This window comes from Saccopteryx leptura, chromosome X (assembly GCF_036850995.1).
Source record: "Saccopteryx leptura isolate mSacLep1 chromosome X, mSacLep1_pri_phased_curated, whole genome shotgun sequence".
Lineage (NCBI taxonomy): Eukaryota > Metazoa > Chordata > Mammalia > Chiroptera > Emballonuridae > Saccopteryx > Saccopteryx leptura.
In genome coordinates, this window is record NC_089516.1 from 88,778,875 (window position 1) to 88,850,963 (window position 72,089).

Consider the following 72,089-nt stretch of genomic DNA (forward strand, 5'->3'; position numbering starts at 1 on the left):
GTAGGATTATTTTCTCAATTTGTTTTTCTGATAGTTCATAATTGGTGCATAAAATGATTTCTGAATATTATTTTGTGTCTTGCTACTTTGCCAAATTTATTTATGATTTCTGGGAGCATTTTGGTGGAATCTTTAAGGTTTTATATATGAAATATCATGTCATCAGCAAATAATGACACTTTTATTTCCTCCTTTCCAATTTTTATGCACTTTATTTCTTCTTATATAATTGCTGTGGCTGGTACTTCCAGTACTATGTTGAACAAAAGTGATGATAGCATCCTCGTCCCTTGCACAGGTTGCAAGCTTGGCCAACTGGTACTACTGGGGTGGAGAAAATGGAACTAGTGGATCACCTACTTGAGGGCTGTGCCATCAAGCAGTCAATGAAAACAAAATAGCCCTTATGCCAGAGACAAAACACTCAGTCTCTGCCATTTTACAACTCTAGCTTCCCCAGGAGGAGCACTCTACAGGTTCAGGTTAGGTTAGAGCCAGCCATTTCTTCTGCAGGAACAAGATAAGTAGGGTAGAGCCACCGAAGTTCAGGATGACAGATTCAAACAGTCTCCCATTGGGAGTGATTCCAGTAAGTTTTCAGAAGATGGATAAGCATTTCTTCCTCTTCCAAGGATAGCATGGGTTGAGCTTGCAAGGTATATGGGAGTGGCTCAGCACCTGCCTGTCTGATTCCCAGAGAATAGCCCCTTCAGGTGACGTACTCCAAAAGCCCCAGCTCTGTGCAGTACTCTGATCTCCCTGAGTGACTGGACTCAGCAGGGCAAGGCCACAGAGTGGTAGTGAAAGCTGCATGATTGAACATGTAGGGGGTGTGCTGGCTGTATGCCAGAGGTGGAAAAAAAATGGTCCCTTTCCCAAAGTTATGCAGTTCATTCACTGTCTGAATCTCTGTCAGGCGCTTCTCTAGAAAACAAGCACCCCAGATGTCCCTGCTGGTTGCAACAATAGGACTCTGAAAGACCTGAGCAGAGCAGAGTGGTGTCTCCAGTAGTCAGAGAACTGAGCAGTGCACTCCCCAGCTGATGTTGTGACAACAGAATTGTTCAACCCTGAGAAGTTGGTGTATGGGTCTAGTAGACTTCCTTCTCTCCACGGCAGACTGAATTTCCACTGATTTTCACTACCAGATGCTCTGTTAACTCCTCTTCCCATCTTTCTTGCTCTGGGTTGGGGATCCATGCATGGGGTTGAGACCCTACACTCTTGAAGAGAGGGATTTTTATAGCCAAGATATTCCTCCAGCTTCTCAGTCACTGCATATGTGTGAAATGGTGAGCCTTTCCATGTCTCTTTACTTATTAGTGTCCATGTGAATTCTGGAAATCATTGGTTATAATGTTTAAATTCAGCCAGATTTCAGTTGGTTATTCAGGTTGATTGCTCTATAATTTAGTCGTAAATACAGTCTGGGGCTATGAGCTGGTGAGTGTAGTTTCAACCTACTCTGTAACTGAAATATAGTAAAGAAAGGCTCTTAGCATAAGTAACTTTTAGCAGAACTTACTTTCTCTAAACAAAAGAGACTTTCAGAAGAACTTGCATTGTTTTCTAAGACTCCCTACTCCTGGCCTTGAGGTTGGTTTCCCAGGCTATATCCTTGGAATAGTTCTGCAAGGTTGCAGATGTTCTCAGAATGTTTCTCCCTGAATTAATCTTATAGATAAATATTGTAAAAGAGCTTGTTTCACTGTTTTTTTTTTACTGCAATACTTATCCTCCTCCCTATTCCCCAATCAGTGTGTGATTTTGTCTTTAAAAGCTGACTTTAAACTGTGTTCAGGGCCACATGATTGGAATGACTTAGGTCTCCATGCAGTCGCTGGCTTTGAATTAAAAGAGTCCTTTAACTTTGAACTTTGGTGTACAGAACATCTGTATACTCTTCTTGGTTTTGCTACAGCATAACCATGTTGAATTTCAGTATGTTTGTTTATTAATTTAGAAAAGTTCTTTTTCCTGATGAAAATATTCAAGCCTGAGAGAATGTAAAAAAATGTGAAAACACACTTTTGCTAGGAGTATAAACAAGAACAAACTTTTTATAAAGCAATTGATTAATATAAAAACCATAAAAAGGTTCATATGTTTAACATTTTGTTTTCTTTTTTTTTTCCAAGTGAGAGGAAGGAAGATAGAGAGACAGATTCCTGCATGCACCTGAACTGGGATCCACTTGGCAAAGCCCATCTGGAGCTGATGCTTTCCCCATTTGGGGCCATCTAGCAACCGAGCTATTTTTAGGGCCTGATTTAGAGGCTCCATGGAGCTATTCTCAGCACCAAGGGCCAATGCATTCAAACCAATTGAGCCATGGCTGGGGGAGGAGAAAAAAAGAAATAAAGGGGAGGGAGAGGAGTGGAGAAACAGATGGTAGCATGCCAAGAATTGAACCTAGGACATGCTTGACATTCTAAAACTTGTTCTAGAAGCCTATGTTAAGAAAGTATATACAGTAGCATGTCCCTCATCTGAAGTCTTGCTTTCCATAGTTTCAGTTACCCACAGTCTACAGCAGTCAGAAATTATTAAATTTAATGTTCCACAAATAAATATTTGATACATTTTAAATTGAAACTGTTTTGAGTACCATGATAAAATTTCACACCATTCTGCTCTCTTATTTAACACTTAGTAGTAATAGTCTTGGTTATCAGATAGGCTGCTGCAATACTGCAGTACTTGTTTTCAAGTAATGCTTATTTTACCTAATAATGGCTCAAAGAACAAGAATATTGATGCTGACAACAAAGATATGTCAAAGAGAAGACATAAAGTACTACCTTTAATTAAAAAACCATGCATGTATATACATATATATGTATGTATATATATATGTGTGTGTGTATATATATGTATATATAATTATATATACACATACATACCTACATATGTATGTAAAATGTTCAGTATTCTTGGTTTCAGCTATCTACTAAGGGTCTTGGAATATATCTCCTGTGGACAAGGGGGGACTACTGTACACTTGATCTTGGCCAAAGTAATAATTAATAATCCTAAGGAAACTGTAAGTGATCCTAAGACTATTTTCACAAAAATGTCTGTTGAACCACTGTTTACAATAGCAACACACTAGAAACAATGAATTGCCCAATGAAAAAAAGCCTGTTTAGATAAATTATGGCATATTATATAACTATTAAAATATTTACAAAGAATATATAATTCCATAAGTAAAAGTATTCTAGTAACTTATAATAACAAGTACTGCATACTCATAATGTGCCAGGCATTTCACTATGTGTTTTAAATGCCTTATTTCATTAAAAAGAATTTTTTTCTTTCTTTTATTTTAATTTTTTATTTTTCCAAAGTTAGAAGCAAGGAAGCAGTCAGACAGACTCCCAGATGCACCCGACCGGGATCTACCCAAAATGCCCACCAGGGGACAATGCTCTGCCCATCTGAGGCATTGCTCAGTTGCGGTCAAAGCAATTCTAGCACCTGAAAGGGAGGTCATGGAGCCGTCCTCAGCACCCAGGCCAACTTTGCTCCAATGGAGCCTGGGCTGCAGGAGGGGAAGAGAAAGAGAGGAAGGAGAGAAGGAAGGGTAGAGAAGCAGATGGGTGCTTCTCCTGTGTGCCCTAACCAGTATTCGCACCCAGGACTTTCACATACCAGCTGACACTCTACTGCTGAGCCAACTGGCCAGGCCAAAGAAAAAATTTCAAATGGAACAGGAGGTGTTAAGGAGGAGAGCTAAATACAAAATTAATATGCTATGATTTCAACAATATTAAGCATGCATAGAGAAAATGCTGAAATAATATATGTGTTAATCATACCTGAATAGGTATGGGTAATTTTTTTCTCCATTTTTTTGTATTTCACCGCAGTTTGATTATTTTATAAAAAAGGTATATATTAATTTATAATCAGAAATAATAAATAGAAAATAATTATATAAATACAGTACCTCAGCAAAGAGATCTGCTTAACTTTATTTCTGCCCCTCTCATATACTCTCACTCCTTCATTCTTAATTCATGTCCAACTACACCTATGTACCAAAACTGAAAAAGTCAACCAATCTGTTTGCCTTCATACAAAGACAATTAAGAGATTTATTTTATAGAAATTATTTTTAAATGTCATATAAAATGAGTTAATAGTTTATGCATGCAAGCAACTATAAAATTTAAGTGAACAAATCCCATCCTGGATTTTCCATCTATAAGTTGATATAAGGAATATGTAATTCAGTTATATTCATATTAGGAGCACTCATGCATATTTCATATATATTCAGTATTAGAAATATGTAACTCAGTTATAAACAAGTTCCCAAATAAGTTTGGACACATCTCAATCTACATGGAGCAACTTCTCAGTTCTTCTCTTATTTTATTAAGCCCAAGTTGTCATGCAGTTTTCATATGGGAAGGAAGTTACATCTACATTTTTGTGTTTTCTCTGTGATTTGAGTAATATATAATTATATCCTTTCTGTATATATTATTATTGAGACCACTTATATAATACTATCAAGATTAAAATCTGTGTTTTTCACAATTCCTTCTAAAATGCCTCTTCTAATGTTCTAAAAAAATTAGACAGATAATATTATTTTCTAAAATTCTTATATTCAAGATCTTTCAGTAATTTTTATTATATAATAGATGAAATAATTTTCTTAATTGTGTTTGAAGTTCAATATGGGGTGATCAGTTACTTATTACAAGTATATGTGACTTATTCTACTTCTATATATATGTTACTCTAGAGGAGAAATCTTGGTATACCAAAAGCAGGTCCCTCAACTTTACTTGATGAAAGGAGATGTCTATCTTTTTCAAATTTATTCCCAGTAATCTGGAACCTCTGATGAAGTTTTTTTCTTAATGTGAAAGTATAAACCTACTTGCTTCCATCTTCCCAATTATTGGATAAGTGTAAACTTTTAAGAAGTGAGTTTTAGCACTTCAGTGTAGATTATCAATATATTGATCCATATTAAGCTATAATTACTAGTATCTTGATTCTCAATGATATATTTCCCTTTGATATATTTTGGGGGGATAAGACACTATTAACTTTGTATTTTTTATTTAAAATCATGTTCCTTTCTAAAACATTGGACATAAATTAAGAAAAAAATCTTGTTACATTAATTCATTTTTCCTAACTGCTCTTAATTTATTTCTCCAGTTGTCCTAGCTTATTTTGGAATAAAATAAATAACAACAATGCAGGAATGTTGTGTAGGCGAAATTGGCTAAAGCTAGATGGATTATGACCATATAGTACCATTTTCTAGAATCAAGAGCTTTCTTTTTAAAATTTTATTACATTTATTGGAATGACATTCATTAAAAAGCTTTTATAAGTTTAATGTCAATGGTGGGATTCAGCCAGTTTGCACTGGTTAGGTAGAATCAATACCTAATTTTTTGTTGAGTTGTGAGGATGCCAATTAAGAAGCAATATATATTATTTTCTATATATATATATTTTTTTTTTGTGTGTGTGTGTGTGTGACAGAGACAGAGAGAGAGAGACAGGGAGAAGAACAGACATACAGGAAAGAAGAGAGATGAGAAGCATCAATTCTTTGTTGCAGCACCTTAGGGGCTACTGCAGATCAAGTGACCCCTTGCTCAAGCCAGCGACCTTGGGCTCAAGCTGGCGAGCCTTGCTCAAACCAGATGAGCCCTCACTCAAAGCTGGTGACCTCGGGGTTTCAAACTTGGGTCCTCCACGTCCCAGTTCAACACTCTATTCATGATGCCACCGCCTGGTCAGGCTGGAGATATCTTAAATAACAGTTTTTTTGTCAAGTATTATTTAATAATACTTTTTCATTAATATTTTAAAACTCTTTCTTATAACATAATGTAGTTTTGTGTACCCCTTTTATTGTTCTTTTTTAAGTATTAAATTCATGAAATAATAAACTACCTTTCGGTATATTGTTTATTTATACTTAAAGGAGTCGTTCAGGCAGAGACCCGGTTGTTAATCTATTTGAATGCTATCACTGTTTAAAGTGTACAATTCTATGATGCATCATCTGTATATAGCATGTGTGTTCACCACCCAAAGTCAAGTGTCTTTATGTCACCATATTTTTTTACCTCCTTTACTTTTCCAACCTTCCCCAGTTCCCCTTCTCTTCTGTTATCCACCATTCTGTTGTCTGTGTCTATGAGGGTTTTGTTTGTTTGTTTGTTTGTTCATTTGTTGATTTCTGTTGTATATCTCACATATGAGTGAAATCATATGGTTCTTATATTTTTCTGTCTGGCTTATTTTGCTTAACATTTTATTCTCAAGATTTACCCATTTTGTCTCATGGCAGTATTTTATTTTTTCTTATGTCTGAGTAGTATTACACTATATAGATACACATTGTGTATATATACCATAGTTTTTTTTATCATTTATCCAAAGACACTTAGGTTGTTTCCCTCACTCTTCTCAGTGTCCAGATCTAATCAGGACCTAAACACCTGACTCAAACCAGTCATATATACACAAGATCTGGCAAAGAACAAAATTTCAAACTATTAATTTACCATAATAAATATAATTGTCATACAGATTAAATTATTTATGTCAGTCTGTTCAATGCATTCTTTCCTTATAATCAAGTCACACAGGAAAGAAATTTAAATTGGGAAATACGGTATTATTCACTCACCCAAATAATCTGTTATTAAGAGTCCTTATATTCAGCACATCATCTCTCCAGTAGGTAGCCAAACATTGGAAGATAAATCTTTTGTGTGTGTGTGTGTGTGTGTGTGTGTGTGTGTGTGTGTGTGTGGCAGAGACAGGGAGAGTCAGAGAGAGGGGCAGATAGGGACAGACAGACAGGAAGGGAGAGAGATGAGCAACATCAATTCTTCATTGCGGCTCCTTAGTTGTTCTTTGATTGATTTCTCATATGTGCCTTGACCAGGGGGCTACAGCAGACTGAGTGACCCCTTGCTTGAGCCAGTGACCTTGGGCTCAAGCTGGTGAGCCTTGCTCAAACCAGATGAGCCTGCACTCAAGCTGGCGACCTCGGGGTCTCAAACCTGGGTCCTCCACATCCCAGTCTGATGCTCTATCCACTGCACCACCGCCTGGTCAGGCTGGGAGATAAATCTTATTAGGTTGCTTTTTAAGCACTGAATCAAACAGAAGGAGTTAGATGATTCAAATATTAAGTGATATCAGTTTAAAGTAAGCTGACACATCCTTGCAAGTGAAACTGAAAATTCTCAAACTCTGAATGCTATGATTCTCTGTTTTCAGGCTTTATTCAACATATTGGGTCAGTTTTGGTCACTGTGGCTCAACAGTTTGTATAGTTCTAATTTGTGTATGTCTGTTTGTATCTATATGTATTGATCTCAGGTTCAAAGATCAATGCTTAAATAAAGTGGGAGGCATCTGATTTCACTAATACTACATTGCCACTACACCATTTCCTGTTGTCATCAGTACTGTCATTCAGCATCTGGTCATGAAAATAAAAATCACCATAGGTATTTCAAGCAATAGTCATTTCTTTCAGACACTTGGTAATGAGTATTGGAAGAATAAAAAACCACCAAGGGCTCTAGATAACACCATTTTTCCTTTTGCTTCTCTAGCCTGTGGATATGATTGACTTTCTTAACCTATGAATTTTAGAGTGGTGTAGGATATTATATTTTTATAGTTGAAATGGTCTGTTAATTTTATTTTGGCACATATATTCAACTATTAAAATATTTTTTTTAATATGATGGCACCCTATTGAGGGATAAACTGAAACATCTCCAATTAAAATTAATTTGAACAGAGGTATTGATTTCTCAAGGCACTGGACATTGTTTAAATGCCAGATTGACAGATAAAAGTTTCTTAATATAATATTAGCTAACATAAGGACATTTTATCAAATAAAAAAACTTCCATGACCTTTAGTCTTTATGCCTTTTTTCTATTAAGGTCATTCATTAGAAAGGGGTCATTTTGCAATGGATGGCAAGGCTCAGGAACTGAGCAATAAGCCTGAAAATTCTAATATGTTGCTTTCAGATTTAATCTTGGGTAAATGTTTTACTGAGTGACTATAAAAGTTATTTTAAATGGAGACATGAAGGTAAATGAAGAAAGATTTTTTTACCTAAAGCGGAGTTTGGAAACCTATGGCTCACAAGCCAGATGTGGCTCTTTTGATGGCTGCATCTGGCTCGCAAACAAATCTTTAATAAAAAAATAATAACATTAAAAATATAAAACATTCTCATGTATTATAATCCATTATTTCCTACTGCTCATGTTCACGGTTGCGGGTGGCTGGAGCTGTCCTCTGGGACAACACCAAATTTTTTTGGATACTGCGTAATGTACACGGGTCGTTGTGTGGCCCTCATGGAATTACATTTTAAAATATGTGGCGTTCATGGCTATCTCAGCCAAAAAGGTTCCTGATCCCTGCCCTAAAGTCTACAGTTATTTTTGCCTTGTCAATCTTCCTATTTGTAAATACTCTATACAGATATAGAAGGTGTCAGGGGAGACAATTTGGTTTCTTTGATCACTTATTCATTCATAAAAGATTGTGAGTTAGACCAAAATAAGTCGAAAAGGTTTATCAAATAGCTGAATAAATGTCGGTGAAAGTTTTGTTAAAAAGCATGAATTTCATCCTTTGTACCATAACAACCTCAAGGCTTAGCAATGCCTTATTGCAAGGATTGTAAACTCAAGTGCCTAAAGGAGTGAATCAGGTAAATAGAGGTAATGAAGCTTTTCACACAATCTTGTGTTTTCATACGTATATGCACATCTACCAATAATTAAGTCAAAAAATCCAAATGTATGTGTAAAACCTCATGACTTTCAAATATTAATAAAAAGTTTAAAATATTTCTAAAAATACTGTGTAAAAAACAAAATATATTTGGTGGTTTGGATTTGGCCTTCAGGCCATCAGCTTGCAAACTGTTGAAAATGGAGATACAATAAGGATGCAGTGTGGAAACTGATGGCTCTTGCATCCAACTGACCTTGCTCAAGGACCATCATTTTGAGCTGACAAGCCTCTTGCATTGCATAACATCAACGTTCACTGTATATAAAATATTATACAAAGTGTTTCACAGGCATTACCTTTTTTAAAAACATGATTGTTACCAGTTATTATTTTTCAATGTTTTATTTATTTATCCAGATTTTTTGAGATATAATTGATTTATATCATTGTATAAGTTTAAGGTGTACAATGTGTTGATTTGATACATTTTTATATTGCAAAATGATTAGCACTGCAGCTTTAGTTAACACTTTTATCCCGTCACATAATTACCATTTCTTTTTGTGGTGAGAACATTTAAGATCTCCTCTCTTAACATCTTTCAAGTATTTAATACAATATGATTATTAGCTGTAATCATCATGCTGTACATTAAATCCCATAATGTCTTAATTTTATAACTGGGAGTTTGTACCTTTTGATCAACAACTCCTCATTTTTCTTGCCTCCCTATCCCCTAGAAACCACCACTCTATTCTTTGTTTCTCTGAGTTAGGATTTAATAGATTCCACATACATATATATATGATATCCTACAGTATCTGTCTTTCTCTGTCTGATAAATTAGTTATCATTTCCCTTGTTTTACATATAAAACAAAGATTATGCAACTTGTCCAAGTTTAAACATTAATAAAGTAGCAGAAAAAAAGATTCAAATTGGTTCTGACTGATCCCAAAGCTTATCTGATAATGATTCTACCATACTAGCTTTTTAGAAACCCCAGGGTCATAACACACAAAAAATTTACACACCAGGATAATGGTTCTGAAATGACTGAAAGGAAAGAGAATGATGAGAAAATTGTTTTAAAGATCATAGAAAGAATGTAAACTGAAGAATGGTTCTAACATCTTGACCTATACTGTTTATTCTCTACCCACCCAACTTTATCAGAGACCTAAAGACCAACCCATCCTTGTATCTTTAACCTTATTTTTTCTCCTCATAAATATTTAATGCTTACCCTTTCTTGTTTAATGAAAAACAACAATAACAGTAACCCCCTTAACTCAACATTCTTTTCTAACTACTGCTCTATCTCCTGCTTTTTATAGCCAGATTTGTAAAATGAGTTTTTATTCTTCATCTTCATTTCCTCAGCTCTTTTAGACTATTTAATCCATTAATTTGGCTTCTATCCCCAATTTTTCACAAAAACTACTCATTCTACGTTCACCAATGATATCCATATGAGTATATTCAATCTAGTTGTTCTATTCTTACCTGTAAACATTTGATGGTATTGAAAACACTGTCTTCTCAATGCATTTTCACCCTTAAACTGCTATTTCCTGAATTTCCATTTGCCTCTTTATCTTTCCTTCTTAATGGACTTTGCAAGTACCCTCTCTTCTATTAGACCTAACCCTTATTATTTAATTCACTCAAGACTCTATATCAGTATGTTAGGCCCTGTTTTCTTCTTATGGTCACTATTACTTGGCCATCTCATATACTCTCATCACTTTATATACCATCTATATGTTAATATATCTCAATTTTATACTACAGACACAGATATCCCATTGTCGTAGTCCAGCTACAACAAGTATATACTGGGGTCCCATATGGGAAAAGGTATGGAATTGAAATAAATGATAAACAGGGATACACACACACACACACACACACACACACATACATGGGTTTGGGAGGACACCATGGCAAACAGTTTCTACTGTTTTATAGCCATAACCACCATGCTCCCGGAAGCACATCCACTTTTATTCATAGAAAAAAATGTGGTCTATCAGCAATTCAATTAAGTTTCCAAGGCAACTCAAAAACAACCCCCACCATACCATCCAAATCTACTTTACACTAATAAGAAACTAGCTTCCAGCCTCCTCCGGAGAATATAGGTGAGACAAATGGGAATCAGGTGTAGCTCTTTTTTAACTAGGCAAATGAGGTGGGGTTTGGGCCCAGCACTTCTTTCCAGATTGCAAAAATACCCTGTTTATTTATTTGGTCCCCAACATATCCCTCTTTTTATTTATTTATTTATTTATTTATTTATTTATTTATTTATTTATTTATTTTTTTTTTTTTTGGAGCTGGATTGTCTGCTTTTATTTTTTGAAATAAAAATTTATATTCCCAGAGATTTCTTTTTTTTTTTTTTTTTTTTTTTTATATTTTATTTTATTTATTTTTAATGGGGTGACATCAGTAAATCAAGATACATATATTCAAAGACAACATGTCCAGGTTATCTTAAAGTTCAATTATGTTGCATACCCATCACCCAAAGTCAGATTGACCTGTCACCCTCTATCTAGTTCTCTCTGTGCCCCTCCCCCTCCCCCTTCCCTCTCCCTCTCCTCCCTCCCCCCCGTAACCACCACACTCTTATCAATGTCTCTTGGTTTCACTTTTATGTCCCATCTATGTATGGAAAAATGCAGTTCCTGGTTTTTTCTGATTTACTTATTTACACCATGGAATACTACTCAGCCATAAGAAATGATGACATCGGATCATTTATAGCAAAATGGTGGGACCTTGACAACATTATACGGAGTGAAATATTTATTTTTTTTAAACTTCAATTTGTGAGCTGTGATTCATACTCATCTGAATTCCCATGTTCCGATTTGGAGGCAGACTGAAAAAATATTAAAAAAAAATGAAATAACTAATGCTAACAGATAGTATAACAAGTGTCCTAATAGTTAAGTGATTAGATTATATGCAAAGTCTTAACTAATACAACAGAATCTATAATAAAATTCTTACAGTCTTAAATGTTCTTAACATGTTAATGTAATTTCCCCAAGTCCATGTTGACACCATCATTGCTTCATATTATTTGTAAATATATCCCAACCCCACTTCAGTCTGAGAACTGTCCCAAGGAGCAGGAGTCACACATATTCAGGAAAAGTCCACAAGGCACTGGACCTGTGGTCACATTTCCACACTTTGCAACTAGAGTCCAAGTCCCAATGACCACAGCTTCTAGCTGATAATGATTGAGATAGACTGGTAAAGCCCTCTGTACCACGTATGGAGATGGAGCTTCCATTTTCTTTAAACTGGAGAGATTAACACAGGGTGCCTTTCCCTGGAGCTCTGCAGCCATAGCGTGGTGAAGAGAACCTTGGGATATACTGTGCTGGGTGGCAGAGGTAAATTTGTTTAAATTAGGAGCAAGTTCCAGCCTAAAATAGGCATGGGGTATTAAGGCAGGAGGAATAAATGAAACACTATATATTAAACAAAGCAGCAGAAAATAAAGACTATCAACAACCACAGAGATCTTTGAGGGATGAATAAAAATTCAACTATTCAGGCAAGGCATAGTAAGTGGAACTCGTGTCCACAAGAAACAAGAACAGTTTACCTGCTACTTGGAAGAAATACGTTAGGCTCGTCCATGATGGCATGAGATGGGGCCAATGGCCCTGGGCACCTTTAGCCTTCAATGGCAACTCCCAGCAGGTAGGGCAAGGTTAGGCCACAGGTGGCTGGAGCAGGGCTGGAAGAGACTGAACCGTCCCTTAGAGGAGTGAGGGGGCAGCTTACCTTTCAGTGCCTCTTTTTTTCCACAGAAAAGGTATGTCCCTGGTAGGGGTAGAGAAGTCTGGCAGGTTTTACCTCAATGACCTTCCTTTCCACTCTTGAAGCAGGGCTCTGATGAGTCCTATGAGCCTCCTTTGGGGTGTTGGAGCCTTTAAGGGTGTATGCCAAGAGCTAGTATTTTTCCTGATCTCTTTTGGGCTTTGTCTGCCTTTTCTTTTCCTCTTGCTCATTACAGACCTTAAAAGCCGTGCCCAGAAGATTTCACTGAGGGTTTTGAGGGTCCACATCTGCCTATATAAACTTTTTCTGTATATCTGGAACTATTTAGAAAAAGACAAAACAGCATTACTAGCTGGATCAAATAAAAGAGGATAGAAGTTTGCAAAAGAAAGAGGTTTGGTGTCTCCTGTACATCAGCATTCAAAAGAAATTCTTCAAAGTAAATAGATTCGCAGGAGTTCCAGGACATGACTTTCCCCCCTCTTTTTTATATATATATATATTTACAATTGACCCTTAAGCATTTGTTGAGTACACTCCACAATACCTTGACCTCAAAAACTGCAAGAAACACCTGTCTCAATTCCAACCCTAAACAAAATACAGCAAATGCACTTTTAAGCAACATTCCTATACCCATCAAAACACTTCTACCCAATCAATCAACAGGCAATTCAAAGAGTAAAATACACACACACACACACACACACACACACACACACACCTTTGTTAAGTAAATCCACCCTTCTTCAAGCTTTGCAACTGCAGCAACTTTAGCTTGGAGCAGTTTGGCCAAATTTGGAAGTCTTTAGGATCTACATTTTATTTTATCCAAATTTCAATGAGTGTGCTTTACTTGTTCCATTTAAATTTTTTAAATTTGTAGGGATGATATTTTATTTTTACAATATTAGAGCCAGCATTTCCAATTTTTGCATGCATAAACTTAATTCAGGCCTTGAAGACAGACATATTTAGACATTAAACCAAGACTTCACATACAATTACACAAATCAAGAGTGAAACCTGGGATTTTAGAGATTAGAATGTGGCCTGTTTGATCTTACATAGGGCTATTTTAATAGGAACATGATAAGGATAAATACTAAACAGAAATCTCTCTTGAAAAATCTCAAATTGGCCGTATGAGATTTTTGTTTAGGCATATCCAAACAGGCTCCCCCTTAGCCCTCTTTCCAGGCATAGAATAGGAAAGAAATAAAATGGTAGGAGAAAGTTAGAGAATAATGAGGAAAAGCTGTAATTTTCCCTAACTCTTAAGTCTTTTTATTTACTGAAGTTCAAATTCTAATAGCTGCTGCAACTGGCAGCCTAGACTAATCATGCTGAGTCGTGAGCCACTGAAAGCCTCCATCTCAATCCCAGCCCAGCGGCAGACCTAGTTTACCAGGGTGGGGAAGGCTACCCCATTCACCTCCCTGCTTTACCTTCCCCTTGGCTGCTGCTTCTGCCAGTCTGGGCCCAACCTAGCCGCCACATTGGAAACAAGATTCAAAGGCAGAAGTTACTTCCCTGACATTCTTTCATTTGTCCTCACTTTCATCAAAAATTCTTGGAATCCTCACCTTAAGGGCTGTGGTAAAAGCAACATCTTGCATGTATGAAGTCCCAACATCAGCACATATTCTGATAGAAACTTCTTTTTCTATCACTATGCTTTCAACTGCCAAAATCAACCGTGAAACAAATTCTTGATATTGCTCATCAGGACTTTGCCTAATATTGCTGAATTTCTCCATTTTTTCCCCTGCATCTCGAGCTTGATCCAAAGCTTGTTGGAGTGGGGATCTCCAAGGGTCTGAGGCAAAGACTTTGGGAGCAGGGAGCTGCGGAGGCACAAAGTTCAAAATGGCCAAAGCTGTGATAGTCTCATCTCCCGAGTTATTCTCAGACTCCAAGTTTTTCTCATATTTACATTCCTCTGTTTCTACCTCATTCTGTTCAAACACCTTCTTCTCAAATAAAGACATTTATACAAAAAGAAAAAGGTCCCTCACTTTTGATCCTATAACTCCCATATTTATTTTTTCTCCCAGATTATTTCTTATTATACTTTCTCACCAAACTCTACTTAAAAGCTTCACTCTCTAGAAGCTTTATACTTACTTCATGTGCACACTTCTGGGGGGTTCCATTACCTCTCCTCTTTCCCTTTTGCAATGGTCACACGTATGGGCGCCAATTATCGCAGTCCAACCACAACAAGGATATACCGGAGTCCCATACAGAAAAAGGTATGGAATTGAAATAAATGATAAACAGGGACTTAAAGATATATATATATATATATATATATAGGTTTGGGAGGATGCCATGGCAAACAGTCTCTATTGTTCCTTAACAATTCCTTAATAGCCATAACCCCTGTGCTCCCAAAAGCATATCCACTTTTATTCATAGAGCAAAATGTGCAATTCAATTAAGTTTCCAATGCAACTCAAAGACAACCCCCACCATACCATCCAAATCTATGTTACATTAATAAGAAACTAGCTTCCAGCATCCTCCGGAGAACATGGGTGAGACAACTGAGAATCGGGTGTAGCTCTTTGTTAACTAGGCAAATGAGGTGGGGTTTGGGCCCAGCACCTCTGTCCAGATTGGAAAAATACCCTGTATAATTATTTGGTCTCCAACATCCCATGATTAATACATACAGCTGCCTGCCTAACATTCCTGCATGGATAACTAATGTGGATGTCAAATAGACATAAACAAACTTTAACTGTTCATCTCCTTCATCTTGTTTTCCCCCAAAAATTCTTGTCCAGGTTTGGCGATATAACCAATATTCATCTTGTTTGTTTAAACCAGAAAGCTAAAGGTCATTCTTTTCTTTAAAATATAATATTATTTTAGGGGAACATATACAATTTTACCAAAAATTAAAAACAAATACACAGGCAAAGATATATGAGGCAAATGAGAAGAATAATATTCATATATAAGTATAATCAGAAGCAAAAAAAAATTAAATTGGATAGCCATTGTATATTCTTGGATATGATTGAGAACTAAATATGGCTAACATATATTAAATGCTTGCCTATTTTTTTTATCTTATTTTTATTAATTTTAATGCAGTGACATTGATAAATCAGGGTACATATGTTCCAAGAAAACATCTCAAGATAATTTTGACCCTTTTTTTTTTGTATTTTTCTGAAGCTGGAAACGGGGAGAGACAGTCAGACAGACTCCCACATGCGCCCCACCGGGATCCACCCGGCACGCCCACCAGGGGCGATGCTCTGCCCACTAGGGGGCGATGCTCTGCCCCTCCGGGGCATCACTCTGCCATGACCAGAGCCACTCTAGCACCTGGGGCAGAGGCCAAGGAGACATCCCCAGCGCCCGGGCCATCTTTGCTCCAATGGAGCCTTGGCTGCAGGAGGGGAAGAGAGAGACAGAGAGGAAGGAGGGTGGGTGGAGAAGCAAATGGGCACTTCTCCTATGTGCCCTGGCCGGGAATCGAACACAGGTCCCCCACACGCCAGGCCGACGCTCTACCGCTGAGCCAACCGGCCAGGGCCTATTTTGACCTTTGATTATGCTGCATACCCCTTACTCAAAGTCAAATCATCCTCTGTCACCTTCTATCTGATTTTCTTTGTGCCGCTACACTCCCCCCAACCCTTCCAATCCTTCCTCGCCCCCTCCCCACCCCTCCACCCCACTCGCTGTTACCATCACATTCTTACATTCTTGTCCATGTCTCTGAGTCTCATTTTTATGTCCTATCTATGTATGGGTTCATATAGTTCTTAGTTTTTTCTGATTTACTTATTTCACTCCGTATAATGTTATCAAGGTCCATTCATGTTATTGTAAATGATCCGATGTCATCATTTCTTATGGCTGAGTAGTATTCCATAGTATATATGTACGAAAGCTTTTTAATCCACTCGTCCTCTGACAGACCCTTGGGCTGTTTCCAGATCTTCACTATTGTGAACAATGCTGCTATAAACATGGGGGTTCATTTCTCCTTCTGGAACCATTCTATGGTGTCCTTGGGGTATATTCCTAAAAATGGGATGGCTGGGTCAAAAGGCAGTTTGATTTTCAATTCTTTGAGGAATCTCCATACTGTTTTCCACAGAGGTTGCACCAGTCTGCATTCCCACCAGCAGTGTAGGAGGGTTCCGTTTTCTCCACATCCTAGCCAGCACTTATTCTGTGTTGTTTTGTTGATGAGCGCCATTCTGACCAAGTGTGAAGTGATATCTCATTGTGGTTTTAATTTGCATTTCTCTAGTGATTAGTGATGTTGAGCATTTTTTCATATGCCTATTGGCCATCTGTATATCCTCTTTGGAGAAGTGTCTATTCATTTCTTTTGCCCATTTTTTGATTGGATTGTTTGTCTTTCTGGTGTTGAGATTTATAAGTTCATTATAAATTTTGGTTATTAACCCCTTATCAGATGTACTGTCAAATATGTTCTCCCATTGTGTAGTTTGTCTTTTTATTCTGTTCTTGTTGTCTTTGGCTGTGCAAAAATTCTTAGTTTGATATAGTCCCATTTGTTTATCCAGTCTTCTATTTCACTTGCCCGTGGAGATAAATCAGCAAATATATCGCTGTGAGAGATTTCGAAGAGCTTACTGCCTATGTTTTCTTTTAAGATGCTTATGGTTTCACGGCTTACATTTAAGTATTTTATTCATTTTGATTTTATTTTTGTGAATGGTGTAAGTTGGTGGTCTAGTTTCATTTTTTGGCAGGTTGTTGTCCAATTTTCCCAACACCATTTGTTGAAGAGGCTGTCTTTACTCCATTGTATGGCCTTACCTCCTTTGTGAAATATCAGTTGTCCATAGAGCTGTGGGTTTATTTCTGGGTTCTCCTTTCTGTTCCATTGATTTATGTGCCTGTCCTTATGCCAGTACCAAGCTGTTTTGAGTACAATGGCCTTGTAGTATAGCTTGATATCAGGAAGTGTGATACCTCCCCCTTTATTCTTCCTTTTCAAGATTGCTCAGGCTTTTCGTGTTCTCTTTTGGTTCCATATAAATTTTTGGAATATGTGATCTATATCTTTAAAGTATGTCATTGGTATTTTAATTGGTATTGCATTGAATTTATAAATTGCTTTGGGTAATATAGACATTTTAATAATGTTTAAATGCTTCCTAACCATGAGCATGGTATATGTTTCCACTTGTTTGTATCTTCCTTGATTTCTTTTATCAATGTTTTATAATTTCCGAGTACAAGTCTTTAGTCTCCTTGGTTAAGTTTACTCCTAGGTACTTTATTTTTTTGGTTGTAATAGTGAAGGGGATTGTTTCCTTAATTTCTCTTTCTGACTGTTCATTATGGGTGTATAAAAATGCCTCTGATTTCTGAGTATTAATTTTATATCCTGCCACCTTGCTGAATTCATTTATCAGGTTCAGTAGTTTTTTGACTGAGACTTTAGAATTTTCTACATACAATATTATATCATCTGAAAATAATGATATCTTTACTTCTTTTTTTCCAACTTAAATGCCTTTTATTTCTTCTTCTTGTCTGATTGCTGTGGCTAGGACTTCTAGGACTATGTTGAATAAGAGTGGTGAAGGGGGGCAACCCTGCCTTGTTTCTGATCTTATGTGGATTGCTTTTAATTTTTGCCCATTGAGTATGATGTTGGCTGTGGGTTTGTCATAGATGGCCTTTATAATGTAGAGGTATGTTCCCTGTATTCCCACTTTGCTGAAAGTTTTGATCATGAACGGGTGCTGGATTTTATCAAATGTTTTTTCTGCAGCTATTGAAATTATCATGTGGTTTTTCTCCTTCCTTTTGTTTATGTGATGAATAACATTGATAGATTTGTGAATATTGTAACAGCCTTGCCTCACCAGAATAAATCCCACTTGACATGGTGTATGATTTTTTTCCATATAATGTTGGATCCAGTTTGCTAATATTTTGTTGAGGATTTTAGTATCTATATTCATCAGGGATATTGGCCTATAATTTTCTTTCTTTGTGTTGTCTTTGCCTGGTATTGGAATCAGAATTATGCTTGCCTCATAAAAGGAGCTTGGAAGTCTTCCTTCCTCTTGAATTATTTGAAATAGCTTGAGAAGGATAGGAGTTAGTTCTTCTTTGAATAGTTGGTAGAATTCACTTGTGAAGCCATCTGGCCCAGGACTTTTCATTTTTGGGAGTTTTTTGATAACTGTTTTGATCTCATTTGGTGTAATCGGTCTGTTTAGGTTTTCTGATTTTTCCAGATTGATTTTTGGAAGACTGTATGTTTCAAGGAATTTGTCCATTTCATCTAGGTTGTCTAGTTTTTTGGCATACAGTTCTTCATAGTATTTTGTTACAATTCTTTGTATTTCTGTTGTGTCAGTTGTTATTTCTCCCCTCTCATTTCTAATTTTATTTATTTGAGTCCTCTCTCTCTTTTTCTTGGTGAGTCTAGTTAAGGGTTCATCAATCTTGTTTACCTTTTTAAAAAAACAGCTCCTGGTTTCATTGATCCTCTGTATTGTTTCTTTATTCTCTATGTCATTTATTTCTGCTCTGATCTTTAATATTTCTTTTCTTCTACTACATTTAGGCTTTACTTGCTGTTCTTTTTCTAGTTCTTTTAGATTCAGGGTTAAGTTGTTTATTTGAGCTTTTTCTAGCTTCTTAAAGTGTGCCTGTATTACTATGAACTTCCCTCTCAGTACTGCTTTTGCTGTGTCCCATAAATTTTGAGTTGTTGTATGCTCATTCTCATTCGTTTCTAGGAATTTTTTTATTTCTTCTTTGATCTTATTCTTAATCCATTCGTTATTTAACAACCTGCTATTTAGTTTCCATGTGTTTGAGAATTTTTGAGCTTTTCTGTTGTGGTTCATTTCTAGTTTCATGCCATTGTGAACACCGAAAGTGCTTGATATGATTTCAATCTTCTTAAATTTGTTGAGATCACTTTTTTGCCCTAACATGTGGTCTATCCTAGAGAATGTACCATGAGCACTTGAAAAGAATGTATATTCTGCTGCTTTAGGGTGAAAGGTTCTGTAGATATCTATTAAATCCAGTTGATCTAGTGTGTCCTTTATGTCTGCTGTTTCTTTGTTAGTTTTCTTTCTTGAGCATCTATCTAGTGATGTTAGTGGGGTATTAAAATCCCCTACTATTATAATGTTGCTATTGATCTCGCTCTTTATATCCACCAAAGTCTGCTTTATATATTTAGGTGCTCCTATATTAGGTGCGTAGATATTTATAATAGTTATATCTTCCTGTTGGATTGCTCCCTCTATCATTATGTCCTTCTTTATCTCTTACTATATTCTTTGTTTTAAAGTCCATTTTGTCTGATATAAGTATTGCTACCCCAGCTTTTTTTTTCATTTCCATTTGCATGAAATGTTTTTTTCCATCCTTTTACCTTCAATCTATGTGCATCTTTTGTTTTAAGGTGCATCTCTTGTAGACAGCATATGTATGGGTCCTGTTTTCTTATCCATGCAGCTACCCCATGTCTTTTGATTGGATCATTTAATCTATTTACATTTAAGGTTATTATTGATATGTAGTTGTTTATTGCCATTTTGTTCTTTAAAGCTGTATTCTTCTTTTGCTATATTCTTTTCCCACTTTGATCTGTTTACACCATGCCCCTTAACATTTCCTGCAGCATTGGTTTGGTTGTAATGAATTCCTTGAGTTTTTTTTTTTTTTTTTGTCTGGGAAACTTTTTATTTCTCCTTCAATTTTAAATGATAGCCTCGCTGGATAAAGTAGTCTTGGTTGTAGATTCTTGTTCTGCATTACTTTGAATATTTCTTGCCATTCCCTTCTGGCTTCAAGTGTTTCTGTTGAGAAGTCTGATGTCATCCTTATGAGGGCTCCTTTGTAGGTGATAGCCTTTTTTTTCTTGCAGCTTTTAGTATTTTCTCTTTATCACTTAGCTTTGGTATTTTAATTATGATGTGTCTTGGTGTAGGTTTCTTTGGGTTTATTTTTAGTGGAGTTCTCTGTGCTTCTTGAATTTGTGAGTGTTTCTCTTGTATTAATTTAGGAAGTTTTTAGCTATGATATGATTGAACAAAGCCTCTATCCCTTGTTCTTTCTCTTCTTCTTCAGGAACCCCTATGATGCGGATGTTATTTCTCTTTATGTTGTCACAGAGCTCTCTAAGAGTTTCCTCAGACTTTTTCAGTCTCTTTTCTTTTTTATTCTCTGCTTTCATGCCTTCATTCCAGTTGTCCTCCAACTCGCTGATTCGATCCTCAGCTCCATCCATCCTGTTTTTAATTCCTTCCATTGTGGTCTTCATTTCTGATATTGTATTTGTCATCTCCGACTGATTCTTTTTTAATATTTCAATATCCTTCTTTATACTTGCTATTTCTTTATTTAGGTGTTCATGATGACCATCCATTGTTGTTCTAAGATCCTTAAGTATTCTTCCAATCATTATTTTAAACTCCGCATCCAGAAGTTTGATTATTTCCATATCACTGAGTTCATCTCCTGAAGGTTTCTCTTGTGGTTTCATTTGGATTGCACTTCTTTGTCTTCTCATTGTGTCTGGGTGTTTGGGTGTTTTCTTTGTAGAGCTGGTTGAGTCTAGGCTTGGTGTTGTCTGCCTACAGTTTTTACTTGTGTTGTCTCTAGGTCTTCTTGGGTTGGCATCGGCTATTATTTGTAATCCACTTTAGGATTTGTGCCGCTTTGAAGTCTTGATTTGTTTTCTTAACAGGTGATAGTCTTGTTTGCTGATCTCAGCAGGGGGCTTATTTGAAACTGTATCCAGGAATGTGGTGGGTGTGACTTGAGGCTCTGATGTCCTCTTCTGCCAGTTAATCTCTCTGGGGGTGGGTTGCTTTCTCAGCTTTAGTAGGGGGAGGTGTATCTCAGATCTCCATGGAGACCTGAGTTACTGCCCCTCCTCCCCACTTCTTATTTTCAGCTGTGTCTTGTTGTGCTGATTGGAGCTGAAGAGATGTCTGTATCTCTGAACTGGAAGTACTTTTGTATTTTCCTTTGTGGAAGGATCAGCCCCTCCCCCAGTTATGGCCGCCTCCAGCACTGAATCAATCAGCTTTTCATGTCATCACCTATATTCCTTTCTCCCTCACCATCCTTCTTTCTTTCTCTCCTTTCTTTTTGGAAGACAAGTGGGCCCTTTCAACACCTCATTCCCTGGTTGCCAGGCAAGTGGCTGTGAGCAGTATTTACTGCTCTTTTCCTTGGAGTGAGAGCCCAGCCTCATCCCCCCCTCTGTTCCTGTAAGCAGGGGAGATTCAGGCGCTCTCTACCAGGTTTGTTGTGGCTTCTTCTTTGCTCCTTGGTTTTTGAAAGCTGTTTTTGTGGTCCAGATTTTGTTTTTCATGCTGATTGTTCATAAATTAGTTTATATTCCAGTTTGGTGGTGTGAGCTGGGAGTCTGTGTGTCTGCCTACTCCACTGCCATCTTCAGGTCTCTGCTTGCCTATTTTTTAATCTTTCTTTTTTTTCTTTATTATTAATTTAAATGGAGTGACATAGATCAATCAGGGTACCTAGTTTCAGAGAAAACATCTCCAGGTTATTTTGACATTTGATTATGTTGCATACCCATCACCCAAAGTCAAATTGTCTTCTGTTGCCTCTATCTGGTTTTCTTTGTGCCCCTCCCCTCCCCCTACCTCCTCCCTCTCCTTTCTCACCCCCCATCCCAGGAACTACCACACTCTTGTCCATGTTCCTGAGTCTCATTTTTATGTCCCACCTATGTATAGAATCATATAGTTCTTAGTTTTTTCTGATTTACTTATTTCACTCAGTATAATGTTATCAAGGTCCATCCATGTTGTTGTAAATGATCTGATATCATCATTTCTTATGGCTGAGAAGTATTCCATAGTATATATGTACCACATTTTCTTTATCCAATCATCTATTGAAGAGCTTTTTGGTTGTTCCCATGTCTTGGCCACTGTGAACAATGTTGCAATGAACATAGGGTTGCATGTGTCTTTACATACCAGTGTTTTTGAGTTTGGGAGGCATATACTCAGTAAAGTGATTGCTGGGTCATATAGTAGTTCTATTTTTAATTTTTTGAGGAACCACCATACTTTCTTCCATAATGGTTGTATTACATCAGACTAAGAAGCCTTTGCACAGCAAGAGAAACTGACAACAAAACAAATAGCCAACTGAATGGGAGATGGAATTTTCAAGCAATAGCACAGATAAGGGCCTAATATCCAAAATATATAAAAAGCTCATAAAATTCAGGAACAAACAATCCAATAAAAAAATGGGAAGAGGACATGAACAGATATTTCTCCCAGGAAAGAATACAAATGGCCAACAGATATATGTCAAGATGCTCATTTTCATTAGCTATTAGAGAAATGCAAATCAAAATTATAATGAGATACCACCTCACACCTGTTAGATTAGCTATTATCAACAAGACAAGTAACAAGATGTGTTGGAAAGGCTGTGGAGAAAATGGAACCCTCATCTACTGTTGGTGGAAATGTTAAATGCTGGTCTTTTACTAGGCTCTTAAAAGTCATCTTGATACCATCTCCCATTGATATGCCTCTTATATCAAATTAGTTCCCAAGTTGTGTTGATTCTATTTCAAAGTAATTTTTAGCATTGTCCAACTTCTTTAATATGTATTAACAGCAGTCTAATCTAAGCCACCATCATATCTCATTTACTGCAACAGTCCTGAATTAGTATTCCAAGAGCCATATGCCTTTTGTGTGTTGTCTATATCACATATGTCTTCAAAGTGAAACATGTTATACTTCATAATATCCCAGATGTTTGCATGTCTCCTATACAAAGATGAGTCTAAAGGTGGAATTAGAATAGGCACTCTCAATTAGACTTCTTGTCTAATATTTTTCTTTATTCAAAAAAAGAAAGCACTAAGCAATAAAGAAGATACAGAGCACTAAGTCACATAGATAGGTAGGTCACACAGTATATTTTTGGACCTCTGCACTGAGGGTAAGGGCCTCAAAATATCACTTTGTCAAACCTCCATTATCTTTGCCTTGGAAATCTTTGTGGGAGAAAAGCAAGCATAGAGGCAACAGAGTTAAGTCATTGAAACTTTAATTCCTAGGGATTTTGAAGGTTATGCCTCAGCAGAAAATGGGATATATATTTGAGAGTGATAGAGGAGCATGACACAGTCTGCAGGAATAAGGGATAATATAATTGCAGTGGCAAAAATCTATCGTACTGATTAGGAAATGTCTAACAATTTACTTAGAATAACTGCCTATTTTTCTAGTTCAAGGGTATGTGCATTTATGTCTTTTATAAAAGGCAAAAGATTTATACAATCCAAAGAGAAACCAGAGTATTATAAGTCTTTTGTAATATTACTAAACTTATATCAAAAATGGTTATAACATACTCTCACCAGTAGTGTATGTGAGTATCCGTTTCACTCAAGGCATTTTAGTTGAGCAATTTTATAAAAATAAATTCTTGCCATTTTCTCATGGCTGTGGCTGAACTGAATCTGCACTTTAATCTCCAGTTATTCTAAAATATGTTGTTTTTAATTTTGTTTAACTATATTCTTAAATTTTTTTTTAAATTTTATTTAGAAAATTAAATTTAACAGGGTAATATTGATCAATAAGAGTACATAAGTTTCAGGTGAACATTTCTATAGCATACAAACTGTTCATTATGTTGTATTGCCCATCACCCAAAGTCAAATCTTTTTCTATCACTGTATATTTGTTCCTCTTTACTTCCTTTCCTCCATTCCCATCTTCCCTACCCCTCCCCTGGTAACCACTTCACTTTTATATATGTCTATGAATCTTGCTTTTATATCCCACCTGTGTGTGAAATCATATAGTTCTTAGACTTTTCTGATTTACTTGTTTCACTCAATATAATGTTATAAAGTCCATCCATGTTGTCTTAAAGGCAATAGGTCATCATTTTTTATGGCTGAGTAGTATTCTATTGTGTATATGTACCACATTTTTTTATTCAGTCCTCTATTGAGGGACACTTTGTTTTCATGTCTTGGCCACTGTCAATAATGCTGTGATGAACATGGGGGTGCATATGCCTTAACATAACAATGTTTTTGAGCTTTTGGGGTAGATACCCAGTAGAAGAATTGCTGGGTCATATGGTAAATTCTATTTTTAATTTTTTGAGGAACCACCATAGTTTCTTCCATAATAGTTGTACTAGTTTGCATTCCCACCAGCAGTGAATAAATATTCCTTTTTCCTTGAAGCTTCTATAACACTTATTATTAACTGTCTTGTTGATAATTGCCACTGTAACAGGTGTGAGCAGGTCTCTCATTGTAGTTTTGATTTGCATTTCTCTAATAGCTAGTCAAGATGAGCATCTTTTCATATATCTGTTGGCCATTTGTATGTCTTCTTGGGAGAAGTGTCTTTTCAGGTCTTCTCCCCATTTTTTAACTGGATTGTTTCCTTGTTTGTTGCTGAGCTTTGAGAGTTCTTTGAATATTTTGGATATTGACCCCTTATTTGAGTTGTTGTTTGCAAATATCATCTTCGATTTAGTTGGCTGCCTGTTTTTTTGTTTTGCTTTTTCTTGTTATTGTCATTGTCAGTTTCTTTTGCTTTTCAGTTTGATTTAGTCCCATTTATTTATTTTTGCCTTTACATCCCTTGCATTTTGGGTCAAATTCATCAATTTTTCTTTACGGCCAAGTTCCATGAATTTAGTACCTATGTTCTCTTCTATGTAATTTATTGTTTCAGATCTTATATTTAGGTCTTGATCCCTTTTGAATTAATTTTTGTGCAGAGGGACAAACTGTAGTTAAGTTTCTTTCTTTTACATGTGGCTTTTCAATTTTCCCAGCACCATTTATTGAAGAGGCTTTCTTTGTTCCGTTGTGTGTTTTTGGCTCCTTTATCAAAGATTATTTGCCATATATATGGGGTTTTATTTGTGGGCTCTTGATTCTGTTCTATTGGTCTGTATGTCTGTTTTTCTGCCAATACAATGCTGTTTTGATTATAGTGGCTCCATAGGGTAATTTAAAGTCAGGTAGTGTGATTCCTCTGGCTTCAGGTTTCATATCAAGATTACTTTTGCTACTTGTTTTTTTTTTTTTTTATGCTTCCATACAAACCTGGTGATTGTTTGTTCTTTCTTAAAGAAATGAATGTGGGATTTTGATGGAGATTGCATTAAATTTGTATAATGCTTTGAGTAATATGGCAGTTTTAACTATGTTGATTCTTCTAGTTCATGAAAGTGGAAATTTTTTCCATTTAATTGTGCCTTTTTAAATTTCTTTCAATAATGCTTTGTACTTTTCAGTATATATGCCCTTCACATCCTTTGTTAAGTTTATTCCTAAGTATTTTAGCTTTTTGTTGCAGTTGTAGAAGGAATTGGTTTAGTTCACTTTCCAAAGTTTCATCATTGGTGTATAGAAAAGCAATAGACTTTTGTATATTGATTGTGTATCCTGTGACTTCACTGTATTGATTTATTGTTTCTAATAGTTTTTGGTGGAGTCTTTAGGGTTTTCTAGATAAAGGATCATGTCATCTGCAAAAATGATACCTCTACTTCTTTCCTGATAGGAATGCTTTTTATTTCTTTCTCTCATCTGATCTCTTTGGCTAAAACTTCCAGAACTATGTTGAATAAGAGGAAAGAGAGTAGATAGCCTAGTCTTGTTTCTGATTTTAGAGAAAAAGCCTTCATTTTTTCAATATTAGTATAATATTAGCTGATGGTCTGTTATATATGGCTTTTATTATGTTAAGGTACATTCCTTCTATACTCATTTGATTGAATTTTTTAAACATAAAGGTATGTTTTATCTTATCAAATGCCTTTTTTCATCTATTAATAGGATCATATAATTTTTCTTCTTTGTTTTGTTGATGTGGTGTATTATGTTGTTTGATTTCTGTATTTTGAACAATTCTTGTGCTTCCTAGAATGACTCTTACTTGATTGTGATGTATTATTTTTTTAATGTGTTGTATTCAATTTTCTAGTACTTTGTTTAGTATTTTTGCATTTGAATTCATTAGAGATATTGGTCTGTAGTTTCTTTCTTTCTTTCTTTCTTTCTTTCTTTCTTTCTTTCTTTCTTTCTTTCTTTCTTTCTTTCTTTCTTTCTTTCTTTCTTTCTTTTCAGTGTTGTCCTTGCCAAGTTTTGGTATGAGGGTTATGTTGGACTCAAAATGTAGGATTATTGCTTTTTCTGTTTTTTAGAAGATTTTGGGAAAGATAGGTACAAATTCTTCTTTGAATATTTGCTATAATTCACTAGTGCAGCTATTTGGTACTGGACTTTATTTTGGGGGAGGTTTTTGATAGTTATTTCTATTTCTCCCCTTCTTATGGGTCCATTTAGGTTTTCCACTTCTTCATTACTTGGTCTAGGAAGATTGTATAGTTATAGGAACTTATCCATTTCTTGCAGGTTATTGAACTTGGTGGCATATAATCTATCATAGTATTCTACTATGATCCTTTGTGAATCTATGATGTCTGTGGTAATTTGTCCTCTTTTATTTCTGATTTTGTTTATATGAGTCTTTTCTCTTTTTTTCTGAGTGATTTTAGCTAGTGGTTTGTCAATTTTATTAATCTTTTCAAAGAAGCAGTTTTTTGTTGTGTTAATTATATATATATTCCTCTATTTCATTTATTTCTGCTCTAATTTTTACTATTTTCTTTCTTCTGTTTCCTTTGGGTTGCCTTTGTTATTCTTTTCCTAGTTCTTTAAGATGCAATGCTTGGTTGTCTACTTGAGATCTCTATTGTTTTTTTTGATATAAGCTTTCCTCTTATTACTGCTTTCACTGCATCCCAGAAATTTTTGATATGTTGTGTTGTCATTTTTATTTGTCAGTATATATCTTTTGGTCTCTGCTTTTATTCTTTTTTGACTGAGTCATTTTTTTAGAAGTTTGTTGTTTAATTTCTCCATTTGTGTGTTTCTTTGCTTCCTTTTGCTGTTGAATTCCAGTTTCAAAAACTTATGGTAAGAAATAATTTTAGTATAATTTCAATCTTTCTGAATTTATTGATGTTTGTTTGTGGCCCAGTATATGGTCTATCCTTGAGAATGTTCCACACACACTGGATAATAATTTATATTCTGATGTTCTGGAATGAAATGTCTTGTAAATGTCTATATGTCCATTTGGTATAGTGTGTAATTTAAGACCAATATTTCTTTGTTGATTTTATGTTTGGATAATCTATCTAAAGCCATCTATGGTGTGTTGAGATCTTCAGGTATGATTTTGTTTTTATCTGTTTCTATTCTTAGATCAGTTTGTAGATGTCATATATTTTGATGTCCCCTCATTTGGTGTGTGTATGTATATATATATATATATATATATATATATATATATATATATATATATATATATATATATATATATATATATATATATATATATAAAGAAGTGTTATGTCTTCTTGATACTATATTCTCTTTATCATTATAAAATGTCTACCTTTATCTCTTGTTACCTTTATTGTCTTGAAGTCATTATTATTAGATATTAGTATGGCTACATTTGGCTTTCTTTGGATATTATTTGCTTGGAGAATCACTTGTCAACATTTTATTTTGAGTCTAGTTTTTTCTCTGCATCTTAGATGTGTCTGTTGATGGCAACATACAGTTGGGTTTTATTTTTTATTCAATCTGCCTTTCTTTACTAATGAGTTAAGTTCATTTACATTTAGGGTAATTATTGACACTTAAGGATTTCCTATAACCATTTTATATTTTGGTTTTTGGTAGCTTTGTATCTTGTTTGGTTTTTCTCTATGGGGTTCTGTCAATTGTTTTCCATGGTGGTATTTCATACTTCTTTCCCTTGTTTCTTGTTTTCTGTTTCAGAAGTGACTTTTTTATTGGTAGTTACCATTATGTTATTAAGAGAAATATTTTCATGTGTACAAGAGTCCTTTGTCTTATGAATGCTTCTGCATTCCATCTTTCTTTGCTACTGCAAATTTTTATCTTCTCCCCTTTTGTTATTGTCAAAGATAATCCTTAATTTTGTTGTAATCTTGTTGAGGCTTTTTTATTGTAGTTTTGATTTGTTTTGTTCTTTGTAACTGGTCAAATAACCCCCTTGAGTATTTCTTGCAGTGGAGGTTTTCTGGTGATACATTTTGTCAGCTTCTGTATGTCTGCAAAAGTTTTTATTTCTCCTTAATATTTGAAGGATAGCTTTGATAGATATAGTATTCTTGGCTGGTAATTTCTGTCTTTTAGTACTTGAATGTTTGGGTATGCTTTCTTCTCGCTTATAGAGATTCTGTTGAGAAGTCTGATGATACCCTAATGGGCCTTCCTTTTTATGTTATGTTTATTTTTCCCTAGTTACCTAGAGGATTTTTTTTCATTGTGTTTTGACAATTTTATTAAAATGTGCCTTAGAGTGTGTCTCTTTGGTTTGAGGTAACTCGGTGTTCTGTTTGCTTCTTGGATTCCTGGATCTAACATTTTCTATAGGTTTGGGAATTTCTCATAGATTATTTGTTTGAATAGGCTCTCCTTTCTTTTCTCTTTCTCTTTTTTCTGATATATCCATTATTCTTATATTGCTGTTTCTGTTGGAGTCAGACAATTCTTGTACAGCTCTCTCATATTTTTTAATTTGTGAGTCTCTCTCTTCTTCTCTCTGTAATATCTCTAGTTTTCTGTCTTTGATATCATTATTTCTCTCCTCGATCTTGTCTGTTTCACTAACTAAACTTGTTATCTCAGTTTTCAATTCATGTATTGAGTTCTCTGTTTTTAAAGTTTTAATCTTTACAAAGTACTCATTTTGATCATTAATTTGTTTCTGTGCTCATTAAATTGCCTATCAGTGTTTTGTTTTGTTTTTGTTTTTTGTTGTTGTTTTTGTATCTCACTGAGTATTTTCACTACTTTAATTTTGAATCCTCTGTCATTTAACTCAAGGTTTCCATGTGATTGAAATATCTTGGAGATTTTTCATTTTCTTTCTGAATTATTTGTCTGTCTTGTGTGCCATGCTATTCAATTTCTTCTTCCTTGCTGGCATTTGAGAGTAATATCAGTAAGAACTATAATGAAATCAACAAAAAAAATGAAAAATAAATGTTAAAAAAATACAGTGAAATATATTAAAATTTAAAAATAATGAAAAGTAAAAAATTAAACCCACAGAAAACAAAGAACAAAAATCAAAGAAAAGCAAATCAACAACAAATTATGCACAAAAATAAGAATAAAAAATATAAAAATTATGGAAAATTAAATTCAAAAGACAAAAAGAGAAATAAAGAAAAAGAACAAAAAAGGAAAAAAATTAGTTTTGAGAGGTTACTGTTTTCTTCCTATAGGTGCTGCTGTATTATAAGTTTTAGGTCTGAAAAATTCTTGGACTGACCTCCAGTGAGATGTTACTGTACTAATGATGTAGGTGTGGTTGCAGTTGTATTCATGGCTGGGGTGTGTTCTGAGGGTTTATGGCTTTACGGGTTTATCCATGGCAATCTCACCCTTCCGAGCATTCCCTCTCATGTCTCAACAGACTAGGGGACTTAACAGTGTACCTCTGTTCTTCAGGGGACAGAGTGGCTCTGCAGATTTAGCTTTGGGGTCTGTTACTGACACTCTTCATACCCACAAAATAAGGGAGGAGGGATTAGGAAGGCTGGGGGAACCACACTTTGATTTTCTGTTTCTGCACTGAGTGTGGGCTTCAGGTCAACAGGAGGAACACTAGTTGTTACTTTGTACTCTGCCCCCACTTGGGTTTAGTATCACCCCCTTTGCCCCTCAATATCACTGTCCTTTCCATCAGAAGGAGACCGAGTTACTCCAGGCTTCTTTCTCTGCAGTCCTGGCAGACAAAATCCAGACAGTCTTAGTTTCCTCTCCTCTGTAGTCCCAGTAGAGGAAAAAAAAAAAACAGTCACTGTGCTTCTTCCTTCTCTGTAATCCCAGCAGAGGAAAACAAAAAGTAAAAACAGAGTAATTTTGGGCTTTTCTCCTGATTGGATTGGTGGACCGCAAATGCATTTTATCTTCTGACCACCTCCCCTTTCATTCCTTCCCACCTTTAGTCCATTTGGTGAACAAGTCTTTCAGGCATACTCGCAAGCCTAGCTTGGATTTCATCTCTGTGTTATAGTTGTTCAATTTGTTGAAATTTCAAGGGAAGAGATCAAGAGTATCTCTCACACCACCATTACCCTCACTCCAGCTAATCTTATCTTTAAATCATTTCCATATACAATAATGGACAAATAAAAGCTACCATTTTAAATGATCAAAATATTCAATGTACTTTTTTGAAGTACTTTATAAATATAGTTTTAACAAATTCTTAAAAAGAGCCAGGAAAAACAAAAATTAAGCTATTTTTCCAAAATCTCTTTGTATGAGCAGAGCCAAGATAGTAACCTAAATAAGCTAAAAATTCTGTGCTATTAAACATTATGCTATACTATACTTCTACCAGTTTATCTCTTTGAATTATTAGTATAATTTTTGGCTCAATTGACAACTCCATCTATATTGAAGTATTTATTATTATTATTATTATTATTATTATTATTATTATTTCAAGGTCTTGGGACTATAATATACATTAAATTTATTTAATATTAGATTCTCACTGTAATTAGTATAACAAAATATTTTGAGTCTAAATATCATTTCTTAACAAAGAAGTTAATCTTTAGTTCTATATAATTTTTATATTATGTCATATTTTTAAAACTTTATTCCTATTCTATGGCAGTTATTTATTCCATTTATTAATTCTAAATTGTCTTAATTATTGTCACCAGATAGGCAACTTTTGGTTAAAATTATAATGCAAATTGAGGAAAAAATCTCATTAATATTACCACCCATGACTTTCAACCATTAACTTTAATTTTAAATTCTACTCAGCCTTAAACATTGTTATACTCATATTGCTAATAGTTAATCATTTTCTTGTTTTAAGTTGGTGAAAGTAATAACTAGCATATGTATAATATTTTTTTCATATATTATTTTATTACTCTCCATAATAACCCCATGGGGTAGATCTACTATTGTTATTATCCTAATCACCATAGAGATATAAAGACATTCTTTAAATGCCTCAGCTAGTGAAATAACAGAAAAAAATATTTAAACCCAGTACTTCAAAGCTCAATCTCTTTCTTCACCAAATACTTCCTCAATATTTTAAGGAAGCTAACAAACAATGAAATGATTAAACGTGAAGCAAAGGGGTGAAAATGATGACTCAGTCAAATTTCAAATACTGACTAAATTCAGATGGCTTCAGACATAGTGAAACAGTAGATTATGGAAATTTTACTTGAAGACATACTATAGCTGTCTTTTGTCATGATGACAATGACCTACTGAGTGTAGCAAACCTGTCATTTGGTTCCTGTTCCTCACATAGGGTACCACTTTTTGAAGCAACAATGACTACTCAGAGACAAGATGAAATGTTATGAGGGATTAAGGAGAGGTAACAGTTTAGGTCATCAGATAAAAGGACCGAAGCCCTGTCCACAGCCTTACTCAGATATTTATTAGCCAGTACAAATAACTTAAGGAAGCAGACAGAAGAAGTTTTCAGGGGGTAAAAAATGAAGAACATGCTGACAATCTCTGTTCTGAGAGCCTAAATATTTTCTGTGGTTGAATCTTATTCTGCTATTTTGCTGTTTTCAGCACACACTGTTTCCAGTAGAGGGACAGAGAGGCCCTTGGACTCTTGTCCACTCAGGGCTTTAACCCTAAAGTGCCTTGCTATCCCTGATTATCAATTTAACTCTGTATATTTTTCTAGCATATTACTACACTCTTAATTCAAGAACACCTATCTCATGGGATTCAATTGGAAATGGGGAAAGCAGCCAATATTACTCAGGGAGAAGAGTGTTTTCTTTTTTCAGCAGGGATTTTTCCTTCGTCATTTCTTTATTCATTTTTTTGTCCTATATATGCTTTTGGTGCAGCATATGTTAAATAATTGATATTGAATTGAGCATTAGATCTTAGTGGAGCATTTTCAACCCAACAGACCATTACAACTTATTATTTACTTCTGATTTGGTGGTCAAAGAATGACATTGAACATTTAAAACATTTTCTTTGGTTGATGGTTTTTAATACCTGTAGTTTCTTAACTGGCTGTCTGAAAATTGTTTAGATATAAAAATTTTAAGAATGAGATAAGACCTTAAAGGTAATGTTTTACTTAATATTTGCAATATTATTTCTCATATCTTATATTGTATGTAGAACTAACATTTTAGCTTACTTTTTATTTTAAACAAACTGGTATTTGGGGTAAATTCTGGAAATTTTCTACTTCATCAAAAATAGCTGTATAAAACTGGAAGAAATACAGTATAGAACTATATAAAAATAAACTCTATGGAACTGTGTGATATTTCAGGACAGAGAATGTAAAAGAATGCATTACTATACAATGTCTGAATTTTTAACATTTTTACTGATTTTAATTTAACTAAAGTTTTTTAACTGAGACAAAAATATAAACCTTTTGTAGAAAGTGCATTATGTTTCAGAATATAGACACAAAGTAGGATAGTACTGAAAGAAGACCTAGAAATCATCTAGCCTAAGAGTTTTAAAATATTTTTTCCCATCTCATTAAACTTCACAGTAGTTCTCAAAAACAATTTTTGGTGTTCAATGTCATTAATCATTAAGAAAATGCAAATCAAAATCACAATAGGATATCACCACATATGTGTTAGAATGGTTATTATCAAAAGGATAAGAAATAAATGCTGGCAAGTATGTGTATTAAATACTACCCTTATACACTGTTGGTGAGAATGTAAAATGGTGCAGCTACCATGAAATGCAATAACAAAAATTAAAAATAAAACTATCCTATGACCCCAGCAAGTTTATTCTGAGTATATATCAAAGAAAAACAAAGTTAGTATCATAAAGTAATATCTGCACCTTTATGTTTATGTTCATTGCAGCATTATTTACAATAGTCAAAACATGAAAACAACTTAAGCATCCATTGATAAATAAATGGATAAATAAAACGTATGTGTGTGTGTGTGTGTGTGTGTGTGAAATACTATCTAGCCATAAAAAATAAGAAATACTGTCAATTGTTGCAATATGAATTGCTTTTGAGGGCACTATGTTAAGTGAAAGAAGTTAGAGAATGATAAATATTAATAGTGTATCTGTCTTACATGTGTTATCCAAACAAACCAAACTCATAGATACAGAGATCAGATTAGTGGTCACCAGAGGTGGAGGTAGGGCTATGGAAGAATTAGATCAATTGTTGAAAGATATAATTTTCCAGTTTATGATAAATAAGTTTTAGGGATATAATAAGCAATACAATGACTATAACTAACAATACTGTTTTGTATTCATGATTCTGAAAGGAAGTGCCATTTGGATATGTACTTTGAAATTTTCCAAACTACTACTGATATATGCTTCTGGAGTGTTAATGCCAGTCTTCATATAAGAATCGCTTATTTAGTCCAACTTTTGTAATTAATTAAACTAGAGAATATGGCCCAGAATGATCAAATGAATTAATCAAATAGCTATTTGTTAAAAACATGAGTTTTGAGCCCTTTTATCAATGTATCATATTAAGATTTCTTATTACAGACATTTTCGTCTCACAATAACCAATTTATATTCCCCCCAACTTTGCACATTCTTTAGTAACATTACCTTGATTTGAGTCACAGTTAACAAAGTCATGTACATTAGGGAAAAATGTATCATCTCTCTAGCCCAAGAGATTAATTTTGATTAGCTTAAATCAACCATTTTAATCTCATTCCCTTTAGTCATTCACTGGCAAAGTCATAGCCAATGATCCAAAAGAAAAATTCTACACACATAGCTTTTGGTCAAGATTTTGTCACTCCTAAAAAGAATCATAAAGAAATGTGAAGATATGATATCTGCAGTTGTATCAGCCATCCTGTAATTCAAAAAGAGTAAGCCAAATACAAAAACCAATATACTAAAGAATTCCAGATCATAAACAAATTAAGAATTGTATTCTTTTGAATATTGTAGAGACATTGAATTAAGCAACCTTGGAACCTGAGTATATCTCGATTTTTAATTAATAAATAAATCTTATTATTTAAACTTATTTAACATAAATCTTCTTTAACTTAACTGTTTAAGCCAACTTAAATTTTATTTTCTGATACTTGAAGACAAAAGAATTTTGAATAATACCTCTTATTAAAAGGTTAGAGGAACTGTTTTCTGTACTTAAAGAAAAGGAAAAAGAAATAAAACAAGACAATTCTGCAATGCAATAGAAGGAGAGAACATTTAGTGTTAAAGACTAATTAATAAAGAACTTGTAACTTAATGTGATTTCCTTTTGAAAGAATATGAGAAATCTAAGAACCAATCACTTAAAATATTAATTAATATTAATAGTAAAGAATAACATATATAAGAGCTATGAAAGATTATATTTTAGGCTTAAGAATGTTGACTCACATCACTAAATAAAGTAAAATGGATCTCTGTTGCATTAAAATTTTATGTTCATTGGCATTTTAATATTTTAAAATTTATCTTCATTAACTGGTATTGCTGAGCATCCTAGTCCTCATATCTGGTTGAATCAGCTTTGAAACTTGTCTGTGTGATGTTTCTGTCTTTTGTCTTGTTAGTTCTTTGTTTGTAAAGGTATGCAAATACATAATGTGAGATTTGTGAAACTCTTTGCTTTTACTGTTTTTCCAAATTCTACTTGAATGTTAAAAGCCCACAAGGAACACACTTGAGAAAATCATAGAATATCTGTAAATCATCGAGTTGCAGTAAAGCTCATGATTCACTTAGACCAGCATAATTTTCAGAGTTTCCAAATCTTTTCTTGAAAATTTCTATGAATGCTTCTAAATTCACACGTTGTTCAGAAGTGCTTACAAAATCTCAGCACTGCTTTCCTGGCATAAAAGTTCAATATATCTAAATAGTGTCATTGAGATGTACCAGAAGAAGCACCTTAGAACCTTAATATCTCTTTATTTGACTACCATAAAGCCTAAAACTTCTCTGTTATAAATCTTTCTTTTTGAGTTTGCAAAGTTCATGAAGATTCCTTCTTTTAATATTGAAAAATATTAATTAAAATGTATATATTAGCTTAACACTAGAAAAAATCATGAAAAAATTACAACAGTGTTTTATAACTTTTTTATACTTGTGAAGCAGTGAAAATAAGAGAATTATTTCAGGGACCATGAAGGCAGAAATCACATAAATGAATTTGACTGAGATCATTGGATTTATAATCTTCATACAACATTGGGGTGGTTAATAGTTTTGCGAACCAGCAAAAACTTTCTGATGGACTAGTCTGCAGAGTAGTAGTTCTAAAACACTGGTTTAGAGGGTGTAAAGCTCTAAGTTAGGTGACTGAAAAGATTATTGCAGTAGTCCAAGAGAGAAAAAGCAATACCAAAACTAAAGCCACTACAGTGAGGAAGATTCAGGCACAATCAACATACATTTGGAATGGAAAAGATGTGAATGTTGAGGAAGAAGAAGATATCAAGTCATGTCATTAACCAAAACAGAATATGGTACAAAGTTGGAAGAAGATGTAATGAGTTCCATTTTCAATATACTGAGCTTGAGAGAGTTTGGGGAAATGTAGTTAGAGACATCCTACAAAGAATAAACTTTAGTCTAGAACTGAAGGTTAAAATAGAATCAGGAAAAAATAGATATAAATTGTCCAGCAAAAATGTTGTAGAACAAAAGGTAGAACCTCTATGACACTCACATTTAGGAATAAACGACGGAGATCTAAAAAAATAAACTGAGAGATTTCTACTGAAAATCAAAACCAAGAAATCCAGGCTTATTATGACAAAGAACTGTTCTACTAATGAGGCTCAATGTGTATCATACTATAGGTAGAATGGGGAGAAATCTGGAATATACAGTATATATTGTGTGCCTAACATGATATAGGCACTGTGGGTCTTTTTTCTCCAGATGTGCATAAGTGAGGTCAGAATTATTGGCTAAGATTAATGTGGCTTTTATGCACTAAGACTGAGCTCAATTCCTGTGGCCATCCTGCACAGCATGCAAGACGAGTGTGCTATGTCTGCCTCAGGAACAATGTTTAAAGAAGGGAATGTCATCTGGAAAGAAAGGGAAATCAACAGCCAAGATAATATCACATCTCTTCTAATGAAACTCCAAATTCCCATCTTCTCAAAAGCTATACCCTCTTAAGAAAGGGCTGCATTTGAAAGTTAAAAAGTAAGGAACTGTTAATGTTTTCTATAGTCTCCCAGGCAGAATCTCTCTTTATCACCCTTGTCTTCATGCTCTATGTTAAAAGTCTGCAAGCTCTTTTTGTAAGGGCTCAGACAGCAAACATTTTTAGACTTGTGGGTCATATGGACTCTGTCTTACTGATTCAGCACTGTTATTTTAGTGTGGAAGCAGCCACAGACAATACAAAAAAAAACTGAGCAGAGCTGTTTGTCACTATAACTTCTTTACAAGGATAGGATGCAGGTTGGATTTGGGCCCTGAGTCAAGATGACTGATCCTTGATCTTTATTATGATAGAGACCATTACCAGAGTATGCACATCTGAATAGCAAAGATCATAAAGCTCGGTTATGAGACCACAACAGACAGGTTAAGCTGTGGAATATCCTTGATGAGGAAAAAAAAAAAAAAAGATCCTAGACCAGGAAGACTAGGCAGCCATGTACATAATGTTCTTCCAGAGGCTCAAGACAGGCTGCCTCAGCAGAGGGGAACCCTTTCTGGCAACCTGTACCCTATTCTCCTCTATTTTCCAAAAAGAGAGAAGGTGGAAGCCCTACACTATCCACTCCGCCACATGTGACCAGGGCCCAACCCTGACACATGACAGTGACTTAAGCTGTTGGTTGCACCCCCCACCAAGATTCTAGAATTTTGAGGACAGTATATATAGGGAACCCTGCTGTGACTGAAGGCATTTCTGAGCCTAGCCACCACTACTCAGTGTACCAGTGAGATGGATGAAGACATGCTGCTCTCATCAGGGCATGGAGAGCCAACGAGAGGGCTTCCATCTCTGAAATACCTAGGTGCAGCTGTGTACCCATGGACGATATTTAGGGGATGCGGGGACCAAGACGGCGATGGGAGTGGAGGTGTACACCCCAGAGACAACCCGCAACTGCAGTTGCCAACCAGAGGCTCTGGTGAAATGGGAAGGAAAAATGATCTTCGCAGCTTTTTGTCCTAAGGAAGACAGTGGAGGATGACACCTTTACTTCCATGCGCCTGAGTGACAAGGGAGACTCGGTGATCATAGACCAAGATCTCTTCCAGAGGGAGGTGCTTCACCAGAAGGGCGCTCAGAAAGGGTCATCCTGGCTAAGTAGTTTCACCCGCTGGCTGAGCCTCTACAGCTTCAAGAAAATACACCCAACTGACGCTTTAGGTTATTTGTCAGAGAACAACAGGATCCTGGTAAAGTATAAAGTTCCCTGTTTCCCACCTTCTCTGTCACTTGACTGTCTTTTTAGTGGAACAAGAGAATGATATACTGAGAGTTCCATTTCAGGGGGAACTCTATATCACACGGGCAGTATTTATGGAAAGATGGGGAGTATAGATTTCATATGAAACTAGAACCCCTTAGAACACCTGTAGAGACAGCTACAGATTCTAAGAGGTCAGGTAATGTCAAATAGATGCATTTTGTCTGGGAATAACTAATATGATTAATTTTTTTCCAGATGTATTGTAATTCGAACTTCCGAAAAGACAAGCCATGGCTCATGGAGAACATGATGAGACAAGACAACCAGATGACTCTTGTCGGTGCAGAAACTCCAGAGAGAGGAGAGTCAGCAGCCCTACGAATTAGCACGTGGATGCCACTAAAGCTGCCAATCAAAAGGCCCAGGAGAGTGCCCCTTATGTTCAGGGACCCAGTGACACGGGGGCATTCCAACTTATGGGTTTGAGGTCCCGCAGCCATGCCACGGAAATCCATAGCCCAGTTGACCCGGGTGGCCCAAGGGGGGAGGGCACATCTGGGAATGGCATGCTTGTTCCCATCAACACTGCTGAGACCAACAGCGCAGGGGAGAGGCCCAGGAGCATTCCTGATCCTGGTTCCCGGTTGGTTTACTGCTACAGCTATCAACCCATGGACATTGTTACCATTCTGGTTATGGTCCCACCCTAGTGCCCTGTGGAGCACTCTGTCCAGCACCCTGGCGAGGAGGAGTAGGAGGGCTCCTCAGAGTTCAACTCTGCTCTCTGAGCAGTACAGGGACAATGTGGGTCCCTAAGATCATTTATAATAAAAAAATATCACCACTTTATAACCACAAACCTATTTTGGATTTAATAAAGAAAAGGAAAACTGTAGTAGTAAATAAAGAATTCAATAAAAAAGAAAGAGAGAGAATGGATTTTTTTCCCAAAATATTCCCTCTACCAGCTAGCAATGCTACAAGAAGTTCTTGGCAGTAGCATTGCTCTGCTGGAGTAAGGCATCTCCTGAATTTAAAGGGCATGTAGGTTTCATAGAATGAGCGACACATTAGTAGTGATTAAGCAGATCAACTAGATCGGTGGTTTTCAACCATGGTTGAATAGACCTAATGATTATAGACTGTAATTTTCATACATGAGGGTGGTTTACTTTTTCGTATAAACCTACATACAATTTCTGGCACACTGGTATCAATCTGCAGAGAGACAGTTGAAAACCACTGAACTAGTGAGTATTATGCTCAGTGAGATAAATCAGACAGAGAAAGACAAATACCATGTGCTTTCACTTATATGAAGAACCTAAGGAACAAAATAAATGAACAAACAAAATTGAAACAAACTCATAGACACAGAGAGCAGACGGTTGGTTGCCAAAAGGACACAAGTTGGGATGCCTGGGTTCAAGAGGTGGAGGAATTACAATGTATAAATCAGTAGTTACAGAATAGTCACAGGAATGTAAAGTAGAGCATAGGGAATATAGTCAGTATTATTGTAATGATTATTTATGGTACCAGATGAGTACTAAAAATATGAAGGGGAACGGAACACTATATAAAACATATGATTGTCTAACCACTACTCTGTACACCCAAAACTAATATAAAATAAAATTGAAAACATAATAAAAAAATAAATGAGAGAGTGAGCATCTGTGAGAAAAAGAATTTGGGGCTGGCAAGACCAGACATACACTAAATACCTGGAGACCACTGAGAACAAAGACAGTTTGAACTAGTATTCTAATACTGTACTTATCACAGCTTCTCCCCCTGGATCAATTGGGAGTAAGCAGAGAAAAAAAATCCCAGCTCCTAGTTTTATCGCAAGGAAGGGAAAGTAAGTACTAGAACATGTGTTTTATGTTTTGATTTTTCTGGGTCTTCCTAAGTTGTTGCCTTTTATGTCTCTGTGTCAAGTGCTGAGAAGACTCTAGGGAACATTAAAGACAAAAACAGTGGTTTTGGTTAGCATGAAGGCTTGAGAGGTCCCCAGAATATCTGGCCTAACTGATTCAGTTAGGGTTTCTCCTATATGAAGATAATCTATAAAATATAGAAGAGGTGGCTGCTTTTTCTAATGTGTACATATCAGCATAAAGAATAAAAGAAAACGAAGAAACAAAGAAATATGTCCCCCTAAAATGAAACAATAAAAATCTCCGGAGAACAAATGTAATGCAACAGACTTGTATAATTCACTTGACAGATAATTCAATATAACTCATAAAGATTCTCAATGATGTCAGGAGAACAATGCATGAATAAGTGAAAATTCAAACAAAGAAATATAAATTTTTTAAATGTATGAAGAAAAATTATGGAGCTGAAGAATACAATAACTGAATTAAAAAATCCATTAGTGGAATCCAGCAGCAGACTATGTCAAATAAAATAGAAGGTCAGCAACTTAAAACATAGGATTAGAAATTATCCAGTTGAAGGAGTAAAAAAAAAAAAAGAATAAATTTAAGAAACCTAAATAAACTTATGGGTCACCATCAAACACCAAGCAAACTAATATATACTTTCTTAAATTTTCAGGAGGAAAATAAATAGAGAGTCAGAAAGCTTATTCAAACAAAATAATGAAAACTTCTTAATTCAGAGGAAGAAAATAGACATTCAGATACAAGAATCTCAATAGTTCCTCAAAAAGATAAATTCAAAGAAGTCCACAGTGCAACATATTATAATCAAATTGTCAAAAGTCAAAGATGAAAAAAAAAAAAGAAGCAAGTCGGCCCTGGCCGGTTGGCTCAGTGGTAGAGCATCGGCCTGGCGTGCAGAAGTCCCAGGTTCGATTCCCGGCCAGGGCACACAGGAGAGGCGCCCATCTGCTTCTCCACCCCTCCCCCTCTCCTTCCTCTCTGTCCCTTTCTTCCCCTCCCGCAGCCGAGGCTCCATTGGAGCAAAGATGGCCCGGGCGCTGGGGATGGCTCCTTGGCCTCTGCCCCAGGTGCTAGAGTGGCTCTGGTCGCAACAGAGCGACGCCCCGGAGGGGTAGAGCATCGCCCCCTGGTGGGCGTGCCGGGTAGATCCTGGTCGGGCGCATGTGGGAGTCTGTCTGACTGTCTCTCCCCGTTTCTAGCTTCAGAAAAATACAAAAGTAAATTAAAAAAAAAAAAAGAAACAAATGAGCAAGAAAAATGCAAAATGTCACATACAAGTATACCTACCACTATATAATTATCAGTGAATACTTCAGCAGAAATCCTGCAGATCAGAAGGGAGTAGGATGATACATTCAAAGTGCTGAGAGAAGAAAACTGCCAACCATGAATCCTATGACCAGCAAAGCTTTTTTTAAAAAATTAAGGGGAGAAAAAGATTTCCTCACATTAATAAAAGCTCAGGAAATTTACTGCCACTAGACTTGCCTTACAAAAAATGTTAAAGTGAATTATTTAAGTTGAAACAAAAGGATATTAAACAGCAACACAAAAACATATGAAAGTACAAAACATGCTGCTAAAGATGAATACATAGACAACTACAGAATGCTATAATACTATAGCACTGGTGTGCAAATCACTTTCAGGGTTAGTATAAAAGGTAAAAATATTAAAAATAACTAACTATAAGAATATATTAATGAGTATGCAATAAAAAAAGAGGTAGTTGTGACATCATTAACCTAACGTGTGGGGGATAGAAATGTAAAAATAAAAATATTTTGTGTGATCTACATGTTCAGAGAAAATTATCTAGTAATGAACTATAGAAATAATCCCTGTAAGTATAGTCTTAAAAACATGCAGAGGTTTTTAATGTGAATGAAGTTAGGTTGTATTAGATTGAGATAGACCATTGTCAATTTTTTAAAAATGTAAGCTCAAATGTAAACACAGAATTAACAACTCTAAAAATTACACAAAAGAAAGGATGAAAACATATAAGTACAAAAAATTAATGAAACACAAAAGGAGGAAGAAAGAAAAAAGCAACACAAAACTACAGGACAGACAAGAAAACAATTAAATAATGATAATAGTAAGTTTTTATCTGTCAATAATTACTTTAAGTGTATTAATCAAAAGATATAGTGAAGCTAAATGGATTTTTTAGAAAATACTCAAAGATATGCTGCCTAGAAGAGATTCACTTTAGATTTAAGGACACACATAGGCTGAAAGTGAAGAAATGAAAAAAGGTATTTCATTAAAACAGTAATCAAATGAGATTAGTGATAGATATATTTATATCTGACAAAACAGACTGTCAGATTCAAAATTCAAAAACTGTCAGAAGAGATGCAGAAGGTCATCATATAATGATAAAAGTTCTATTCACCCAGATGATATAATTATAAATATATATGCACACAACATGAGAGTACTTATAAATATACTGCTCACAAAAATTAGAGCATATTTCAAAGTGAATATGAAGCAATAAAATATCCCCTAATTTGTGTGAGCAGTATATAAAAGGTAAACTGAAGGAACACATGTGAGAAATAAACAATATAATAATAGTAAGAAAATATATTTATATACTTTCAATAAAAAAATAAATATCTAGATAGAAAATCAATAAGGAAATGGCAGGCTTGAGCAAACAATATAGAGAAACTGGACCGAATAGATGTAATAGAACATTCTGCTTAACAGCAAAAGAAGACACATCTCAAGCTCACATGAAATGTGCTCCAGGATACATTACACATTATGTCACATAACAGTCTTAATCACTTTAAGAGTCTTGAAATAATACCATGTCTGTTTTCCAACCACAATGAAATATAAATAGAATTTAATAATATAAGGAAAAAAATAAAATTCATAAATATGAGAATTAGACAACACACTTGTGCATAACCAATGGTACAAAGAAAAACAATTAAAAAATGAACAAAACAAGAGATGAATTTTTAAAAAAATAAACAAAATTGACAATCCTTTAGCTAGACAAAGAAAAAAAAGGAAAGAATAAATAAAATTAGGTATAAAAAAAAGATGTTATGATTGATGCCAAAAAATAAAAAGATCATAATAGATTACCAGAAAAAATTCTACAGTTATAAATTAGATTACCTACATGAAAAGTACAAATTCCTAACAATGTACAACTTACTAGACTGAATCATGAGGAAATAGATATGTAATTTGTAAGGAGTCTGAATCAATACTCTAAAACATTCCAACAAAGTAAATTAAATTTCAGGATCAGATGAGCTCACTGATGAATTCTACCAAACCTTTAGATTTTAAAATTCATTTGAGAGAGAGAGAGAGAGAGAGAGAGAGAGAGAGAGAGAGAGAGATAAAGAGTGAGAAAGGGGGAAGGAGCAGGAAGCATCAACTCCCATATGTGCTTTGACCAGGAAAGCCCAGGGTTTTGAATCGGCAACCTCAGTGTTCCAAGTTGATGCTTTATTCACTGTACCACCACAGGTAAGGCCTACCAAACTTTTAAAGAAGTATTGACATTAATCCTATTCAAAATCTTCCAGAATTTCTTAGAACAAAAGATAATCTCAAAGACCATTCAATAAGGATACCAAAGCTAGGAAAAAAGTACCTATAAGAAAAGAAAACTATAGGCCAATATCTTCAATAAACATACATGCAAATATTCTGAAAAAAATAGCCCATTAAAAGAGACACACACTAGAAAAAAGTGAAATTTATTTTTGGGATGCTAAGAGAGTTCAACACAAGAAAGTCAATTATTGAGAGAAACCATGTTAACAGAAGAAAGATAATACCACATGACCATCTCAATAAATTCAGAAAGTGCAATTGAAAAATTTCAATGCCCATTTATGATAAAACTCTCAACTCAGAATAGAAGAAATTATCTAAACATAATAAAGACAATATATGAAAATTTAACAGTTAACATTATATTCAAAGGTAAGAAATTGAAATATTTTTCTCTAAAATCGAGAACAAGGCAAGAATGCCTAATCTCATCACTTCTATCCACTTTAGTACTAAAAGTTCTAGCCAGAACAATGATACAAAGAATAAAAGGTATTTAAATTAGAAAAAAAGTATAAAATTATCTTTGTTTACAGATGACATGATCTTATATGTAGCAAATCCTTACAACTTCAAAAAATATTAGAATTATTAAAGAAATTTAGCAAGATATAAAATCAACATGTGAAAATCAGTTGTGTTACTATAGTCTACCAAAAAACTATACAAAAAATTTAAGAAAATAATCACATTTACAATAACATTAAAAAGAAAAAAAACACTTAAGTGTAAATTTAACCTAGGTATTAAAAAGCTTATATAGTGAAAACTGCATAACACTGATGAAAGAAATTTAAAATATATAGAAAAACACCCCATATTCATGGACTGGAAGTCTTAATATTGTTAAAATATTTATACTGTCTAAAGTAATCTACATATTTAATGAAATCTGTATTGTAAGCCCAACGGTATTTTCACAGAAATAAAAACAAAACACAGAACAGTTTTTAATTCATATAGAACCACAAAGGACCAGTAGCCAAACAATTTTGAGAGAGAGGAACAAATGTGGAAACATCACACCTCTTGTTTTCAAACTCTATTATAAACCTACACTAATTAAAAATATATATTAACATAAAGACAACAGAAAACACAGAAATAAGCCAATGCATATAATGTCAATACTTACCAAGGGTGCCAAAAGAATGGATTTGAACCTTATATTATACCATGTACTAAAGTCAAATAAAAATGGATTTAAAATTTAAACATAAGACATGAAAGTGTAAAGCACAAGAAAAAAATAGAAGTATGATTACTTCTTGACACTGGTTATGACATTGATTTCTTAAATATGACACCAAAAAGACAAGAAACAAAAGCAAAATAGATGGTTATAACTACATTAAACTGAAATATTTCTGCACAGAAAAAGAAACAACAGATTGTGATGACAAATATGGAATTCCTAAAATATTTGTAAACCATATATATCTCATAATGGGTTAATTTCAAAATGTATTAGCTCTTTATATAATTCAATAACATAATAAAAATAATAACTGAGTTATAAAGGTAAAGTACTTAAATTGACATTTTTGCTAAGAAGACATACAATAGTGTACCAATATGTGAAATTGTGCTCAACATCACTAATCATTAGGAAAGTACAAATCAAAATCATAATGAAATACCACCTCATATTTGTTAGGATGTTAGTATTAAAAAAAAGGATAAAATAATTTAGTGAAGATATGTTGGAATCAGAACCCTTGTGCTCTGTTGGTGATAATATTAAATGATGCAGCCACTATAGAAACAGTATAATTTCCCTCAAAAAAATTAAAAACAAAAATACCATACTATCCAGCATTTCTACTTCTGGGTATATATTCAAAGAGAATGAAATCAGGATCATGAAGAAATATCTGTATTCCCATGTTTGCAGCCTTACCTACTATAACCAAGACATGAAAACAACGTAAATGTCCATTAACAGATGAGTGGATTTTAAAAATGTGGTATATACATAAATGGAATATTATTTAGCCTTAAAAAGAAGAAAATCTTGATGTATGCCATAACATGGATGAACTTCAAGGATATTATGCTAAGTGAAATAATCCAGACACAGATGACCAAATGCTATGTGAGGAATTTAAAAGTCAAACTCAATAAAGCAGATAGTATAATGGTGGTTACTAGGAGCTGGAGAGAAGGGAAAATGAGGAGGTACTATTCAAGATCTATAAAGTTTTGTTATGCAACATTATTAAATTCTAGCATTCTTTTTTACAGTATTGTACCTAGAGATAGAAATACCATACTGTACACTTAAATATTTATGAACAGGGTAGATTTTATTTTAAATATTCTTACTACAATTGTAAAAAAGAAAAAAAAATTATCAATTGAATGTAAGTGTCTTATACAACACAATTTGACAAATTTGGCCACTAAGGAAAGATGTCATCTCTCATAATTCTTATTCAACATTATAATGGAAGACTTAACCAATGTAGTAAAATTAGAAAAGGAAAGAAGTAAATATGCCTGACCAGGTGGTGGCGCAGTGGATAGAGCATTGGACTGGGGTGTGGAGGACCCAGGTTCAAGGCCCTGAGGTCGCCAGCTTGAGCGCAGGCTCATCTGGCTTGAGCAAAAAAAGCTCACCAGCTTGGACCCAAGGTTGCTAGCTCAAGCAAGGGGTTACTCATTCTGCTGAAGGCTCGCAGTCAAGGCACATATGAGAAAGCAATCAATGAACAACTAAGGTGTCAAAACGAAAAACTGATGATTGATGCTTCTCATCTCTCTTCGTTCCTGTCTGTCTGCCCCTATCTATTTCTCTCTCTGACTCTATCTCTGTCCCTGTTTTTTTTTTTTAAAGTAAATATACAGATTTGGAAGGAAGAAATAAAACACTCTTTGTTCACAGAAGAGATGATTATCTGTGTATAAATTCCAAAGAATCACAAAAAAATCTCCTGGAACTAATTAGTAATTACAACAAAGTTTCAAAATACAAGATTAATATTCAAGTCAATCATTTTTCTGTATACCATGAATAATTTATAATTTGAAAGTAAAAACACAATGTCATTTACATTAGCATCCAAGACAAAGAAACACTTAGGTATAAATCTAACTATATTTTCTCTATATGTGATTTAGATGAGAAAAACTATAAAACTGATTTAAAAAGTCAAAGATCTAAGTAAATGCAGAGCTAGTCCATGTTCCTGGATAGAAAGACTAAATATTTTTGTGATTCTGGTTTTTCCCAGATTGATCTATGGATTCAACACAATCCAATCAAAGTCTCTTCACTTTATTTTGAGGATATGGATATTGGCCAATTGTTTCTAAATTTTATAAAGAAAGGCAAATGAATCTGATTAACCAATACAGTATGGAAGAAAAATAATCAAAGTGTGCTATAGTCTGAATGTCTAAGTTTCCCTCAAATTTACATGTTGGAATTCTACCACCCAATGTGGTGCTGGTAGAAAGTGAAGCCTTTGGGAAGTGATTAGGTCATGAACATGACACCCTCTTGAATGGGATTTGTGCTATTATAAAAGAGACCTCAAAAAGTTCCGTAGTTCTTTCTACCATGTGAGAATAGAACTAGAGGTCTATGACCTGAAAGAGGGCCCTAATTAGAATTTAATCATGCTGGCATTTGACCTTGAACTTCAATCTCCAAAACTGTGGTATTTTGTTATAGCAGTCCAAACAGACGAAGACAGAAGGCTAACACTATTCAACTTCAGGACATTTTAAAGCTACAGTAATGAATGTGATGTGGTATTGGTAAAAAGTAGACAAATAGATCAATGTATAGAAAGACATAAATAAATGCACCTCAGTATAATCTTTGACAAAGGAGCAAGCACAATTCTATGGAGAAAGGATAGACTTTTTTCTTAAAATGGTATTAGAACACTTGGGAATACTTATACAAAATGACAACAACAACAAAAAAACCCAACTAAATATAGACCTTGTATCTTTTACAAAAAACAACAGTTCCAACACAGAGTTAATATATATAAAAAACTCATACAACTTAACATTAAATAAAGAAAAATTTCAATTTAAAAAAATGGTCAGAGGACCTGAACAAATACTTCTCTTAAAAAGATATACTAAGGGCCAATAGATATATGAAAAGATGCTCAACTTCACTAGCTATTAGAGAAATACAAATCAAAACTACAATGAGATACCATTTCCCACCTGTTAGAATGTTTATTATCAACAAGACATGTGATAACTAGTGTTGGGGAGGTTGAGGAGAAATAGTAACCTTCATTCACAGCTGGTGGAAATGTAAACTTGTATAGCCACTATGCAAAACAATATAGAAGTTCCACACACACACAAAAAAAATTAAGAATAAAGTTACCACATGACCCTGCAACCACAAAAAATTAAAAACATTTATTTGCAAGGATATATGTACACCTATGTTCATTGCAACATTATTCATGGTGATCAAGAAATGAAAAAACCAACTGTCCTTGTTTAATTTATTTTGTTTCTTTTTTATAAAATCAAATGTCTTTGGATACAAGGTTTGATACAAAATATGTGGTATATAAATGCAATAGAATACTACTCAGCCACTAGAAAAGATGAAATATTGCCATTTGTGATAACATGGATGGACCCTGAGAATATCATGTTAAGCATAATAAGTCAGACAGAAAAAGTTAATAACCACATGATTTTACTCACATGTGAGATATAAAACAGATATTGACAAATAAACAAGAGAAAGAAACAAAAAACTCATAGACACAGACAATTAACTATATGGTGGCTAACAGAGGGAAGGGGGTTGGGGGTAGTAAAGGGTAAAGATGGTCAAAGATATGGTGACAAAAAATGATTTGACTTTAGCTGGTGGGCACACAATGTAATATATATATATTACAGAGAGAGAGAGAGATCATGTTCCGTAGAAATGTACACTTGAAACATATATAACCTTATTACTAATGTCACTCCAATAAATTTAATAATAAAAAAACTCAAATTGTATCATACACCAGTGTTTTCAACTTCTGGTCCATGAACTGTTGCCAGTCTGCCAAAAATATCACGCTGGTCAACGAAAGAGTTCAATAGCTTGATGTTGTATGAAGATTATAGACCCAATGATCTTAGTTGAATTCATTTATGCACAGAGTGACTTTTGCCTTAGTGGTCCCCAAAATAACCTCCTATCTTCACAGATACCGAAGTATAAAAACATTGAAAACCACTGCCATACACCTAATGGTAAAATGCAGAACTACAAAACAAGAAAATAACATAGAAGAAAATCTAGGTGGTCTTGGGCTTGGTGAGGATTTGTTAGATGAAATACCATAAGTATGTTTTATGAAAAAATATTGAATAAATTGAACTTCATTAAAATTAAAAACTTCTGCCTTGTGAAAGATCAGCTTGAGAATAAAAATAAAAGCGACATACTGGGAGAAAAAATGTCAAACCAGTATCTAATAAAGGACTGGTATTCAAAATATACAAAAAAAAATCTGCTAAATCCCAACATTAAGAAAACAAACAATTCATTTCTAAAAATATATCAATAATTTGAACAAATATATAACCAAAGAAGATCTACAGATGGCAAATAAATATATGCAAAGATGCTCAGCATTTTATCTCTTTAGGGTATTACAAATTAAAACAATGAATTTTAACAAACATCTGTTTGAATGGCTAAAATCTAGAACACAGATAGCACCAAACGGTGACATGGTTGTGGATCAACATGAAGCCTCATTTATGGCTGGAAGGCAAAATTTTACAAGCCACTTAGAAGATAAGTTGGTAGTTTCCTACAAAATTAAACATACACTTACTATATGATCCATCAGCAGCTGTCCTTGGTATTTACCCAACAAGTTGAAAACATGACCATGCAATGTTCAAAAATGTTTATAAGAACTTTATTAAAATTGTTCAAATTTGGAAACAACTAATATGTCTTCTAATAGTTATATAGATAAACATTTTGTGCTACATTCATACAATGGACTATTATTCAACATGAAAAGAGATGAGCTGTCAAGACACAGAAAGACATGGAGGAACCTGAATACATATTATTAAGTGAAAAGTGAATCTGAAAATGTTGAACACAGTACAATTATAACTGTATGACATGCTAGGAAAAAGAAGCTATGAATATAGTAGAAAGTTCAGTGGTGGCCAGGGAATTAGGGAGAAAGGGGAAGGGTGAATAAGAAGGGCACAGGTTATTTTTAAGGCAGTAACAATATTCTGTATGATACTCTAATGGTGTATATGTGACAAAATGCTTTTCTTCAAACCCATTGAATGTAAAGATTGGAGAGTAAATACTAATGTAAGCTATGGACCTTATTTAATAAGAATGTCTTATTATCCCTGAATTGTAACAAAGGTATCACATGAATGCAAAATGCTAATAGGAGAAACTAGGAAGGGCAGGGAGTTACATACAGGAGCTCTTTGTATTTTATGCTCAATTATTTTTTGTAAACTTAAAACTTCTCTACATTTTTTAATATACATCTTTTTTTTTTTTAATATTTTTAGCTTCCTTAGTAGGTGATATGATTTGTCCTAAAATTTTGGAGTTTTTTTCTGATTCTTTTAAATTTTGAGTCCATCAACCACTTGAATCCTGGTGTTTATACTTCATCAGTCTCTTGGCTTACTCTCTATAGCAGTGGTCCCCAATCCCCGGACCGCGGACCGGTATTGGTCCATTGGATGTTTGGTACCGGTCCACAGAGAAAGAATAAATAACTTACATTATTTCCGTTTTATTTACATCTAAGTCTGAACGATGTTTTATTTTTAAAAAATGACCAGATTCCCTCTGTTACATCCATCTAAGACTCACTCTTGACATTTGTCTCGGTCATGTGATACATTTATCCTTCCTATCCTAAAGGCCGGTCCGTGAAAATATTTTCTGACATTAAACCGGTCTGTGGCCCAAAAAAGGTTGGGGACCACTGGCCTCTAGCCTTCCATAAGCCTACATGTCAAATCTTTTTAAATTAGAATACAAACAAAAGCTTTGTAATAATCAACAGTGTTTTGCTCTCTGTTTATTTTGCACTGTTTACATATTTAAATGCAGCTGCACTATTGTTATCTCTACCTTTACCTTTGCATCTTATGCCATTCAATATCAATTGTGATGGACTAAAAAGAAATAATTGGCATATCTATCCACTTTTCCTTTCTCTGTTTATTCATCTGTATTACATGATTACTTACTTAAAATTCATACAGTATCCACCTGATTATGATTCACTTTCAATTAACAAAACTATGATGAAAAATGACACACTTTGGATTATAGCACAGAATTGAATGACTTTGTTTTTATTCTTGATCTTTCTGCAAATGGTTTTAGTAACCTTGAACAAGAAACTTTTATTCTGTTTCTAACCTTCTGAGAAAAACAAATGCCGTGCTCTGGTAATTAGTGTCTGCTTCATAGCTTTTCTATCTGTAATGTTCCTCAAAATAAAGTCTTTAGTGATATGAATAGTCTTAAGTAACTTGTAATCTTGCTATAGTCTTAGTTTTATTGTGTCTTGTTCAGTATAAATAGGTCCTTATATTATCCTAAGTATATGCTGGTGTCTCATTTATCTATTTTTCCTTGCTTCTTTTCAAAATCAATTTGAGTTATGTCATTAATCTTAAGAGCCTGACAGGGGCTGTTGTGGCTTTATCTCACTTAGATCAAACTTCACAGCAGACCATTGTGTATTCACACAAAAGGTGTCATTGCTTGCACTTAAATTTTTCAAAATGATTAGCTATCCTCAGCTTATCTTAACAAGGAAAGGAAAAATATACTTTTTAAAAATCACATCATCTAACTTTTATTTTTATTTCTGTTTTTTTTATTTTTTAATTGAATTTATTAGGGAGAGTTACAAGAAATGATTGTTCCACAAGTTCTAGACCATGAATAAACTTTTATCTACAGGTGCCATGGAAGTTTCAGTTATTCAGATATGTGGTTTGAGTGGTAAAACTGTGACAAATAGTCATGTGCCCCATGTAATGGTGGCAGCTACTACTCAATTTAAGCAAATTATTCCATGATTCTCACTCAGTATTATAAAATGTTATTTTCAAAATAAGTAGAAAATGCATTTTTTAAATTTAAAATCATAATTTTTGAAAGTTTACAATTAATTTTTAAAATATTTGTGTCAAAATTAAAAACATGCCTGTGAACCAGATTCAAGCCATGAGCTAATTTAAATTTTTAATCTACTTTCAGAATATTTTCTTCAAATAAAAACACATATTTTCACTAGATCTGTAGTGGTGCAGGCGATAGAGCATTGACTTGGAATCCTGGGTTGCTCCTTGGAAACCCAGGGTTTGTCCCATAAACACACATAGGGAAGCAACTACTAGGAGTTGATGCTTCTCACTACTGTCCCTTTTCACTTTTTCTCTCCTAATAAATAAAATAAATAAAAAAACACACAATTTACTTCACTGAGTTAGAAGTGTAATTAAGGCCTGTTTGGTCACACAGATTACCTGAACAGATTTACATATAAATAAGGGCGAATTTCTCTATTAACCGTATCTTTGTCTTTGGAAGATCTTTCGCAAAGAATAAAAAGTAACAAATTAAGCAATAATGGATTTTCAACATAAACAAATATCTAACAAAAATTGTATGCTCATAATAAAATACAATTAGTATATAATATATACGAATAGAAACAAAACAAAAAATTTCCCACCCTGAGCCTCTAGTTCCATTAACCAGAAATATCCATTATCAAGTCTCTTACATATCCTTTCAGAAATCTCCCTTCTATAAATAGATTTTTACAATGCATTCTGCTCTGAAATTTGCTTATTTTTATTTAATGGCAATATATATTAACATCTTCTATATCATAAAATCTACTTTCATTTGCTTCAATGTCATTCCATTATATGTCTATATCTTAAATTTACAAAATCAGTCTTCTCTGCAGATGGACATTAATTTTTGCCACTTTTGCCTGGCCAGTGGTGGTGCAGTGAATAAATCTCGACCTAGAATGCTGAAGTCTCTGGTTCAAAACCCAAGGTTACCGGATTGAGTGTGGATTTGTCTCTTCGAGCATGAGGTCGTCAGCATGACCAAAGGGTCACCAGCTTGAGTTCGGGAACACGGACATGATCCCAAGGTTGCTGGCTCAAGACAAAGGTCACTGGTTTGAGCAAGGGATCCCTGGCTCGACTTGAGTCCCCTGGTCAAGCACGTATGAGAAGCAATCAGTGAATAACTAAAGTGAAGCAGTTATGAGTTGATGTTTCTAATCTCTCTCCTTTCCTGTCTCTCTCTCTCTCTCTAAAAAATATAATAATAATAATTGTCAGTCATTTCTAACAATTTATAAATATAAAAATGTTATGACAAAAATTATTTAGTGTGTATATTGGCAAATATTTGCCTGAATATATACAGAATAAATTTCTTACAAAGGGAAAGTATTTCTTGTTTAAAACATGTTTGTTGTCAGATTGCACTCCAAAACAGGTTACACCAGTTTACATTCCCAGAAACATCAGATAAGTGATATTTCTTTACACACTCTCCAATTATAAAGAGTAATCTGTATCACTCTTTATTATAGATATTATTTATTATTAACAAACTCATATTATTTAAGAATGCAATCCAGTTATTTCTGTATGTTCCCTGACCAAGGATTGACCAGTGACCTCTGCACTTCCCAACGAAGCTCCAACCAACTGAGCTTTCTGGCCAGGGCTATCTAAAATGTTTAAAAAACTACTTTAAAATATTTGTAATGAAATAAATGTCCAATGAATTCTGGTCAAATAGACTAATCTTATAAAATTTTAGTGGAAGAAGTCACACAAAGAGAGCTTCAGACTTGTAAATATTCTAATTCAATGCTTTTTGAATAAAATTAAAAGTCAAATGGGAAACTATAGCAATATTTTCTCAAAAAAGGAATAAAAATATATGTGATTGTCATGTGAATATTTTCTAACAACACTAAAATAAAATAAGCAAAGTATACAAAAGAGGAATTTTCAGAAGAAGAAATCTAGATGACAATACAATATACACAGGGAATATATTTATTCAAATGATTAATTTTAACAATTCAAATTTACTGTGTTTAACTTGTATAGTTATTAAATATTATATGAAGATAACTGTTATTGCTCAGTGCTGGTGAACATGGAGTGAGATGATACCATAAATCATTATAGCATTCTGTAAAGCTTCCAGATATTTCAGTGTCCACATTTAACCTGAATCTCCCTAGGCCCCAAAAGTCAACTGGAATAAGGAAATTCACATTAGCATCATTTGGATTCTTACCTATTCGGATTGATACTCTAGGTCACTGCATAATATTCCTTTTCTAGGAAAGCATTCCTGAGAATTTCCAGGCAGCTTTTTTATGTGTTCAAAAATGAGAAGATAACTTATGTATACTCCTCTTTTATCATATTTCCACTGGAAATCCACATATCCATCCAACATTCAATGTACAAAGTGAGTAACCACTGTTTTCAAAGAAGTGTCTACTTTGGGGAGTGTTGTATTGACACTCAAGAAACAGATCCCAGAACCCAGCAAAAGTCAAGATAATTGAATTTAATCAACTATTAGAAAATCATGCCATAGTATGGAGTCCCTCATCCTATCATTATTTCTTCTTACGAAAAGGCTATAAAGTTGAAAAGGTATTGACACAAGAAAGCTGAAGTATATGCTAAATGATAAAAAAGTACAATTGACCATCCTATTTTGGTTTTATATACACATATCTAATTGTAAGGTTTAACTCAGTTTATAATTTTGCTACTCTTAGGAATAAATATAAATAAGATATTTAGATTAAAAATCAATTTTAGGTAAAAATCAACAGCAGTAGGGTATCAAGCTTATATCACCATCCTACAAGAATGTAAGAAGAAGGGCTTATTTCTCAATGCAATGTCAATAAAATTGTCAAGATGAGTACTGGGGAAGACAGTGAGGAAATCAAAGATAAGATTTGATATGTGACAAAAGCCCACAGTAAATTATCAAATACATAAAAAATACATTCAGAGATTAAATTCACAAGTTTCTGAGTTTTTTTGTTTTATTGGTTTGTTTATTTTTATTTTTTATTTTATTTTTTTGTATTTTTTTTTCTGAAGTTGGAAATGGGGAAGTAGTCAGACAGACTCCCACATGCGCCCGACTGGGATCCACTCGGCACGCTCACCAGGGGGTGATGCTCTGCCCATCTGGGGTGTCACTCTGTTGCAACCAGAGCCATTCTAGTGCCTGAGGCAGAGGCCACAGAGCCATCCTCAGCACCCAGGCCAATTTTGCTCCAATGGAGCCTTGGCTGCGGGAGGGGAAGAGAGAGACAGAGAGGAAGGAGCGGGGGAGGGGTGGAGAAGCACATAGGCGCTTCTCCTGTGTGCCCTGTCTGGGAATCGAACCCGGGACTCCTGCATGCCAGGCCGACGCTCTACCACTGAGCCAACCAGCCAGGGCCGGTTTGTTCATTTTTAAACCAATAACTCTTTAGTCTTAATATATCATAATGTATAATGAGGTTAATATTTTCATCAATGAGCTCAAAATTAATTGTATACTTAAGAAATGTCATTGGCTTTGTAACTGAGTGATTCAACGATTAGCAAGTCTGAGAAAAATAACTCTAATTTTGAGTGATATCTCCTCCTTGCCCTCTTTTATTTTTTGCCAAATCTGTTTGAAAGTAGAATTAATCTAAGAATTTCAGCACTACAAATTGATCTAAATTATTATATTTTAAAGCCTTTTCTCATCCATATCTGTATAAGACTGAACTATCCTTAAACAAGAATATGCAAAGGAAAAATAAACCTTAAGTATTTATTTTTTGTAGACAAAACACAAACTACATTAGATAATATGAAATGAAAAAGTCTGGAATTTTCTTAAGATGAAATAAAATGCATCCAGCTCCTTGACAAGGGATCTGCTCTCAAAACCATCTATTTTATTTCTAAGAATTTTTCCTAAGGAAAATAATTTCTAATGCTATGGGAGAAATACTGACCATAGGTTACAACAGTTACAAAATGTTATGTACAAGCATTATAAATTTACATTTTATAAAAGAAAAAAAAAGATTACATATGCTTTTAAAACAATAATTGTAGTCCAAATAATTACGCATTGAGTCTCTCTAGTGCAAATTGCCAGAGTTGTAAACAAGATCCAAAAATACTGTGCACTTAAGAGTGTGAAACTGAATGTTGGAAATCAACTTATTTATATAAAGTTATACAGCACATGAGGTAAAATAATACCTACCTTACTAATGTTGTGAAAATAACTGAAATCCAACCAATTACATTACTAATGGCTAAAAAAGTACAATGTATAATTTAATGGAAGAAAGCCGTAATTTTCCTGATCTATATTTAGCATCAGTAAGGAAATAAAGAGTTTTGCCATGATAATTTTACTATATATCTCCTAAATCAAAATGGCAAAATGTAGCATCTCGATAGAGTTTACAGACAGTGGAGAAAAAACAAAATTCACAGTAGTTTCCCTTAGTTAATAGTTTGACCAGAGAGATGATATTTTCAAAGAGTACTGACATTTTTTTTTATTAAATAATTTTATTTTTTTAATGGGGTGACAACAATAAATCAGGATACATATATTCAAAGATAACAAGTCCAGGTTATCTTGTCATTCAATTATGTTGCATACCCATCACCCAAAGTCAGATTGTCTTCTGTCACCTTCTATCTAGTTTTCTTTGTGCCCCTCCCCCTCCCCCTTTCCCTCTCCCTTTGCCCTCTCCCCCCGTAAACCACCACACTCTTATCAATGTCTCTTAGTTTCACTTTTATGTCCCACCTACGTATGGAATAATGCAGTTCCTGGTTTTTTCTGATTTACTTATTTCACTTCGTATAATGTTATCAAGATCCCACCATTTTGCTGTAAATGATCCAATGTCATCATTTCTTATGGCTGAGTAGTATTCCATAGTGTATATGTGCCACATCTTCTTTATCCAGTCATCTATTGACGGGCTTTTTGGTTGTTTCCATGTCCTGGCCACTGTGAACAATGCTGCAATGAACATGGGGCTGCATGTAAAGTAGTACAACCATTATGGAAGGAAGTATGGTGGTTCCTCAAAAAACTGAAAATAGAACTACCTTATGACCCAGCAATCCCTCTACTGGATATATACCCCCAAAACTCAGAAACATTGATACGTAGAGTACTGACATTTTTTTTGCTGCAAAGTTGGAGACAACTTTCATCAGGGCCTTCCTATAGAAGTATCTTCCCACCAAAGGAAGTTAGCAAAGAAACATTTCCATGTCTAAAATGTGAATCAGAAAACAGCCAGTAAAGAGAATGCAGGCAAAAGAAGCAAGAGTCTCAAGTAAGCTATGGGACAACAAAGTTAGAGTCAAATGAGGGAGATGATGAGAATCACATGGCTTCAATTAACTTAAGTGCTAAGACATATGTATACAGTCCTATAGTAAAACAAACAAACAAACAAAGATATATTCTCTTTGATCAAGCACTAAGTGATACCTTAGTTGAATATCAAAAGATGACTAAAAGTATTTCAGAAAGTAATTGAAAAATACATTTACAAGGACATGAAGGAGTATGAGCAAAAAAAAAAAAAAGGTGAGAAACAGTATAACATGTTGGAGAACTACAAAGCAGTTTGATATTATATCATCAAACATAAGATAGGAAAGAATGAGGGATACAATTGACAAAATATAGAACCAGATTTTGTATAAATTGTAGTAGCAAACAAAGGATATGCTTCTTTGTTATGTAAGCAACGAAGAAGCCTCAAAGCAACCTAAACACAAAAGTACTATAATCTGTTTTCTATTTACCTGTATTTTTATAAATGATGGTTGATGGTAGAATTAGAGAGGAATCAGGGAAAGTGATTAGTAAGCTATTATAACAGTCCATAAGAGAAATTATTTAATTATGTTAATGAAAATAAAGGTGAAGAAGATGAGAAGAATTTGAGACACACTGAAAAGGAAAATCAACCAGATTGGACATTAATTAGATGTCCAGAGATGTTTAGGATGAATCCATAGAGTTTGATGTTGGCAGCTGGATACACAGTGATGCCATTTACAATGGTCTAGAATACAGGAGCAGAAGAAGGTTTAAGTAGTGGGATGAGATTTTCACTTTTGGATATTTGGAATTTGGAAAACCTATAACATAGTAAAGTATATATTATCAATAGTTTTTGAAAAGCAAAGGAAACCATCCACAAAATGAAAAGACAACCTACTGAATTGGAACAGATGTTTGCCAATGATACATCCAATATAGGGTTAACAACCAAAATTAAAAAAAAAACTCCTACAACTCAACAGACACACACACACACACACACACACAGAGAGAGAGAGAGAGAGAGAGAGAGAGAGAGAGAGAGAGAAAGTTGCATTAAAGAATGGACAAAGGATCTTAACAGACACTACCCAAAGAGGACATATAAATGGCCAATAGACATAAAAAGATACTCAATGTCACTAATCATCAAAGATTTGCAAATTAAAACCACAATGATATATCACCTTACATCTGTCATAATGGCTATCATCAGTAAATCAACAAATAACAAATGTTGGAAAAGATGTGCAGAAAAGGAAGCCTTCGTGCTCTGTTGGTAGAATGCAGATAAGTGTAGCTACTATATAAAAACTATATAAAAATTCTTCAAAAATTAAAGATGTAACTACCTTATGCTCAAGCAATTTTACTTCTCGGTATTTATCCAAATAGACCACAACATTAATGTGAAAAGATAGTTGAACCACTATGTTTATTGCAGCTTTATTTACAATAGCCAAGATATGGAGTCAACAGATGAATGGATAAAGAAGAGTGGTACATATATACAACGAAATATTACTCAGCCAAAAAAAAGGAAAAAAAAACATTTTCAACAGATGAACCTAGAGTGTTAAGTTAGTTAAGTGAAATAAGTTAGAGAAAGAAAAATACCATAGGATTTCACTTAAATATAAAAAATATAAAATTGGAATGTAAATATATATATATATATATATATATATATATATATATATATATATATATATATACACACACACACAAAACAGAAAGAGACTCATAGATACAGAGAACAGATTGATGGTTTCCAGAAAGGGGGGTATTAGGGGATTAGTTTAAAAAGTTGAGGGATTGGGAATTACAAAATAGTCATGGTGATGTACAGTATAGCAGAGGAAATATAGTCGATTGTATTGTAATAACTATGTATGGTGCCAGGTGGGTACTAGACTTATCAAGGGGATAACTTTATAAGTTGTATCATTGTCTAAACACTATGCTGTACAGTTGAAACTAATATAACATTGAATATCAACAACTGTAATTGAAAAAACAAAAAAAACAGGTGATTGGTTATATATATGAGCTCAGCAGTGAGATTAATCCTGGAGATTTAGGGGTTATCTAGTCATATTCTATTTAAAATCATGGGAGTAGGTAAGATTCAAAAAGAAAAGCCATATTAAACATGGAGCCCTGGGCAAGTCCCATGTTTAAGTTAAAGAGGAGAGAAACCCACGAAAGTGAACCAGAAGAAACAACTAGAAAAGTACAAGAAAAAACAGGGAAATAGAGAGTTAATGAGAAAAGGGGACCAGAATGTAAACTGCAAGAGAAGACTAGCAAAAAAATGGAAAATTTCCAGTTAAGCAATATGGCAGTCACTGGAAACTTTTTGCAGGATCACTTTTCAGTAGGGTTGTTGTTGAAGTGAAGGTCAGACTACTGTGGTGTGAGAAGTAATAGAAAGTGAAGATTTAAAGAATGTGTGTAAAGTACTTTCTGAGATGTTTGAGAAGAAGAAGTAAGATGATAGCTGGAGGAGCACAGAGAGTCACAAGAGGGTTATTTAAAAACATTTTTGAGATGAATTTTATATAACAAAATTTGTTAATATAAATTAAACATTCATCAATTTAAATAAAAAATTCAATGACATTTAGTACATTTACAATACTCTACAATCACCTTGTGTATTTAGTTCCAAAATATTATAATCATTTCAAAGTAAAGCCCTCTAATCATTAAGCAACTTTGCCCCATTCGTCTACCCTAAACCTTTGGCAACCACCAATCGGCATTCTCTCATTATTATTTATCTATTTTACATATTTAATATACATTGAATCATACAATATTTGATCTCTTGTGCCAGTATTCTTTCACTTAACACCGTTTTTAAGGTTAAGCAATATAGTAGCACTATCAGGACTTCGTTTTTGTGGCCTAATAATATTTTGTTGTATGTATTTACCACAATTTTTCATCCATTCATCCATAATAAACATTAAGGCTATGCTTATCTTTTGTTTGTTGTGAATAGTGCTGCCATGAGCATGCATATATCGTACTTCTTTTTTTTTTTTCTTTTTTTTTTGAGGTGATTCAACTTTTTTTTTTTTTGTATTTTCCTGAAGCTGGAAACGGGGAGAGACAGTCAGACAGACTCCCGCATGCGCCTGACCGGGATCCACCCGGCACGCCCACCAGGGGCGACGCTCTGCCCACCAGGGGGCGATGCTCTGCCCCTCCGGGGTGTTGCTCTGCCGCGACCAGAGCCACTCTAGCGCCTGGGGCAGAGGCCAAGGAGCCATCCCCAGCGCCCGGGCCATCTTTGTTTCAATGGAGCCTTGGCTGCGGGAGGGAAGAGAGAGAGAGGAAGGAGGGGGGGTGGAGAAGCAAATGGGTGCTTCTCCTATGTGCCCTGGCCGGGAATCGAACCCGGGTCCCCCGCACGCCAGGCCGACGCTCTACCGCTGAGCCAACTGGCCAGGGCCTATCGTACTTATTTGAGTACTTGTTTTTTACTCTTTAAGATATATATCTAGGGAGAGAATTTTAGGATGATGTGGTACATCAATGTTCAATTTTTTTTAAGGAACTGCCAAACTGTTGTCCAAGTTGGAAAGAAAGAAATAAAATTATTCCTGTTTGCAGGTGGTAGTGTCTTTTATATAAAATACCATAACAACTCTACAAAAAAGCCTCTTAGAACTAGTAAACAAATTCCATAAATTTTCAAAATAATATATTAACCTGTAAAATCAATTGCATATAAAACAGAAATAAACTAAAAAGGAAATTAAGAAAACAATCTTTTTTACAATAAGATAAAAAATACTTAAGAATATACTTAACCAAGAAGGTGAAGATCTTGTCTAGTGAAAATTACAAACATTGATGAAAGAAATTAATGACATGATAAAGAGAAAATCCATGTACATGGATAGAAAGTCTTAATATTATTTATATTTTTGTACTACCCTAAATGGTCTACACATTCAATGCAATTTGATCATAATGTCAACAGTTTTTTTTTAGAGAAATAGATTAAAACAGTCCTAAAATTCATAAGGAAAAATGAAGGACCCCAAAAAGCCAAAGATAATCTTAAGAAAAACAAAGTTGGAAACATTACATTTCCTATTTTCAAAATATATTTTTTAAAAATACAGTAATTTAAACAATATGACACTGGCATAAAAACAGAGATATAGACCAATGGAAAAGAATAAATTCAGAATTAATACCACTCATGTAAATCTACTGATCTTTGGCAAAGGTGTCAAGAATACACAATCAGAAAAATATAATCTCTTCAACAAATGGTGCTGGGAAAATTGGATATCCACCTGCAAAATAATAAAATTTGACTGTTATATAAGGTAATATTCAAAAAAGAACTTTAAATGAATTAATTATTTAATTGTAAGACAAGAAACAATCATTCCTAGTAGAATACATAAGAACAAAGCTTCTTGACATTGATTTTGATTTACTTTTTGGATATTATACCAAAAGCACAGGAAGCTACAGAAACATAGAAAAATGGGACTAAGTAAACTAGAGATCTTCTGCATAACAAATGAAACAGAATGAAATTGCAACCTATGAAATAAGGGAAAATATTTGCAAACTATATATCTGATTGATATGTGATTAATAACCAAAATGTATAAGGAACTCACAATTCAATCACAGAAAAATACAAAAAAAATTTTTTTTAAATTTGTGAAGGACTTGAATAGATATTTCTCCAAAGAAGATTTATCATATTGCCGATAGATACACGAAAATATTCTCAACCTCATTAATCACCAAGGAAATGCGAATGAAAGTGACAATGAAATATAACTTTACACTTGTTAGAATGGCTGTTATAAAAATAATAACTGTTTTTATAGATGTGGGGGAAAAGGATTCTTTGTAAATTATGATGGGGATGGAAATTGCTGCAGTTACTATAGGAAACAATATGGAGATGCCTCAAAAATAAAACTTGAACACTATATGGTACAGCAATCTCACGTCTGGCTATATATACAAAATACCAGTAATTGAAATCAGGATTCCAAAAGATAGCTGCACTTCTGTGTTCACTGCAGCATTATTTACAATAGCCAATAGGTGAAAACAAACTAAATATCTATTAGCAGGTAAATAGCTAAAGAAAATATGGTATATACATAAAAATGAAGTATTATTCAGCCTTAAAATAATACTGCTATTTGTGTAAATATGTATGAACCTGGGGTTCGTTATGCTAAATAAAGTAAATCAGATACAAAAGCACATAATCTATATTATATAACTTATATGAAAATCTAAAATAGTCAAACTCATAGCAACTGAGAATAGAATGGTGGGTGCCAGGAGCTGGGGGAGGTGAAAATGATAAAGTATTAGTCAAAGGACACAAAGTTTCAGTTTATACAAGATAAAGATGAGCTTGAGGTCAGTACAGCCCAATGCCTACTGTATTGTATACTTAAACTTTTGCTAAGATGGTCCATTTAATATTAAGTGCTCTCACAATAATTACAATAACAATAATACCAATTAGCTAGGCTGTTTGCAAATCTGCCTTATCCCGATTTCCTGCTTGAATTAAGTTTAAAAATCAGCCAGAAGTAAAAATTCAAGGTCTTGTCAGGCCTTTCCTGAGCATGTGTTCTGCATTAAATTCCTCAGTATTAAACAGACACCTCAGAACACCCAAAGTTTCCAAAGAACCTCTGTCCCAAGATTTTCTTTCAGTGCTTTAGGCAGTTCATTGCCTCAAGCAAAATCTCGTCCCCAGCTAGCCACTGGTTTTTAGTTAAGCTTATACTGTTTTTGAGCAATATACTCAAATAAAAAGGTTGCTACATTTCAGCCCTATGTTCTGATTTATGCAAAGCCTAAACAAGCGCCTTCTGTCAGTGCTTCAGGTAGTCTCCTGACAAGTTAGAACAGACAAACAGAATAATTTGTGGATAATGTAAAATATACTTTTGCTGGAACTGGGGATCAGTGTTCTATACTAAGAATGAGGTCTGATGTTTACAAAATCACCTCTAAGCTTGGGACTGGGTGGAGCAAATGTAAGTAAAAATGTCACAAAGCTTTCTTTCTATTTTAAATTATTTTGTTTGTTAAATGTTTTCCAACGTTCTGACAAAGTTGGTTCTGATAGTTTCTGCTCTTTTTCTCCCCCCTCTGGAGGAACTGCAGTTTGGAGCTGATTAGTATATTATTTTGTGTTACTCCCAATGAAAGAGCTTATTGTTTTATTTTATTTTTCAATTAAACTTGAAAATTAATATTATTTTTGTATTTGTGTAAGATGTACATCATAGTGGTTAGTCGATGACATACTTTACCAAGTATTCCCTCCCCATATTTCAAGTACCTACCTGGCACCGTATATAGTTATTATAATATTATTGACTATAATACCTGTGCTGTAATTTACATCCTCATGATTACTTTGTAACTATCAACTTGTACTTCTTAGTCCCTTCCTCTTTTACACCCAGCCCCCAATTCCTTTCCCTCTGAAGACCATCATTCTATTCTGTTCTCTGTATCTATGAGTTTGTTTCTGTTTTGTTTGTTCATTTAATTTGTTCTTTAGATTTCACATATAAGTGAAATCATATAATATTTGTCTTTATCTGACTTATTTTAGTTAGGGTAATACCATCTAGTTTTATCCACATTTTTTCAGGAAGATTTCATTCTTTAAAAATGCCAAATAATACTCCATTACATATATGTACCACCACTTTTTTATCCACTTGTCTATTTATAGACACTTGCGTTGTTCCCATATCCTGGCCATTGTAAATGATGCTTCAATGAATTTAGTGCTGCATGTATGTTGGGCAGATAAAATATATTATGCTCACTTTGTTAAAGATGGCGCTGCCCATATGGAAGCCTGTCTCCCAGGTGATGATATTAGTTGCTTGGAATGGGCGTAATTATATTAATGTGTGTTGGGGGTGGGCTGTGGGCAGGCAGGATCCTTGTAGCTTTGGGCTTTGTTTTGGGACTAAGCCTTTCCCACCCTTTTTGATGTGGGGTGGACTTTGTATTGGAGACTTCCCTATTTTGTATATTGGATTAAAGGTTTGGATTTCTACACTATAAAGTGGGGCAGACCAGGAGCTTGCACTTTCTCAGTTCCTGAGATTAGCAGAGAGAGGCCATGTGGAGGAGGCCAGGAGAAGCAGCCAAGATGGCAGAGTGCTGAAGGAAAAGCCAGTTTGTACAGAGTTTGTGCAGAGAGAAGGAAGGAGTTGGGGAACAGGGGAGAATAAGGCTGGTGAGCTAGAAACCTTTGATTCTAGAAAACTCAGATAAGTCAGTAGCTTTGTGAGCACTGAATGAGTGGGTTTTGGAGCCCAGTGTGTGTTTTTACTTGCCTGCCTGGTGCAAGCTAGGATTAAAGATGATGGCCCACCAGCTTTTGGCTCCATTGTTTCTTTACCAACTGTCCGAATCCAATGTAAACCTGCATGGGCCAGGCTGCTGTGATAGTGGCCATGCCTACTGGCTTTACAATGTATTTTTTTCAAATTAGTGTTTCAGGTTTCTTTAGATAAATCCCCACAAATGAAATTCCTGGATATAAGACAGATCCATTTTTTTGAGGAAATTTTATACTGTTTAACATAGTGGCTGCACCTCTCTGTATTCCTACAAACAGTGCACAAGGGTCCCCTTTTGTCCACGTCCTCGTCAACACTAGTCATTTGTGAATTTATTGATAATTTTATTACTGTTTCAATTTTGAGAGTTTATTGGGTCTGTTAAGCTTTTCTGTTTCTTTCGATTCAATCTTGGAAGATGTTAAGTTTCTAGGAATTTATCCATTTCATCCAGATTGTCCAATTTGTTGGTATATAGTTGTTTGCAATATATTTTTGTAATTCTTTGTATTTCTGCTGTGTCAGTTTTTTCTTTCTCATTTATGATTTTATTTAATTGGGTCCTCTCTCTCTTTTTTTTTTCTTAAAGAGTCTGGTTAAAAGTTTATTAATCGGAGATGACGTCAGAGTAATGGCGGGGTAGGAAGCGATACCGATAAATCTCCCCCAAAACTCAACGAGATCTTCAACCAGAAACAGAAAAAACTATACTTGGAGCCTCCAGATGCTTTGCAATACACCCAAAGGTATGGTCGAGTGAAAAATTGGCTAAATATATAACCAAACCCCGAAGGAAATAGGGAGTAAGAAATGCTCCGCCTTCCTCACTAACCTAAACAGGGTGGCTTTCTCTGGTAACTGTGAATATAGAAACTGAGGCGGGCAAAGGGGGTGAATAGATCCAGGCAGCAGCACAAACGGCCGAACCAGGCTGTGGCATGGAGATCCAAGCCGAGGAAAAACTGATCCTGTGGCAACCCGGGCAATACAAGCTAACACTCACGCCAAACCCAAACAAAGAAAGACAAGCGGGGCAGCCATTTTACCCCATCTCCTGGTCAGCGTGCGTGCAGTTAGTGGGCGAGAGATTTCTTCCTAGGCCCCAGGAGTGGGTGCCCGTGTTGCCCCACGGAGAGGCAGGGTCGGAGGCCTTTCTGTGGGCTGAGGGCAAAGTCTCTGGGCAGCCCCAGCGCCCTGGGAAAGCCACGCACGGGAGGGAGTGAGAACTAATTCCAACGGTGGAGATTTTCCGTGCCGGAGAAGGTTTCACTCAGAGGGAAACGCGGCCGGCCTTATATCCTGGTTTGCGCGCGCAGATAGTGAATGAGAGATTCCTCTGAGTGCCTCGGCAGTGCGCGCCCGTGTTATCGCACAGAGGGGCAGAGTCAGGGGCCTTTGTGTGGGCCAAAGCGGAATCTCGGGCCGCCCCAGCGCCTTGCAAAAGCCGCGCACGGGGACGGAGCGAGACTCAATTCCAACGCTGCAACTTTTCCCTGCGGTTGGGGGTTTCACTCAGAGCGTGAGTCTGCTGGCCGGATATTCTGGTCTGCGCACGCGCAGACAGAGAGTGAGAGTTTCCTCCAAGCGCCCCAGAAGTGGGCGCCCGCCTGTGTTACCAGACAGACTGGCAGAGCCAGAGGTCTTTGAGTGGGTGGAAAGCCCACCTGATTATGCTAGCAGCTCTGACTGACTGAGCCTTACCCAGAGCCCTGTGCTGAGTGGAAATAGAGTGGGGAGTTGCTAGCTCTTTGAGCCTCTTACTATCCAGGCAGAGGCAGCAGCAACCCCATAGCTGGATTATCAGGCTACTAATTGAGGAAGGAAAGACTAGGAGAAAGGCTCCAGAAACACGGACTCTCTCACTGTCGGAGCCTATAAATGCTAATAGCCTCGACTGCCAATGAGACTAAAGCACAATACATGACATTGCCATAGAGACTTATCAACTGCAAACCTCTACCTGAGCGTGCCAAAGGGGCAGAACCCGGGGTACAGAGTCACCAACCAGGAAGAGGGAGAGAAAAGAAAAAGCAAGAAGATAACCTCTCAAAATCAAGAATAATCTGCAGACTTTATAACCTATCCCATTTTATTATATTTGTTCGTTTGTTTCTCTTATCTTCATTCTTGATACTTTTTTTCCTCCTCCAATTTGGCCAATTAACTCTCTGCTGGTCTTACTCTCTCCTCTCCTTGAACTACACTACCCATAAGTGTTACATCTCCCATTATCTTTTCTCTTCTCTTCCTTTCTCTCTATGAGGGTTGCACTCCAAAACCCTTAACTCTCTCTCTCTCTCTCTCTCTCTCCTTTCTTTTTTCTTCTTTTAGTGGTTCCCTCTTTTTTTCTCTCTCTCTCTTTCTTTTCTCCCTCTATATTAGTTTCTTCCTTTCTCCTTTACATTTCCTCTCATTCAAACCTCAATAACAAACAAATTATCTTATCTGGGAATCAAACTTATGTTTGTGGCATTTTGGGGGGTTTTTACTTCACCTTTTTAACTCACTAGCAGTGCTCCCATCCCTGGCTCTCCATATTATCTAGTTCTTGTTCCACTAAATACAATAGTAATTTTTTAATTTGTCCCCCCATTTTTCGTTTTCCTCTTATTCCTCTCATCATAACTCTTAGACAACCAACACCTAAAAGCAAATCATTTTATTCTTGACCCAAATTTTTTCCTTACTTGCTATTTGTGGGTCCATACGCTCTTTTTTTTTTCTTTTTTTTTTTTTTTGCCCCTTTATTACTTTTGCCCAATTCAGGCCCTCCATCACAGGCATTGTTTGTTATAATTCACAGTTCACCACAAGATTTTCTCAAGAAAGAGGGGAGAGGAGAGGAGAGGAAAAAAGGAGGGGGGGAATAATTTCCTTTTTTTTTAATTTTTATTTAATTTTATTTTTCTTTATTTCATTAATAATTTTTTTTAAAAAAACAACTCTTTTTTATTTTTTTAACTTTTTATTCTTTATTAAATCTCATTAATACTATCAACAAAACCACCCTCAGATGCCATTAAGGAAGAGAAAATCGAATATCATGGATACAAAAGAAAGAGAGGTAACACAGCTAGATGAGGAAAAATCTATGGAGAAAAAATTTAATATATTGGAAACCTTGGAGCTAAATGACAGAGAATTCAAGATAGAAATCCTAAAAATCCTCCGAGATATACAAGAAAACACAGAAAGGCAATTTAGGGAGCTCAGAAAACAACTCAATGAACACAAAGAATATATGTCCAAGGAAATTGAAACTATAAAAACAAATCAAACAGAGATGAAAAACTCAATTCACGAGCTGAAAAATGAAGTAACAAGCTTAGCTAATAGAACAGGTCAGATAGAAGAGAGAATTAGTGAAATAGAGGACAAGCAACTTGAGGCACAACAGAGAGAAGAAGAAAGAGACTCAAAAATTAAAAAAAATGAGATAGCCCTACAAGAACTATCTGACTCCATCAAAAAGAATAACATAAGAATAATAGGTATATCAGAGGGAGAAGAGAGAGAAAATGGAATGGAGAACATACTCAAACAAATAATAGATGAGAACTTCCCAAGCCTGTGGAAAGAACTAAAGCCTCAAGTTCAAGAAGCAAACAGAACTCCGAGTTTTCTTAACCCCAACAAACCTACTCCAAGACATATCATAATGAAATTGACACAAACCAACAGCAAAGAAAAAATTCTCAAGGCAGCCAGGGAAAAGAAGAATACCACATATAAAGGAAGGCCCATTAGATTATCATCAGATTTCTCAGCAGAAACTCTACAAGCTAGAAGAGAGTGGACCCCAATATTTAAAGTCCTGAAAGAGAGGAACTTTCAGCCACGAATACTATACCCATCAAAGCTATCCTTCAAATATGAAGGAGAAATAAAAACATTCACAGATACAGAAAAGATGAGGGAATTTATCATCAGAAAACCCCCACTCCAGGAATTACTAAAGGGGGTTCTCCAATCAGATACAAAGAACAAAAAAAAACAGAGCCACAAGTAAAAGCTCCAAGAAGAATACAATAAAACCAAATTTAAACTGTGACAACAACAAAAAGAAAGAGGGGGAGAAGGTGGAGATTAACAGTAGCAAAGGACGATGGAGTGCAAAAGTACTCACAAAATAGTTCACTACAATGAACAGGATAGGGACCCTTTTCATTACTCAAAGGTAATCACCATTGAAAAAACCACCACAGAAGCTCATGAGATAAAAAAGATAGCAACAGAGGAAATATGTATGGAATACAACCAAATAAAAACAAAAGATAGAAAAACAAAAGAGAAGGATCAAACAAGACACAAAACTAACAGAAAGCAAGATATAAAATGGCAATAGGGAACTCACAAGTATCAATAATTACACTAAATATAAACAGATTAAACTCACCAATAAAAAGGCACAGAGTAGCAGAGTGGATTAAAAAAGAAAATCCAACTGTATGCTGCCTACAGGAAACTCATCTAAGTAACAAGGATAAAAACAAATTCAAAGTGAAAGGCTGGAAAACAATACTCCAAGCAAATAACATCCAAAAAAAAGCAGGTGTAGCAGTACTCATATCGGATAATGCTGACTACAAGACAGGAAAAGTACTCAGAGACAAAAATGGCCATTTCATAATGGCTAAGGGGACACTGAATCAAGAAGACATAACAATTCTTCATATATATGCACCAAACCAAGGAGCACCAAAATATATTAGACAGCTACTTATTGATCATAAAACAAAAACTGACAAAAACACAATCATACTTGGAAACCTCAATACACCGCTGACGGCTCTAGATCGGTCATCCAAACAGAGAATCAACAAAGACATAGTGGCCTTAAACAAAACAATAGAGCACCTGGATATGATAGATATCTACAGGACATTTCATCCCAAAGTGACTGAGTATACATTTTTCTCCAGTGTACATGGATCATTCTCAAGAATTGACCATATGTTGGGCCACAAAAACAACATCAGCAAATTCAGAAAAATTGAAGTTGTACCAAGCATATTTTCTGATCATAAAGCCTTGAAACTAGAATTCAACTGCAAAAAAGAGGAAAAAAATCCCACAAAAATGTGGAAACTAAACAACATACTTTTAAAAAATGAATGGGTCAAAGAAGAAATAAGTGCAGAGATCAAAAGATATATACAGACTAATGAAAATGACAATACGACATATCAGAATCTATGGGATGCAGCAAAAGCAGTGATAAGAGGGAAGTTCATATCACTTCAGGCATATATGAACAAACGAGAGAGAGCCCAAGTGAACCACTTAACTTCCCACCTTAAGGAACTAGAAAAAGAAGAACAAAGATAACCCAAAACCAGCTGAAGAAAGGAGATAATAAAAATCAGAGCAGAAATAAATGAATTAGAGAACAGAAAAACTATAGAGAAAATTAATAGAACAATGAGCTGGTTCTTTGAAAAGATCAACAAAATTGACAAACCCTTGGCAAGACTTACCAAGGAAAAAAGAGAAAGAACTCATATAAACAAAATCCAAAATGAAAGAGGAGAAATCACCACAGACATCGTAGATATACAAAGAATTATTGTAGAATACTATAAAAAACTTTATGTCACTAAATTCAACAACCTAGAAGAAATGGATAAATTCCTAGAACAATACAACCTTCCTAGACTGAGTCAAGAAGAAGCAGAAAGCCTAAACAGACCTATCAGTAGAGAAGAAATAGAAAAAAACATTAAAAACCTCCCCAAAAATAAAAGTCCAGGCCCTGACGGCTATACCAGCGAATTTTATCAAACATTCAAAGAAGATTTGGTTCCTATTCTACTCAAAGTCTTCCAAAAAATTGAAGAAGAAGCAATACTTCCAAACACATTTTATGAGGCCAACATAACCCTCATACCAAAACCAGGCAAGGATGGCACAAAAAAAGAAAACTACAGACCAATATCTCTAATGAATACAGATAATAAAATACTAAACAAAATACTAGCAAATCGAATACAACAACATATTAAAAAATAATACATCATGATCAAGTGGGATTCATCCCAGAATCTCAAGGATGGTTCAACATACGTAAAACGGTTAATGTAATACACCATATCAACAAAACAAAGAACAAAAACCACATGATCTTATCAATAGACGCAGAAAAGGCTTTCGATAAAATACAACACAATTTTATGTTTAAGACTCTCAACAAAATGGGTATAGAAGGAAAATATCTCAACATGATAAAGGCCATATATGATAAACCATCAGCTAACATCATATTAAATGGCATTAAACTGAAGGCTTTCCCCCTTAAATCAGGAACAAGACAGGGTTGTCCACTCTCTCCACTCTTATTTAATGTGGTACTAGAGGTTCTAGCCAGAGCAATCAGACAAGACAAAGAAATAAAAGGCATCAATATCGGAAAAGAAGAAGTAAAGGTATCACTTTTTGCAGATGGTATGATCCTATACATCGAAAACCCCAAAGAATCCACAAAAAGACTACTAGAAACAATAAGCCAATACAGAAAGGTCGCAGGATACAAAATTAACATACAGAAGTCTATAGCCTTTCTATATGCCAACAATGAAACAACTGAGAAGGAACTCAAAAGAATAATCCCCTTCACGATTGCAACAAAAAAAATAAAATACTTAGGAATAAACATAACAAAGAATGTAAAGGACTTATATAATGAAAACTATAAACCATTGTTAAGGGAAATCGAAAAAGATATAATGAGATGGAAGAATATACCTTGTTCTTGGTTAGGAAGAATAAATATAATCAAGATGGCTATATTACCCAAAGCAATATACAAATTTAATGCAATTCCCATCAAACTTCCAATGACATTTTTTAAAGAAATAGAGCAAAAAATCATCAGATTTATATGGAAATATAAAAAACCCCGAATAGCCAAAGCAATCCTAAAGAAAAAGAATGAAGCTGGGGGCATTACAATACCTGACTTCAAACTATATTATAGGGCCACGACAATCAAAACAGCATGGTATTGGCAGAAAAATACACTCAGACCAATGGAACAGAATAGAAAGTCCAGAAATAAAACCACATATATATAGTCAAATAATTTTTGATAAAGGGGCCAACAACACACAATGGAGAAAAGAAAGCCTCTTCAATAAATGGTGCTGGGAAAACTGGAAAGCCACATGCAAAAGAATGAAACTGGACTACAGTCTCTCCCCCTGTACAAAAATTAACTCCAAATGGATCAAAGATCTAAACATAAGACCTGAAACAATTAAGTACATAGAAGAAGGCATAGGTACTCAACTCATGGACCTGGGTTTTAAAGAGCATTTTATGAATTTGACTCCACAGGCAAGAGAAGTGAAGGCAAAAATTAATGAAGGGGACTACATCAGACTAAGAAGTTTTTGCTCAGCAAGAGAAACTGATAACAAAATAAACAGAAAGCCAACTAAATGGGAAATGATATTTTCAAACAACAGCTCAGATAAGGGCCTAATATCCAAAATATACAAAGAACTCATAAAACTCAACAACAAACAAACAAACAATCCAATGAAAAAATGGGAAGAGGGTATGAATAGACATTTCTCCCAGGAAGAAATACAAATGGCCAACAGATATATGAAAAGATGCTCATCTTCTTTAGCTATTAGAGAAATGCAACTCAAAACTGCAATGAGATACCACCTCAC

General features: G+C 34.8%; 1 pseudogene; it reads right to left on the reverse strand.

Annotated features, from left to right (window-relative positions):
* Nucleotides 1-41,793: 41,793 nt before the first annotated feature.
* Nucleotides 41,794-41,871, reverse strand: LOC136386563 (small nucleolar RNA U3; annotated as a pseudogene).
* Between the last annotated feature and the right edge of the window lie 30,218 nt (nucleotides 41,872-72,089).